Source organism: Podarcis erhardii (genome assembly GCF_964252035.2).
Source record: "Podarcis erhardii genome assembly, chromosome: 16".
Classification (NCBI taxonomy): domain Eukaryota; kingdom Metazoa; phylum Chordata; class Lepidosauria; order Squamata; family Lacertidae; genus Podarcis; species Podarcis erhardii.
In genome coordinates, this window is record NC_138514.1 from 4,346,780 (window position 1) to 4,418,868 (window position 72,089).

The following is a 72,089-nucleotide window of genomic DNA, read 5'->3' on the forward strand; positions in this document are numbered from 1 at the left end:
AGGGAGCAGGCTAGCAGGCGGGGCCCATTACTTACATCATAGGAGCCTACACAACACAAAACACTGTATGTAGGTTTTCTTTTATTTGTGTTTTATCTTATATTTTGGAAATGTACATCCATTTTTCCCCCTTTAATTTTTTGGGGGGCTCCAAGAGAGTGAGGCCCTAAGCTATAGCTTGTTTAGCTTATACAGTGGTACCTCAGGTTAAGTACTTAATTTGTTTCGGAGGTCTGTTCTTAACCTGAAACTGTTCTTAACCTGAAGCACCACTTTAGCTAATGGGGCCTCCTGCTGCCGTCGTGCCGCCGGAGCATGATTTCTGTTCTCATCCTGAAGCAAAGTTCTTAACCCGAGGTAATATTTCTGGGTTAGCGGAGTCTGTAACCTGAAGCATCTGTAACCTGAAGCGTATGTAACCCGAGGTAGCACTGTACATAAATCCGACACTGGCTATCCTGATGAGATGGTATATGCAGGAACCCTCTCCTGCAGTGGACAGTGACTGGTTGGATAAACTGTATAAGAGGTGAGATGAACTTTTACTTGAGATCAGTGTGTTGCAAATGAAGCTGAAGGAGGACTGGACTGAGTTTTCTGGTGTGTTTGCACTATGCGGACCTCCCCGCTTGTCCCTCGACCATTCCAATATGCAACACAGTTCACCTCCTGGGCAGCTAGCATTTGCACCTCCCATGAACTACTTCTGGTCCCAGGTTCCCTGTGCCTCATCTACAGCCTAGTCTCAGAGATGTTCAAGGCATAGTACTACCAAATGTCATAGTTAGGAAAGAGAACTATATAACTATATAACTTAATAAGGGCTCCTATTTCTTCTTTGGCTTTTCACAGACACAGGCTTCACTTTATAGGTTTTATCCATAAGATCTAGAATCCTGATTCAAATGAAGCTTTTAGTTTGAAAAAAGGACATTGCATATGACTTTCTGTCATTCTCATGAAAGAAAACCCAATGTGGCCTTCATCACAAAATGAAAAGTAAAATGTAGAGACTTCACTGCAATGTCACTTTTAATTAGCAAGTTTTGACAATGGGTCTGAAAGCAAACTGTAACAAAATGTATGTAGGGCTGGACATGTCCCATTTTCAAAGCTCATTAAGATTTTTTGGAGGGAAGCAAATCCCATTGGGTATATACAGTAAATCCCTTTGATGGCTTTGAAAGTGTTGCCTCTGAGAGAAAGAAAATATGATCAGAAATGAAGAATAGGAATCACAGCTCATTTCTCACCACTGCGGCATGATCCTGTGTGTGCTGTTGTGATGCTTTTTACCACCCCCCACACAGCATCCTTAAACCTAGTTTTATAGACTTAGGAACAAATGGGACAGAAAGAAACTAGTCTTTTGCAGGGTTGACTAGTTCCTGGTCTCATCGTGGCAGGAATCATATATTTTACCTAATTAAGATAAGGCTGTTGCTTCTTTGCAGATTTCACTAATACAGAATTTATTGATACAGACTTACTTGGTGCTTTGGAGTGATAAAATACAGCTGACAGAGAAGCTAAAGGCACCCTCTGTTGGAAATTGGAAAGCTGACTAATAGAGATGGATCTGCTGGCCTGAACTCAACATGGGTGCTTCTCTGAAAACCAAGAGGGAAACATGCATGGCTTGCTATATAAATTTATACTTATTACATTCTTATTGCACCAGTAATATTACACGAGCGTTATTATTTAACTCTTCCTCCATTGAGCTCAGGGCATGTATCCTGCCCTCACCAGTATTAGCCTTACAAGTATCCTGTGGGATAAGTTAGTCTGATGAAGAATGACTGGTCCAAGGACACCCAAAGAGCTTCATAGCAGAAAGATGGATTTAATGTGGATCTCCTTGGTCCAATCCCAAGACACTAACCACTTTGCCACCATTGTATGAGATGTTTTGGAGAAAGGTGACTTTTTATTTTTTTTACAGCAGATTCATATTTCTTCTAATGCTTCATGGGGATTTGAACCTGCATCACTGTGATTTTAGTCTGAAGCTCTAAAAACTACACATTGGCTTTCAGAGCTAACATTCTGTCTACCTCCAGAGTAACCAAGGGAAAGTCTGGTCTGCGCATGCATTGGAGAGATGTTTCAGAGTTAGGTTTTGCAAAACAAATGAACAAACAATCCTGTGAGCAGAATCAGGGTCAAAACTACATTGTGGGGCTTTAAAAAAATGCAGGTAGGCCACCAGTCTTCTCCATTCAGCCCACAAGGCTGTTTTGGGCAAACAGCATCCACTTCACACAGGTCAGCTGTGTGGGGCAGTTCTGGGTGGGACTTCAAAGAAAGAATTGGGAGTTTAAAGTGAGCTCCTGATTATATCTTTGCTGGGGTAAGGAACACTTCCACTGACCATCACGGGTAGTGGGAGCATGTGTTGCTCAAGGAGAAAGAAGTTGGGGTAAATGGGAGTGAGTGCTCTTCCCTACATAGCTTGTCATTTTGGCATGTATTTTGCTAGCACGTGATTGGGGAACCTCAGGACTAGGGACCAAATTTGCCCCTCCAGGCCTCTCTATCTCACTCTCCAGGCTCTCCACATTCCACAACCCTGTAAAGCCACCAACTTCACCCGAGACATTGCTTGGCAGGAATGTATCCTTTATCTCTGACTATGTGCCTCTTTCTTGCGGGACAGAGACAGATGCGTGAGTGTGAAGAAACTGTACAAAGGTAAAATTCATGTGTATTGCTCTGCTCACTTTTGCCTCTGCCCCCCCCCCCGGCATGTGGCCGCTGAAAGGCTGCCTAGATGCAACCATGGGCCTTGGGCTGAAAGTGGTTCCCCACCCCTGAGCTGGTAGATGGTTTGTGGGCCTCCTCTGTCCAAGGGTGCCAACTTGAATAAAATATTGTGGGGACCCAGGTAAGCCCTGCCATGCACAATCAATCACAAGAGGCACACACACACACACCAACTGAGTGGCAATGCCCATCAACTTGGAGGGCTCTGGCCCCCTCAAATATTTTATTGGGAGGGTGAAGAGACCTCAGCCCCTAGGAGTTGGCTAAGCCATTAGTTGGATCTACATGTCCAAGGAGCAGGAGAGAGGAAGGTGGCAGTAGCTGGCTGTCTCTTGGATTGTCACCTGTCATGTATTCTAGGGAGCCCGTGGAGTCCTCTCCCCCAGGTGGCTCACATTACACAGTGTTAGATGCCAGATTAAGGCAGCCTTCTTTCAGAGGGCTCTTGAGATCAGCAGTGTTGTGATTAGCTGACTGCTGGCATGTATTTGGATGCCTGCTTCTTCCCCTCTATGCTTCATTGTTGAAATGGTTATTGGGGTTGGGCTTTTTTTAAAAAGCTCTTTGTAAGGGGCTTTGTTTAGCCAGCTAGCTCAAAAAGTAGGGTGAAAGAATACTAAAGTAATTAAGTAAAGAGCCTGGCAGACACAGACTCAAGCATTTCCCTCCTGGATCTGAAATGTGGCAGGAGGCCAGACCATTGTAAGGGGGAGGCAGAAAGAAGCTGTTACTTTAAAAATCCCATTTTCCCTGATTATGAGACCTATCAGAAACCATGTGGTGAAGCTACAGAGGATTAGCAAATCAGAAATTCCTCCTCTCTCGCACACCCCTCCACACAGAGAATGCCACTCCCACCCATTAGTGAGGGAGCAAATTTTTCACACTCCAACTTCCCTCCTCAGGAGACTCAGGTGGCTGAGTCCTAAGGGAAGTTGGGTGGCAATGTGGCTCATTTGAACCTATTGGAGAGGGGAGGGTTGCATGGTTGTTTAAGCCTGCTCCTCATTAAATGTGCCTGCCTGCTTCTTGTGGGGTCCTTCCTATGCAGTATAGGTTTTGCTAGTTTGCCTGTTCAGGGCGCTGAGTACAGATTTTTTGGTGGGCCCCTGATTTGTTCTGGGTCTATTATTTTTTGGGAGTTATGTTTGGAGTTGAGAAGCCCTCTTATATTAGAAAAGATTTTTCACTGGAGAATGTTCAGCTCAGTCCTAGCACAAGACCATTAGACTTGCATCTTCACTTTGATAATATGGTTGAGTTTGTCATAGGACCTGATGCAAAGACATGCTACTGGTTCACTTGGAGAAATATTAGCAGGTGTCACAACAGAAAATGCATCCCCTTACATGTGATGGATGACATGACATCAAATGTCACCTTGCATTGCATCTAATTAGCAGTTAATGCACTGTAATGTCAAAGATGTTCTTCAGCACCCCATCATTGCTCATTTTTAATCCCTTCTCCATTTTCCATGGGATGTTGTTAATATGGGAAATTTAGAAAAGCAGCTTCAGCACATTAGTTGACAAACAAGATGAAAGTCCACAACACTTTCCATGGTTTCAGCTTTGCTCCCAGGCGTAAAGTGACATGTTGAATAAAATGAACTCCTTTTGAATTTTTTCACCCTCAAGGTACTGGCTGAATCACCACTAAAAAGCAACAACTTATTTTTTAAAAAATATGAATGTTCCTTTTACTGCTGTGCTCCACAGTCAAAAGAAATCATAAGGGACAGAAACTTACTCCCATAACCATACACTGAAATATTTGTAATGACAATTTTGGGTTGTGTTCAACTAAGTTCTCCCCTGAATAGACTCCTTGAACAAAAATATTAAAAAGAAGTTAATGAAACTAAAGTAGTCATGTCTGTTCACCTCAGTGGGTCTACCTTGAGTAGAACTATCATTGAATATCACCCTTTGACTATGGGTTTGATGTGCATTGGAATGGAATGAACACACACACACACACACACACACACACACACAATCATTCACAATAAATGTGGCCCCATGAACTCTTTTTGGGATGGACAAATCTGTCAGTCTTGGTTTCTGTTTCTCATTTTTCCAACCTTACATTCAGCTGTCCACATTTCTACAGCAATATGCTTATAAAAATTTGGTAAGATGAGCATAGTCTGCTCATCTTACCAAACTTTAGCGCAGTTCTCTACCTTCAGGAAGCAATGTATGTGTTTTTTAAAGAAAGAAACCCAATGAAAATTTATCAGCATTGTGTGAATTTCTCATAAGTTTCTGCTGAAACCTTGACTCCACTGATATAGCAGATGAATCTCAAGGGGTGTCCAGAACACTGTCTCATCCTATTCTGTTGGATGAGTTTCAGTTAGTAAGGCTTCAGGACATTGGACAAGGTTCTTGGATCGCTTAGGGCAACTGCTTGCGCTCTGAATCTTTGCCCCTCTTGGCTTATAAAAACTAGCAGGGAGGGGCCAGCTGGCTGGGCCAGGGAAGTGATTCATGTTTCCTTGTGAGAGTGGGTAGTCCCTGCCTACTTGAAGGAGGCAGTGGTAAGGCCTTAAAAAGCCCTCCCTGGATTCAGAAAATGTAAGTAATTACTTGCTGGTTGCCAATCTCCCCTTCTTGGACAAGGTTCTTGAGTGGGTGTTCATGGACCCCATCCAGGCACTCTTGGAGAAAACTGATTTTCTAGATCAGTTTCTATCAGGTTTTAGACCTGGTTTTGGCACAGAAAATGCTTTGGTGTCTCTGTATGATGACCTCTGTCAGGAAAGAGACAGGGGAAATGTGTTCTTGTTATTTCTCCTCAAGCTCCAAGTGGCTTTCAATACCACCAACTATGGTATACTTCTGGAGTGGCTGTCTGAGTTGCAGATAGGTGGCGCTGGTTTGCAGCGGTTCCAGTCCTACAGTACTTTGATGGTCGTTTCCAGAGGGCGATACTTGGTGAGTGTTCTTCAGCCCCATGGAGTCTTCAATGCAGGGTTCCTCAGAGTTCAGTTTTATCCCCCATGCTGCTTAACATCAACATGAAACCTATGAGTGGGAGTATCAGTAGTTTTGGAGTAAGTTGTCAGCAATATGCTAATGGTACACAGCTTTACTTCTCCTTTACACCTGCAGATATGCTGGACCATTGTTTTTCTTTGGTAATGGAGAGCCAACAAACTGAATCTCAATCCAAATAACACCAAGGCACTGTTAGTGGGCAATTCCCTTGACTAGATGGGTGGGAGGTTGCCTGCTCTTGATGGGGTTAAAAAGGTATAGGGACCTCTGACCATGAGGTCCAGTCGTGACCGACTCTGGGGTTGCGGCGCTCATCTCGCTTTATTGGCTGAGGGAGCTGACGTACAGCTTCCGGGTCGTGTGGCTAGCATGACTAAGCCACTTCTGGCGAACCAGAGCAGTGCACAGAAACTCCGTTTACCTTCTCGCCAGAGTGGTACCTATTTATCTACTTGCACTTTGACGTGCTTTCGAACTGCTAGGTTGGCAGGAGCAGGGACCGAGCAACGCAACCTTCTGATCGGCAAGTCCTAGGCTCTGTGGTTTAACCCACAGTGCCACCCACGTCCCTTCTTGATGGGGTTAGACTCCCTCTAAAGGAGTAGCCACAGGGCTGGGGGTACTTCTGCATCCACTGCTGTCCCTTGAGACTTAGGAAGTCTCTTCTGGAGATATAACAGTGAAATCTCTGAGCCCACTACCACCACTTCACAAGCACTGCCATACAACCCAGGTAAGGGAGGCCTCAGCTAGGGCAGGGCAGGTTGGTGAAATGGGACATGCTGCCAGGATGGAGAACCATGGTTGTCCATTAAAATTCCATCCCATCACTAGAAGACTGATGAACACTTTGTCTGTTTTTGAGGAACTGTTTGTTGTGCTGTGACAGAAACAAAGTTTAGTTAGTGTCCTTCGAACCCCACTGTACTGCAACCCTAGTCTTAGATGTGGTGTAGGAGAACCCCTTCATGGCAGTGTTTATTGTTAATAATAATAATAATAATAATAATAATAATAATAATAATAATACCCCACCTTCACTGGACAAACATTGTTGAAGGAATTCAGTATCTATGCTGAGGCAGCCTCAAATGGGCCTGGGAAGAGTGTCAAAATATAGAGCTCTGGAAGGCTGCATTCAGTCCTCCTGCCTGAGGTTCCCCAACCCTGTAATAATGCAAACCAAACCCAACCCACCACCACCACCAAACATTTCATTACATTTCTTCCATCACCCAGAAAGAAGCAAAATTATCCTACTTCCTGCACTTCTTTCCCTTTTTCGGTTTTTTGCAGAGGATGAACATGGGGAAGGAAATTTGGTTCAGCTCTATATAAAACTCATAGTACTCTGGTAAGATCAGCATTTTAGAGCCGATTCTGCCCACTCCTAGCACTTAGCCGAGAGTGGACTAATCAGAAAGAAGAATTTATGGGGCAGTGTGAGGAATATAACTCAGACCATGTTAAAATGTAAATCACTGGAAGGGATCAATAGGCAATTAAATGGAACACACACAATAAATAATTAAAAACAATCCCTAGAACAATGCCAAAGATGGGATAGGCAAAAGTATTTCAGGGTGGAGTCAGGGGCAGAAAGATTGCTTCAGAATTCTAATCCTCCAGTCAAATTTTTCTACCTCTACAATCAATGCATTTCTTGATTGATTCATTCATTGCAGCTCTTGATCGCCCTTCTTTTAGAGAATTCTAGGATTGTACACAGTTAAGTAATAGGAAAATGATAAACTTTAAAATTGGCAATTAAGGATAAATCAGCATAAAAACAACAAATTTGGATTCAATAACAAATAGAGTTGTATCCCATGTCAGTCCTACTTAGAGTAGGCCTGTTAAAGTTAATGGACATAACCAACTTAGGTTCATTAATTTTAGTGGGATACAGCAGACTATATCTGTCACAAGTCCTAGGCAGCTTATTAATTCTGACCCAATGCCTAAGAGACTAGGATAGTTATAACCTGCCATTGAAAGCCCACCTGTCCCGTGCATATATTAGAGTTCACAGTTAGGACACCACAATGGTAAGGACCCATAATGATCCGTACATGCTCACAGGACAGCAAGAAGGGGACCCTCTACTGACTTCAAGACACAAGATAAAGGAAAAGATGCTCCATCAGATAGGTTGATCATAAGCCATTTAGTTATTTGTATGTTATTGTATGACCAGGAGCCTAGGGCTTGCTGATCAGAAGGTTGGCGGTTCAAATCCCCGTGATGGGGTGAGCTCCTGTTGCTCGGTCCCAGCTCCTGCCCACCTAGCAGTTTGAAAGCATGCCAAAGCACAAGTAGATAAATAGGTACCACTCCGGTGGGAAGGTAAACGGCGAAGGTGGCAAAAGTAAACAGTGTGCTGCTCTGGTTCACCAGAAGCGGCTTAGTCATGCTGGCCACATGACCCAGAAGCTGTCTGTGGACAAAACACCGGAGCCCTCGGGCTAGAGCGCGAGATGAGCGGTGCAACCCCAGGGTAGTCCACGACTGGACATAGTGGTCAGGGCTACCTTTACCTTTACCTTTATGTTATTGTTAACACATTGAATTGGGTATAATAACATATTGGCAGGTGGCATGATATTTACATGACTACTCTAACCAACATCCCAGCAGCAGCCTTCTGCACTAAGTGAAGGCTTCCTGGGTAGCCCCATATAGAGTGCAGTACAGTAATCCAGAAATGACGTTAGTATGACATGTAGCACTGTAGCAGTGTGGCAAGTCCCTCTCTCTTTTAGAATGACCATAGTTGAAGAGCAAGTGGTATCTCAAAGCTACACGCCTGTTCCTCCAGGAGCAGTGTGACCTTGTTCAGAAAATGTTTTTATGCAATTTTCAGGTATGAGAACAACCCCCACCAAACCCTATCACTGCTTCCAGACTCTGGTTTAGCAGTGTAACAGTTTCATAGAATCATAAGACCGTAGACTTGGAAAGGACCCTGAGTGTCATCTAATTCAACACTCTGCAATGCAGGAATCTCAAATATAGCACCCATGATCTAGTACCCCTCCCCTGAGTGTCTTTTCCCATGGGAATCTGTTGTAATAAATAGCCACTGAGTCACACTTACATGTGTGAAAAGGTTAACCGGAACCTGAGCACAAATTACCAAAGTGAGTTTGGCTTGGCAGGCTCACAGCAGCCTCTGTTTCCACCTCTCTTTCTCTTTTTGTGCAAAGAAGAGGCCATAAGGACAATGGTTCCCAGCTGCAAGAAAAGCCAAGTGAACTGAATCTCTTCAGAAGGGAGATTTTACAGCTTGCATCTTTGATAAAGCAAAGATTGCAGGATCCTCTTTGTAAGGAAACAAAGTCCCCCCCCCTTTTAAAGTCATTTGGAACCTTTTTAAATCTTTGTTTTCCTGCCAAGAAATGGACACTTGTTTGCTATAACTTCTGGAAACTCTGTGAGTAAAATATTCACTTATAGTGGTACCTTGGTTCTCAAACGCCTTGGTTCTCAAACACCAAAAACCCAGAAGTAAGTGTTCTGGTTTTCAAACGTTTTTCGGAAGCCAAACGTCCCATGCAGTGGTCGGCTATTGTTTCTGCACCAATCAGAAGCTGTGCCTTGGTTTTCAAATATTTCAGAAGTCAAATGGACTTCCAGAATGGATTAAGTTCCGGGCTTTTGTTTTTGCTATTTATTTTGCATTTTTGTTTTTGAGGCTTTCTCGATTAATTTGTTTTTGTGACTGTGTAGAACCCAGTTTAGCTACTGATTGATTGATTGATTGATTGCGTGGCTGCAGAAATGGATAAAAGCCCCCCATCCAAACAATGACTATCCTCAGTGCAGGTAAGGGAAAAAAAAATATATTTTTATCATCTACAATACTGTATTATTTATTTTATAGTACAGTACATTGCTTATTGCTTTCATTTTATGGATCCATGGTCTCGTGAGATAGTAAAATTCATGTTAAATTGCTGTTTTGGGGTTGTTCTTAAAAGTCTGGAACAGATTAATGCGTTTTGCATTACTTTCTATGGGAAGGCACACCTTGGGTTTGGAATGCTTTGGTTTTGGATCGGACTTCCAGAACGGATTAAGTTTGAGAACCAAGGTACCACTGTATTTGCAAAGTACAAAATACCAAAGCAGTTTACAAGAAAAATCATTTCTAAAAAAATCAGAAATAGTACCAATATCCATAAATTTCAATGGAGCTGGTTCTAAAGAGCACCTCACCAACAGGGTAATAATAATAATAATAATAATAATAATAATAATAATAATAATAATAATTTATTATATATACCATCTGGTTGGGTTTCCCCAGCCACTCTGGGTGGCTCCCACCCAAATATTAAAAATACAATACAGCATTAGACATTAAAATCTTCCCTAAACAGGGCTGCCTTCAGATGTCTTCTAAAAGTCAGGTAGTTGTTTATTTCCTTGACATCTGATGGGAGGGCATTCCACAGGGTGGGTGCCACAACCGAGAAGGCCCTCTGCCTGGTTCCCTGTAACCTCACAATGAGGGAACCTCCAGAAGGCCCTCGGCGCTGGACCTCAGTGTCTTGGCTGAACGATGAGGGTGGAGACGTTCCTTCAGGCATCCTGGGCTGAGGCCGTTTGTGACGTTAACATATGAGAGTGCTGGAGGTGAAATAGTTAAACAGGTTACCCAATCAGAACCCAGGGGGTGGAGTCAGAGGGACTATAAAACCAGCTCTGGGAGGGGTGAAGGGAGGAGTTCGTTGGTAGTTGGGTGGTTGGTTGGAGTGGGGGAGAATTGGGATAGAGTCTGTGGGTAGGTTGAGTTAGTGTAGCAAAATAAGCTGAGTCAGGAACAGTTAGGAACTAGGAAGACAAGTAAATATCTGAGAGGTGGTTTAGTGAGTGAGAGCAGGTAGCGGAAGTTATAGGTCTGGATAGGCACCCCATGATTGTAATGGACCGATACTGTTTATGAAACCACATGAATGTTAAACTGCAATAAATAAACAGAAGTTTATGTTCCAATTTAACCCTGACTGGACTCAGTATTGTACCAGGTAGGGCCTGGGTGGTGGCAGCGAGAAATAAAGTGGTGGCACAGGGATCAATAGATGGTGAAACGTCCAGGGACCCTGTGTGATCACCACACCGTTTAGGGCTTTAAAGGTCAGCACCACCTTAGAAGGATTCAGCTTCAGGTTACTAAATTGCCAATGCAATTCTGGGCTGCATCAACAGGAGTATAGCATCTAGATCAAGGGAAGTAATAGTGCCACTGTATTCTGCTCTGGTCAGACCTCACCTGGAGTACTGTGTCCAGTTCTGGGCACCACAGTTCAAGAAGGACACTGACAAACTGGAACGTGTCCAGAGGAGGGCAACCAAAATGGTCAAAGGCCTGGAAACGATGCCTTATGAGGAACGGCTAAGGGAGCTGGGCATGTTTAGCCTGGAGAAGAGGAGGTTAAGGGGTGATATGATAGCCATGTTCAAATATATAAAAGGATGTCACATAGAGGAGGGAGAAAGGTTGTTTTCTGCTGCTCCAGAGAAGCGGACATGGAGCAATGGTTCCAAACTACAAGAAAGAAGATTTCACCTAAACATTAGGAAGAACTTCCTGACAGTAAGAGCTGTTTGACAGTGGAATTTGCTGCCAAGGAGTGTGGTGGAGTCTCCTTCTTTGGAGGTCTTTAAGCAGAGGCTTGACAACCATATGTCAGGAGTGCTCTGATGGTGTTTCTTGCTTGGCAGGGGGTTGGATTCGATGGCCCTTGTGGTCTCTTCCAATTCTATGATTCTATGATTCTATGATACTAATCCTCACCCAACCCAGCATTGCATCCAGGCAGTGGTTGAGGACCTACATGGTCAGACTTGAGAGAAATACATACATGTAGATTTGGATTATGCTATGTGTGGGGTTGTTTATTAACTGGATTTTTATGGTGAACAATTAGAAGATTTTGCACATATTATACATATTATCCTTTGTATAAAGTACTGAAACAAAAAGATATGGTTCAGAACTTCAAAATATATACAAACAAGTCCATCCAGTATACTGTAATCTAACTGTTACGTTGATAAGATAAATATATAATTAACTGTTGTTGGGGGTGGTTATTAAAGGAAAATCCTTTGCCTTGCCAGGGGGATTCAGGAAGAGCCTCTGTGTGAGATCTCTGCGTTCAGAGCACTGAAGAATCATCACCTCAGCTTGGCCCTTGAAGCAAAATAAGCAGCTAGTACAGCTATTTCAACACTTCTGTAATATGAGACAACCTGGTTGTACCAGTTAAAATTCTGGCAAATATATTCTGTACTAGCTGCAGCTTTTGTCTTCAATGGCAGCCCCATATATTGTGCATATAGTAGTTGCATTGGGAGCTTACCAGTGAATGGATCACCATGACTCTTGCAGTGGGCAAAACACATGGAAACACATCCTGACACAGCATCATTTCAATGTCTTTCAATCCCACCCGCTCAACTTCCCTGCAGAATATTCTCACATGAGACTTAAAGATCAGCACTCTTTTGTGTGAAATGAAAATGTGCCATTGCTATAAAAAGCATAGCTTTGAAAACAAAAATCCCACACAGAACATCACACCCAGAGCACCATCTAGCTCTACCTGTAAAGAAAATTCTCTGATTGCTAATCCTATAACAAGGTGAAATCCTTTGGAGATCTCCAAAGAAACAAGCCCTTCTCAGGGTTGCTTTGCCCTTCTGTTAATATGCATGGTTATAAAAGTGCTTCTTTCCATTTTCTTTAAATCCATTGTCAATTGCTAAGTGTAGACTTTTCTTGCCGGCAAATGGGAAAGAGAGGGGTAATTATATATAATCTCATTTTTCCCCCTGGGTTGCCAGGGAACTGTGCAGTAATACATAATGTATTTTAAATTGCTGGACTTAAGCCACACAGTAAATGGCCTAGCTAGTTAGTTCACATACACACAAGAAGTAATAATGATCTAGTTTTAAAAGGGGGAAAGTGGAGCACAAGTATATATATATATATCTGGTGGACTGCACACATAGTTCTTGAGCTGCTCCCAGCTTGGCTTAGAAAGCATTCAGTTTTTCCAAACTTTTTCACAGAATCGTCTGAAAAAACATTTGGGGTTGTATCCAGTGTCCTCTTGCACTAGCAGACCACTGGGTTTTAATGTCGTGCAACAGAAAAATGCAACCGAACAAGCAGAAACTCATTGTGCAATCTATTGTGCAACAAAGTTACCAGCAACCTGGTAAATTCCCACAAGGCTTAAAGCACTATCAAATCTCTGAAGGATACTCTTACGCAACTCTACTATTTTCCCCTTTTGGCTTCCTTACTTACTCCTACTCATTCCCAGCAATAGCCTGTCATACCATGCCACTCCTCAAAAACCAATCAAATAAGTCCCAGAAGTGTGAAGTAGGCAAAAAACAAAAGGGCCCAAAAGCCAAACAAGGAATGTCTCCATAAAAAGTCATACTCAGCCCCTTCAACAGGCAACTGGCCAGGCCCGCACTGTACAAAGGAAGGGAGATTGGGCGTTGCAAAATGGTAATAAACAATTACCAAGCTCCTCCTTCCTGGTTGGCCCTCCAGCCTCACAAGTCCTCTCACACCCTTACCTATAGGAGCAACTGATGATCCATATACTTTTTTGGGGGGGGGCAAAAGTTATGATGGGTGAGGAGGAATACCTCCCCATATTATTGCAGGAAAAACACTGAGAAAATCATCTACCACTACTTTCTCCCTGCATAGCATTTAATGTCCCAGGAGACTTTGGAAATGTACTTTTCCTAGGCACTGTTGAGGTCTATAGTAGCCCCTTTGGCAATTACATCTCCCAGGTCTACTTGTATCTTGTGATGCCCTCCCCACTGAATGCAGTATACCTCTGAACACCAGTTGCCAGGAACTGCAAGTGGGGAGAGTGCTGTTGCCTACGTCCTGCTTGCAGGCTTCCTAAACAAATCTGGTTGGCCACTGTGAGGGTGCTGGATAAGATTGACCTGACCCAGTAGTGTTCTTCTTATGTTTTTATGGTAGAGATATGGCCCTTCCTCCATATATTACCTGTCCAATTACCACAGTAGTGTTTGCATACATTTGATCACACTATGAAGCAAACAAAAAACAAAAAAAGCAGCAAAATCCCCCCAAGGATCATCAATAGTTAGGCAACTGATTCCCACTGTATTCTTGGTTCTGTTTCTCCTTGAATGGAGCAGCTTTTTGGCCACAGTAGAAGATGGATGTATTTTCCACATTTCAGCCCTACTTTGACACATGCACGTATTTGTGCAACACAAATACGTGCATGAAATTTATCAGGCCAGTCCCTGCTTCAACCCTAGACTATTGCACAGGTTTGCTATGAGGATTACATTAGTAATGAGAAGATTCATCCTATTCTGTTCCTTTTTTATTCAACTGAGTCACCCTGCTCTTCATACCACGCCTGAATTCTTGTTTATCACAGAATCATAGAGTTGGAGGGATCTTCACAGGCCATCAACTCCAATCCCCTATGTTTGTTTTCCGTACCAGTAACCATCTATGTCACCCTCCTTTGAACCCATTCCATGGAGGTTCTAAGGAATCCATTCTAAAGTCTGAAGCCAAGAACAGGACACAAGCTGAAATAAGGCAATCCCAACATCTAATGATTTATGGAATGTCAGGCCCTGAGGGAAAGCATTCTCTGAAGGCTCTGTAGTTCTGGAATGACCTCCCTCCTGAAGTGTCTCATGCCCCATACTTACTAACTTTGCATTCTGTCCAGACATCCATTCTATTATGCATTTATGACAATTTGTGCCCACGATGGTATCAGGGAGGTTATATGTGATCCTGCTTTCAATACTGTTTGTGCCTGCAAACATTTTTTGGGTGAACATGCTGCTTCATTTCCAGTCAGTGAATGTCCCATGACTTCCTGCCGAAGTCCCGTAACATTCCACACCACAAATGTTAAGGAGGTTGCACTAGAATGCAGGAGTGCCCCTCCACCTGAAGGGGCCCTCATACATTGGGGAAGTATGACAGAACAACTAACAAAGCAGAAAGGAAAGTGTGAATGATCTAGCCAGCTTTCCTAAATAATACCAACTTTAAAAAAAGTCATTTGGATATATATTTTACAGCACCTGCCTCCTTCTGTTGCAGGAGGATTGGGGAAGCTTTGACAGTCAGAACATGGGACACAGTCCAGAGGGTCACCTAGCAGTGGTAGGTGAGGCCAGAAGAAATGATGGGTGGGGCAAAGATGCTACTCTTCCCTTTATATACTAAGCTACATTCATATTACATGCAGAATACAGGTTTCTACACTTAAACACATCTCTCTATTCAGAGAAGAAATAGGAATTGTCACCGTTCAATGACACATTCCAGTTAGGCAAAAGCACTTCAGGGCATGAAGCAGTTTTGTGAGGGATGTAGTTTAGGAAGGACCTGGGGAGAGTTGCAAGGGCTTGGTAGAGTGTTGTGGAGAGCTGTATTTGGCCCTCGAGACCTGAGGTTCCCTACCTATCTTAAGGGATTCTTTCTTCTTCCAATGGGAATGATATTTGCACTTCTCTGTATACTTCTGAAGGGTTTGCTGTTTAACCTCACCTGGCATGATTGTGCAAACAACAGAGGCAGCAGCTGGGAAATGGTTCATCTTTGTTTTCTATGCAAATAATATTCATGGAAATGTCCCAAACAGAGAATATATATATATATATGCGAGAGGGGAGGGGGAATGAGAGAGGGCAACATTTGACATAAAATAAATATTTTGTTAGAAGACCGAAGAATTAAAATCCTAAAAGCACATACAGCAGAATTGCCTGACACTCATATCTGAGGTTAGGGGGTACTTGAACCACATTGCTGAAAGCTTCACTAAATGACAAAATAGCTGCTTCATGTTCTCCAAAACGAAACAAAAAATATTAGATAAGGCAAAGGGCCATCACTCAGTGGTACAGCATCTGCTTTGCATGCAAAAAATTCTACCTTTAGTCCCTGGTAGGGTTGGGAATGCTCCCTGACTGAAATCCTAGGCAGGTCCTGCCAGTCCGGGTTGACAATACTGAGCTAGACGGATCAATACCCTGACTTTATATAAAGAAGTTTCCTATGTTGGTAGAGATTTGAGAATGACCGCTCCCCACTTAAAACGGGGGGCGCCTTTTGCGTGGACGCGTGCAGCCCTGGATCTGGAGTGGCCCCATCAGCATAGGCTTTGCCTTCCCCCAGGTGGGATACCTGGAGGTCCCCGCCTACCCCAGCGAGTTGTCCAATCCCACCTGGGGGAAGTGTTGCCAGGGAAACCAGGCCAGGTAAGGGGAGGGATTACCTGCCCACACAATAGAGGGTGGATCTTAATTGTTAATCCTCACTTGGCTCCAGAGCTTCTCCCACCCTACCCACCCTCAGTTAATGTCTTCTTTTGCAGGTTAACTTTTTTTTTTTCATAGGTTTTGCAGGTTAACCTGTCTCCACAGGTATGCGGGCGCTGCTACGATAAGGTCGCTGTTAAAGGGCCGGAAAGGAATTTCCCTGCATTGGCAGGTTTCGCCTTTCCCGTAGCAAAACGTCACAACTTTGGCGGTATCAGGCCTTGGGCGGAATCCTTTAGTCCATCTTCCTCTTTGCGGCGGCGATACCAGGGTTCCCCGTTAAAGGGGTTTTTGAAGGGAGGCTTTGGCCGTACGCCGAAAGGTCGTCATTGCTCTCCCCTGCGGCGGCGTAACGGGGGCGGCTATCTCTGCTTGAACATATGTTCTCCAGAGCCAGCCCACCCCCCCCACACACACTGGATAACCCTGATGCTCCCTAGGTCCCCGGCTGGGGACTAGGGAGGGAGAACGCCCAATGCCTGAGCCAAGGTCTACCCACATTTGAAATTTAATAAAGTTGTGGCCAATTTAATCCCATAGCACGTTGTCTAGAGTCGTTATTCCACATGACGGGGGGACTGCGCGGGATCTGGGGACTCTGCCTGTCCACGCAAATGAATACTTTCTGCATGTTAATTACATCCTGATCAACCCACTGTTAATTTTGCTCCAAATATGAACCCCAGTGGAAAGAAATATAATCAGTGACAAGGACTACAGACTCAAGATTGTAACTGAAATGAATTGAACTGTTAATTGATAGAACAATGAAAAATACAGAAATGTTTGTGTAACTGCATGAGAACAAAAAGTGAAATCCATCAAGGCCATACACTGTAAAACAACACAATCCGGTATGAATACATGAATAACCACTGCAATGTAAAAACAGTAATAAAAAGATCACCAATGATCGAATGGAATTGACAAAACAATATTTTTCAATAAGCCTAACTGACAAAGCAACTGCTATTAATAACGCAATTTGTTATGTGAATATTGTAGGGCTTACACTGTACCATCCTAATTCTTTCTCCAGGAGAATTTACCTAACTGCTCTTCCAAATAGAGTGAGCTGTGCCAAAAATGTCAAATAAATAAAGATTATTTATTGGGGTTTTTTGGGGGGGTAGCAGATGAGCAGTGGGAGCATCCGGGGTCCTTTGCACAGCTCAACTGGGGAGCAGGAAGGCTCCCAATCCCCAGCTGAGCCAGTCCCAGTGCTCCCTCTGCTTGTGGGAGGGCAGGGAAGTAGTGTAGGTGGTCTTAAAATCCCATCAGTGGCTACTTATAATGATGGCACTTTTAACTACAGCATCAGAGGCAGTATGAAGAGCAGCTGTTGGGGAAAATGAAGGGGAGAGGGTTAATGCACTCAGAGGTATCTGGAGATGCTAAACTAGATAGGCCTTTGGTGTGATCCAACAGGGCTCTTGGGACCGCAAAGGATTTGATTTAGTACACGTGGAAAGGTGAACTTATCTGATACTCACTTTCTGAAACAACATGAGATCCAAAAACACAGTCATTCTTCAAAAATCATGTTACTGAATTTTGAAGTGCAGTACTGCCGCCAAGTAATGTGTATAAAAATGCATATACTAGGCTAAAGTGTACAAGCAGTTGCATATATTAGTGAAAATAACATAATATGTGGGGAAATTGCTTTGCAAAAATGTGTACATTGGGGGAAAAATAGCATATAAACATGCGGCTATCAGGAAAACGTCACACTAAATTTTCATGAGGACTTTAAGTAAAAATTCACAAACAGATGTGAAAATATGGAGAACTGAATTTAAGATTGGAAAAATGAGAAGGTGAGATACACTGAATCTCACAAATTCACCCTTCTCTACTTCTGACATTCTTGTTTGAGTTTGACACAGCTCTAAGGGAACTGGCCCTGACTCAAAATAGGGGCCACCTATTCAGGCAGGGGAATTTTGTCTCTGGAGTTCTGCCCTTTAAATACCTTGCCCCATTCCTAAACTCACAAAACAGCCCTGATTCCATGCCACAACAGTCACACTGCAAATAGCTGTGCTGTGGGAGCTTTGATTGGGACCACAAAAGGAATCATAGCAGTGCTTTTATTGCTGTCAAAAAGCCTGGCTAACGAACACTTGCCTGCCTAGTCAAATTAAAGCTTGAATTACCATCTCTGCCTTTGTTGTGCATATATATTAAGCCATCTTTGTTTTTTGACATCATGGTTTCCAACAGTTGTCATGAACTGTATAGAGAGACGGTCTGGGAACTGTCTATTTTTCCTGCGTATCATGGAGGGGAAACATACGTTAAGAGTCAACAATGGATACATCAAGTGCTCTTGCTGTCTCAAGGATGTCAGCCTAAATTACTTTTTGTTGCTGGCATTTCCCTTGCTATCCTTGGATGGGCAATGCAAAGAACAGAACCCTATGAGATGTCAGGCCCAGCCTGATGGCTGAGTGCAGTCTGACATTACCATACTGAGTACGTATGCCTTCACCCTTTGCCGGTTGGGAAAGACATGATATGGGAAGGTGATACTATCATGAAGCTTGGAGATATTATGTCTGATAGTACACTCTACAATGGTGGTGGGGGAGTCATTTTCAGCATGAGGGCAGCATTCCCTTCTAGGTAATATTCTGGGGGCCACAAGTCAGGGGTGGCAGGGCCAGAAGCAAAAGTGGAATAGCAAATGTTAATTTACTCACATGCTGCTCTCTATTCCATTTCCAGGCAACATGCAACATATCAAGGTCCTCAAAGTATGATATTTTATACATACTCTTGTATCTGCTTTCAAAAGGGAAATCCCATAGACAAGAACAGTTATGCTCTTCTTGAGTAGCTGTGATTGCAATTATTTATTTAGGTTGGCTTTGTACTTCATAATGCATAAAATACTACTTGGCCAATCTCCTTGCCTTTGTGCCCCGGGAGAATGTAAGGTGGGGGTGGGGGGGAGCACATCCCACCAAAAGCTGTACATTTTAATATACTTGTTTGGAAGACTCATATTTTATTCACTTCCCTTTGAGAAACTTTACACAGATCATATCAAGAAAGTGGGGAAAGGAGTGAGCTAGACTGGCAGCTGCTATAACAATAATTTTACATACACATATGAAAAGCCCCAGCTATGACCACATACACAAAGCTAGCATGATGTACATTGGATGCCAACTCATGCGATTCCTATACGGGGATGCTAGAGGGATCCACTGGTCTGAGTTCCAAGGCTAACTCACCTGATTGGCACTGATCTCCACAGACTACTGTGGGCATTGGAATGCTGTTGTCCTTCCTAATCCTTTTGCTATGTGGTCTCAGGGCTGCATTTCATATATACCAGGGAGCAGCTGCTCCAAATGGCTAGAAAACACGGCCAAGGCCACATACATTCAAAATGGGGCCAGAGAGGAATGGCAATGTACAGGAAAAATATGCTGCCTACATGAGTGCACAGAAGCGGCAATCTTTTCATCCTCTGCAATGATCCTGGGGCAGATGATATATCACTATCTCCAACAGTGCTATTTTTTCTAGAAATGGCAACAGCACCCACCTGAGAGGTGCTGGAACTGAGTTCCACTTAGTTCCAGCTGGTAAAAAGCCTTGACCTCCAATCACTCTCAGGGGCACATACAACCCCATTTTCGATGTGCATTGAAGTAGTCACACTTTCTAGACAATTGGAACAGCTATTGCAAACACACACACACACACGAACAGACTTAAGACTAAACACATGTAAAATTGAAACAAAACCACATTTAGTCCAAATGTAGTCTGATCCATCCATTTTTTTTCTCCTGCGTAGCCCAAATTTCTGTCATTTGTTATAAGACCCCTGACGCATCAGATAAAAAAGAAGTGTACCCTGATTACTAAATATCCTATTGCTGAAAGGAAAAAAAACAATTGCAAAAGTGGATGATTTGTAACTCATGGGTGAATGTCTCCGGTTCGGTCCCTGGCATCTTTAAGTAGGACTGTGAGACTTGGTATAAGGAAGCTCACTATGTACCTGGTGGACTTTAGCAACCGAGAAGAGCCATTCTCGTGTTGCCACCCTCTGCACCTCCCTCAGAGGGGAGAAGGGCTTCAGATGACTCAGGGTCCAGGTTGGTTCATATGGAGAGAATTGGTCCTTGAGGCATTTGGTACATAAAGCTTTTTACATCAAAACCAGCACTTTGAATTGTGCCTGGAAACTATTTGGTATGCAATGGAGCTATGTCCAGCTTTGTGTTATGTACTCAGACTGTCTTGCCCAGTAGAATCTATGGGTTGCATCCAATATAAGTTCTGCTTGGAGCAGCTCCACTGATGTTAATGGACATGACTAACTTAGGTTTGTTCATTCTAGTGGGTCTACCCTATGTAGAACTTAGCTGGATGCAACCCTATAAAAAGAATCTATTTTCTTCTGGATTTAAAATGAATGTTTCCCCCCCTTTTCTTGGTGTGTCGGTAACTATGTCATGGCAAATGGCAAAGGACTGCTATTATACCCAGCCAGATCACATGCAAATTCCCCTAGAAGTGCTAATATTCCAAGTGTGGAATGAATCCAAAAATTAGAACATAATTCTAAACTTCAGTGTCATTAGAGAAAATAAATGTTTTCCTTAGAGAAAGTAATAGACAGTTTCTAACGTTATGGTACATTAGCCTCTTTGATGCCCTTGCATGTGATGCCATCATCTTTAATGCACATATTAAAGAGAAAGACGTTAGAGTTAATAAAGGGAATAGTTTCAATATCTGTACACTTACTGGAAAGTGTCAATTATTTCTACTCTGTAGGGCAGTTAAAAAGGTCTTCAGAGGACCTTATTTCCATTAGATAGTGACTATGTCCAAAATATTGAAATCATACATTTAACCATTATTTTGACTGACAGGTGTTCAAAAGGGCTCTCCCAAAGCATGAATGCTCTGTTGTGGTGGTTTCATAGATTCATACTATGCCCAATTGTCACTTCATGGATTGAGTTAGATTATATTGTTATAGGTTTGCAGGGGGCAAGGATCTCCTGGGTGCCAGTTCTTCTCATAATATATGAAATTAGTAACTATGGGGTATGAACAACGAATTTAGCAAGGCCTAAAAAATAAGCCAAGCCAGCTTCCTTTGGGAGATTGGCTGAGAGAGGTGCCATCAAAAAACAAAAACAGATATGGGCAGAGACAGTACCCTGACAAATCTAATGCCCTTTGAATCTAATGCTGGCCCACTGTGGGGAGCAAGCCCCTCTTGAGGTGTGATACTCGGAACCCTCTCTCCACCCAAAGTCAGGTGTAAATATGTGTAAGAAAACCATGTGATGGTTTATGTGTAAGTATATGTGTAAGTAAACCACGTAAATATGTGTAAGTAAACCATAGGAAATCAGCCCTGAGTGCTCACTGGAAGGACAGATCCTGAAGCTAAGGCTCCAATACTTTGGCCAGCTCATGAGAAGAGAAGACTCCCTGGAAAAGACCCTGATGTTGGGAAAGATGGAGGGCACAAGGAGAAGGGGACGACAGAGGACGAGATGGTTGGATAGTGTTCACGAAGGATAGTGTTGGATAGTGTTCACGAAGCTACCAGCATGAGTTTGACCAAACTGCAGGAGGCAGTGGAAGACAGAAGCGCCTGGTGTGCTCTGGTCCATGGGGTCACGAAGAGTCAGACACGACAAAACAACAACAACAACAACAAACCATAGACACTACAGCCTCTGCTGCATCTCATTTTCCCCAAGGGAAACACAAACCCTTATAAACTGTCAAGACCTCTGGGATCCTGCACACTGTCAGGCTGCCATAAAAGCCCTTCTGTCTGTTGTCCGATGCTGTAAGCAGACCAGGCACAGTGTTTGCAGTAATTAACTTTATTGTTCAGTAACCAAGGAGTCAGCACACAACACATCCATCAAATAAGCAAGTCAGTCGCAAAAGCTAAAGTTCCGGCCCCCTTTCCCCCGCCCCTTATTTATACCTCCCTCCTTCTCTATCACCATCTGTGGCTACCTCAAGCCTCTCCCCTTCACCCTCAGTCTCTGCTGATGATTCCTCCCTGACCCACCAGTCTGAACCTAGTTCAAAGTCCTCTTCCCCCCCAGGTGCCTCCTGGACCACAGGCTGCCACCACTCTTCCTCGTTCAGCCAGTCCCTGACAAAGGACCACATGCCAGCACTGGGTGGAGCCAAGGGCAGAACTGGGTGGCGCAACAAATGTAAATCTTTGCTTTGTACAGTAAACTAGTTTTGACACACACTCACACAACTCTTTGAGGACACTTTCCAGCCAGGCAAAAACACCTGAGATGTGAAGCAGGGTCACTGAGGTGGTATCCTGGAGGGACATCACTGTCGGGTTCATGGGGAAGTGCTTACCTTTTCTCTGTGGTGATAACAGGTTATTTTTTTGTTTGCTTTTACTGCCACCAACACAACAGCAGACTTCCCCTTTCAGTGATACAGGCACTTTTTTTTGCCTCAGACACAGCAACATTTCTTTTGATGGAATAATGGCCACATATATGCACAAAGGGCAGCCACCCAATTCCCTACCATCATACTCCAATTTCAGCAACCTTCATCTCAGCTCTAGCATATATACATCACATTTTTGATGCTGTGTAGAATCATTGTTGCTAAAACCTCCAGAGATATTCTCACTTACATATGTTCAATCATCATCCCACAGATGACAGCTGTACCCTATCTGCTTGTCAGCCAAGCACATAACCAAAAAATGTCTGAAACTGTGATTCTACTCATAATGAGCCTCTTACCAGAAACTTCTTGCAAAGATTCAGTTGTATGCATGGTCGATCAGAAGTGATTCCCACTGAATTCAGTGCGGCTCACTTCCCCATAAAAGGTATTATTTATATTTCACATGGATTCTATGGTTGAAAAGGTACACTCTTTTCTTCATTCTTTTATCTGATATTTTGCAGCTGACAGAGATGTTGCAATAAACACATGTTAGCTTGTTTCATACTGATAGACAGTGAAACTTTTTCACTGAATCATAGAATCATAGAATCATGGAGTTGGAAGAGACCACAAGGGCCATCGAGTCCAACCCCCTACCAAGCAGGAAATACCATCAGAGCACTCCTGACATATGGTTGTCAAGCCTCTGCTTAAAGACCTCCAAAGAAGGAGACTCCACCACACTCCTTGGCAGCAAATTCCACTGTCAAACAGCTCTTACTGTCAGGAAGTTCTTCCTAATGTTTAGGTGGAATCTTTTTTCTTGTAGTTTGGAACCATTGCTCCGTGTCCACTTCTCTGGAGCAGCAGAAAACAACCTTTCTCCCTCCTCTATGTGACATCCTTTTATATATTTGAACATGGCTATCATATCACCCCTTAACCTCCTCTTCTCCAGGCTAAACATGCCCAGCTCCCTTAGCCGTTCCTCATAAGGCATCGTTTCCAGGCCTTTGACCATTTTGGTTGCCCTCCTCTGGACACGTTCCAGTTTGTCAGTGTCCTTCTTGAACTGTGGTGCCCAGAACTGGACACAGTACTCCAGGTGAGGTCTGACCAGAGCAGAATACAGTGGCACTATTACTTCCCTTGATCTAGATGCTATACTCCTATTGATGCAGCCCAGAATTGCATTGGCTTTTTTAGCTGCCACGTCACACTGTTGGCTCATGTCAAGTTTGTGGTCAACCAAGACTCCTAGATCCTTTTCACATGTACTGCTCTCAAGCCAGGTGTCACCCATCTTGTATTTGTGCCTCTCATTTTTTTTTTTGCCCAAGTGCAATACTTTACATTTCTCCCTGTTAAAATTCATCTTGTTTGTTTTGGCCCAGTTCTCTAATCTGTCAAGGTCATTTTGAAGTGTGATCCTGTCCTCTGGGGTGTTAGCCACCCCTCCCAGTTTGGTGTCATCTGCAAATTTGATCAGGATGCCCTTGAGTCCATCATCCAAGTCGTTGATAAAGATGTTGAATAAGACCGGGCCCAAGACAGAACCCTGTGGCACCCCACTAATCACTCTTCTCCAGGATGAAGAGGAACCATTGATGAGCACCCTTTGGGTTCGGTCAGTCAGCCAGTTACAAATCCACTGAGTGGTAGCATAGTCAAGATCACATTTTACCAGCTTCCTTAGAAGAGTTTGGATTTGATATCCCGCCTTTCAATCCCCTTCAGGAGTCTCAAAGCGGCTAACAATCTCCTTTCCCTTCCTCCCCCACAACAAACACTCTGTGAGGTGAGTGGGGCTGAGAGACTTCAAAGAAGTGTGACTGGCCCAAGGTCACCCAGCAGCTGCATGTGGAGGAGCGGAGACTCGAACCCGGTTCCCCAGATTACAAGACTACCGCTCTTAACCACTACACCACACTGGCTCTTCTTCTTAGAAGAATATCATGGGGCACCTTGTCAAATGCCTTACTGAAATCAAGGTAGGCTACATCCACTGCGTTCCCTTCATCTACCAGGCTTGTAATTCTGTCAAAAAACGAGATCAGGTTAGTCTGACATGACTTATTTTTCAGACATCCATGCTGACTATTGGTGATCACAGCATTCCTTTCTAGGTGCTCACAGACTGTTTGCTTAATGATCTGCTCCAGAATCTTCCCTGGTATTGATGTCAGACTGACTGGGCGGTAATTATTTGGGTCCTCTCTTTTTCCCTTTTTGAAAATAGGGACAACATTTGCCCTCCTCCAGTCTGCCAGGACTTCGCTTGTTCTCCAGGCATTCTCAAAGATGATTGCCAGTGGTTCTGAGATCACATCTGCCAGTTCTTTTAATACTCTTGGGTGCAGTTCATCTGGCCCTGGAGACTTGAATACATCTAAACTAGCCAAGTATTCTTGTACTATCTCCTTAGTTATTCTGGGCTGTGTTTCCTCTGCTGAATCATTTGCTCCAAATTCTTCAGGTCGGCATTGTTTTCTTTATCGGAGAAGACTGTGGCAAAGAAGGCATTGAGGAGTTCAGCCCTTTCTGTGTCCGCTGTTTGCATTTCACCATCTTCTCCTCTGAGTGACCCCACTGTTTCTTTGTTCTTCCTTTTGCTACAAACATACCCATAAAAGCCTTTTTTGTTGCTTTTAACCTCTCTAGCAAGCCTGAGTTCATTCTGTGCTTTAGCTTTTCTGACTTTGTGTCTACATGTGCTGGCTATTTGTTTGAATTCCTCTTTGGTGGTTTCCCCCCCTTTTCCATTTTTTGTACACATCCTTTTTTAATCTTAACTCAGTTAAAAGTTCTTTAGATAGCCACCCTGGCTTCTTTAGGCACCTTCCATGTTTCCGTCTCATTGGTATTGCCTGAAGTTGTGCTTTTACTATCTCCCTCTTAACAAACTCCCAGCCATCATGAACTCCTTTCCTTTTAGTATTACTGTCCATGGGATCTCACCCAGCACTTCCCTAAGTTTTATGAAGTTGGCTTTCTTAAAGTCAAGAAATTGAGTCCTAGTATGCTTGGCTGCTCCTTTCTGCTGTATAGTAAACTTCAGAAGAGCATGATCACTCACACCTAATGATCCTTCCACTTCTACCCCACTAACCAGGTCATCAACATTGGTTAGGACCAGATCTAAAATGGCTGTTCCTCTTGTTGCTTCTCCCACTTTCTGGATAATGAAGTTGTCTGCAAGGCCAGTGAGGAATCTGTTTGACCTTATGCTCTTGGCTGAGTTTGACATCCAACAAATATCCGGGTAATTAAAGTCCCCCATTACTACTATCTCCCCTCCTTTTGCATGCTTGGCCATCTGTTCCAGAAAGGCATCATCTATGTCCTCCGTTTGGCTTGGGGATCTATAGTAAACTCCCACAATGAGGTCACTGTTATTCTTCTCTCCCTTAATTTTGACCCAAATGCACTCACTTTGGCTTTGAGGTTCTAAATCTTGGATCTCTTCACAGGTATACACATCCCTGACATATAACGCCACTCCTCCTCCTTTCTTGTCTGGTCTGTTTCTCTGAAATAGATTCTATCCCTCCATTATTACATTCCAATCGTGGGACTTATCCCACCAGGTTTCAGTGATGCCTATTATGTCATATTTAGTTTGCTGTACCAAGAGCTCAAGCTCATCTTGTTTATTTCCCATGTTTTGCGCATTAGTGTACAGACATTGAAGTCAATTAATCATTAGTCATTACAATAATTTACAACTGGTTGACTGTCTCAGAGATCAATGACTCATCTGGACGGTACATTTCAGAGCTTCTGTTACAAAAAATAATATTTATACAGCTTGATTATTTAAAGTAATCCTTTTCTTTACATTCAAAAGAATCAATAGCTCTTCCTGCCAATAATATTAGCTAAGCACAAAACACAAAATAGGTTTTGATTGCTCCTTAGATGTTTAGATGTGATTATATATGGTGCACAATGATTCTTCAACATCATAATTTGCAAGGTTCAGAGTCTGCCTGTTATATGTGGACCCATGTCCACATTGTAGCTTAGAATGAATAAGGATTTATCTTGCAAGTCTGATTGTTGCAAACTTTGTCATATAGGTTTGCCAATTTTTTCCAAAAAGGATGTGTCTCAGGTGTTTGAAATATCTTGACTCAATGATGTTCTCTCTACAAGACGAGCAAGAACACTAAAAGAGGGAATGGAGAAGAGCCAGTAGGTGATTTTGACTAGAAAAGAATATGAGAATCCCCACCCCTTCCATGTGAACACCTGCACAGCTATTATAACTGGCTAAGGGCACAATCCAAAGGCAAGGTCTTCTGGGATGAGCAAGGTTAGGATTCACTCATCTCGTCTACATCAATGTAACTCCTCATCCTGGATCAGCCAGAGACATATCTCTGTCTTCCAGCCTAGATCTTAAGGCAGGAGTCAGCAAACTTTTTCAGCCATAGGCCGGTCCACCGTCCCTCAGACCATGTGGTGGGCCAGACTATATTTGGAGGGGGGGATGAATGAATTCCTATGCCCCACAAATAACCCAGAGATGCATTTTAAATAAAAGCACACATTCTACTCATGTAAAAACACCAGGCAGGCCCCACAAATAACCCAGAGATGCATTTTAAATAAAATGATACATTCTACCCATGTAAAAACATGCTGATTCCTGGACCATCTGCGGGCTGGATTTAGAAGGCGATTGGACCAGATCCAGGCCCTGGGCCTTAGTTTGCCTACCCATGCCTTAAGGCCTAAAAGGGGGGACTGGTGGGGCCAAACAAGATTAGGGAATTAAGGCTGCATTCTAAGTTCATCCAGCTCATCCATGTGACAAGGTAACCCAACGTAAATTAAGACAGCAAAAAGGGTGATTCAACTCAAACTCTATTTTAAAGGCTCCCCCCCCCTTGGCCAGCAGTAACCCTACTTCTGAATGGTGTTTGGATCTGGTGTACTTTATGCCATCTTAATTTAAAGCAGCATAATCTATTGCAGCTACCTGTATTTAGGATTTCCCTTTACAATTGGAACAGATTTGGGGCATGTTTTCTCTCTCATTCCTCCTACCCCCAATACTGTTAAATGAGCGATCTTCTGTTAGTCTGCCCAGTTTCAACCATTGCCTACCATTGGGGGCACAATCATGAATTAAGTCTTCTATACTCCATCACCTGCCAAATAACAACCTTCCAAATGATATTGCTCTTGTCTGGTTTATTCCATTAGGGCAGTCCTAGCAGAAGCAAATGAGAAATGGAACACATTCTCCAGCTTGTTCGGAATGGGACTCTTAGCTCTTGACTCGCTTACTTACATATCAATTTAGAACTCTTAGCTGGATTTAAATTGAGTTGAGACCAACCTGCTTAAGACAAAATTGCATCTTTTCCCTTACTGAATGTTCTGTAGGAGATTAGAACATGAACAAAGAGAGGGGGGTATCATATTATTACAATCTGAGAAGCCCTTGTAAAACCATTCTCTCTATATACTAATAGCAAATTCAGTCCTCCCAGTACTATCCACACACGCACATATACATAGCTAAAAATGGCACTACCCACACATGAGAGGAGGTTTCAGCAGGCTTGGGAGAACCCTGAGGTTTACAGAAGAAAGGAAGAAAGGAAGAAAATCCTCATGGGAGGAAAAACAAAGCAATCCAATGAGAAAAGTTGTCATTGGCCATGGAATACTCACTGACGGTTAAGGGAAGCTCATGCATAACATCCAGCTTTCATACCATCTGTAACCTTGTGCAAACAGACAACTGAGATGGACACTTTTTACAGATATTCATACAGGTATATAATGTTCAATAAGTACACAATCTCAATACCTGTCTGCACAACAGTTGAGCTTTACAGCTGTGCACCTTTTCACACGAACACTTATACATGTGCAGGTGCAGTCTGCCCTTACGTTCAGTGTGATGTGTGAACAAATCTACAAGATGAAACAGAGGGGGTAGCTGGGACTACTGACCAGAGAGCACTCCGTACACCAACATTTACATGCTTGACCTTGGTCATGGCCTTGGTCATGTTGTCTTGCTCCTTAAGAAAATTTTACTCATGTGAATTGAAAGCCAATGCAAAAGTCTTCGCATGGAATTAAGCAGTATCACCACTTAATATGCTTGAGCAAGGTTGTCCTAGTTCAAAGCTCAGCTAATTAAAATTTAGGCTTAAAACTGATTTTGGTAGCTGTATGAGCTAATGGGGCATGGAATACCAAGAGGGGTCCTCATTATATCTCCAATTTGCACAGATGCCAGTGTCTATCTTTGATATGGCAGTGGTGATATCATAGCCAATGAGGTTAATCCGAGGTGTGATTATTGTTAATTGAAATTGCTCCTTAGGAGGCCCCTGTTATGACGACAGGCTGAAGATAGTGCTATGCATACAGGATAACTTCTAGGGAGCAACTTGAAGGCGACCATAAGCTTGGACCATCTCTCTATCTCTGTTACTGTTGCCAGAAGAAACATTTTCAAACAGATATTTATATGTATAGAATGCTGAGCTGACGGAATGTATAGAATGCTGAGCTGTACCCTTGTGGTACAGCATGGACTTGGCAAGACATAGATTCCAGGTTTGGTTTTTGACAGCTGCAGGTAGGGCTAGGAAAGACCCATCAATGAAACCATTGAGAGTCACTGACAATGAGAACAGAGAATACTGAACAAGATATTGGTGAACATGGCAACAAGTCCATTCCCCTGCTTTGTGGGCAGGTCCTCAATCTCCCTTGAAAACTAGCCTGTTGCAGGCCGGATCCTATTCCTGTCTTCAAAAGGGCCATTGGCAGAGGGGGTTGGTTGGTGGGTGCAGGACCAACTGACCAATTGCGGCTCTTGGCACTATGCTCAGAGGAAGTTTAAATGACTGGCCTGTGGGGCCTTTCGGCATCTCTCTCGCTGCACCAGTTCTCATATAACCAAAATGCTTAAGTCTAAGTAATGCATGAGTGGGGTTAATGCCATAGAGTAACCTGTCACTCACCTTGTGAGGAGGGAAGTCAGACCTATTGTTCCCTCCGTCTACCACAGTGTTTCCCATACTTGGATCTCCAGCTGTTTTTGGACTACAATTCCCACCATCTGGTCCTGTTAGCTAGGGATGATGGGAGTTGCAGCCCCAAAATAGCTGGAGACCCAAGTTTGGGGAACACTGGTCTACCATGTGAACTCCAGTGTGGAAAGAGGTCTGAGCTGGTTGCTCCAAGCTCAGAAATCATGGTTTTTCTACAAAGCCATTGTGTTCCTGTACCAAATAATTGAGGAATTGTCACCACTTTGGAACTAACCCAACTTTTTCTGCCTGTGTTTTCTGAGTGCTGTATGGAAGAACATGTCAACCTGACTTCTGAAGGGTTTGTAAGTACAGGTAAACCATTTTTAACTTTCCAATTGTGTGGTCTTTTTCTATCCTAAGGAAAGTGGAAAACTTTGGAAGGAACTTAGAAGGGCTGATTTTAAAGGCCTAACAGCCTATATTTCCATGCTTCATGTTGCTACATATTTTGTGATTTTAAATCTCTGCTGGGATTCTCTCACCACAGAGTACTTGCCCCAAATCTGGATCTTGGCATCCAAGAAATTATCTTTTTAAATCTTTTTTTCCTTAAGCAAGAGCATTTAGCTGATAAAGAGTGTTCATCCTGACGGAAAGAGACTGCTGTTTTAGTATGATTACCCCACAATCACAGACCTGCAGTGCTTCAGATAAATCATCTGGAATGCCATTGCCAAATTTAGTCCAGAAATCTATGCTGGACTATTGTGATTCAGCAAGTGGAGCAGCTGGAGCAAGGAAGTTGGAGGTAACTGCAAAAAAAACTGTGGCAAGATGCAATTAATTTGTCTTATATGGACAGCCCTGGTTCTTTACATGGTGAGTGTACACGAAATTGGGTTGGAGATGCCTTATCCAAAGTAAGAGATTTTGCTACATATTTCTTTAATGAAAGTTTCACTAGCTGGTCAATTAATCCACACTCGTTGGGAGCGGATACATATGCTCTCGGGCAACCTCAACTTACTCCATATAAGTAAACCTCAACAATGTGCTATAACAATTTTGGCATAATAGACAGACACAACAGAGACCAAAACTCCCTCACTGTGGAAACTTTTATATGACCAATGTCTCTTGTCAAAACAAACAGCAGAGTGAATCTTTAGCAGGATGGACACATTGGAAGAGGAAGTTTCTGGTTTGAATAATTGGTACACTGATCAGGTTAGTGGAGACAGGAATTCTAATTTTAGCACCACAGAAAGGACGTACTATCAAAGAAACTGAAGTTGGTGATGGTTTGATGGTACATCTAGATGGGGGTAGGTCTGAGCTTGCTAAGTCCCTATTTGATTCAGTAGCTAAACAATTAAATGACATGTATAAGATTGGAACTTGAACTCAGAGACCTACTTGTACACCAATATGAAAGCTCAGGAGATGCATTTGGAGGAGTTGTTTTCCATTCTTGACCTAACCCCTTCAGGTCCAAGGCTACAGATAGTGAATAAGTATGCTCATAACCCACCTGCTATCTTTCAAGGAAATGATCTCGGTCCATCAATTTATCTAATTTGTTCAAGCCCTAATCTGGCATCTTTTGATTGAACTCTGGAGGCTACAGGTCAACACTCTATGTTTCCTGCCCTGAAGAAGTGTCTCCACCCCCATCGTTCTACCCGGACACTGAGGTCCAATGCCGAGGGCCTTCTGGCAGTTCCCTCACTGCAGGAAGCAAGGTTACAGGGAACCAGGCAGAAGGCCTTCTCGGCAGTGGCACCCGCCCTGTGGAACGCCCTCCTACCAGATGTCAAACAGAAAAACAACTACCGGACTTTTAGAAGACATCTGAAGGCAGCTTTTAATGTTTAATAGAATATTGTTTTTTAATATTCTGTCGGATTGGCGGGGTATAAATAATACATTATTATTATTATTATTATTATTATTATTATTATTATTATTATTACAGTGGTACCTCGGGTTACATACGCTTCAGGTTACATACGCTTCAGGTTACAGACTCTGCTAACCCAAAAATAGTACCTCAGGTTAAGAACTTTGCTTCAGGATGAGAACAGAAATTGTGCTCTGGTGGCGTGGTGGCAGCAGGAGGCCCCATTAGCTAAAGTGGTGCTTCAGGTTAAGAACAGTTTCAGGTTAAGAACAGACCTCCAGAACAAATTAAGTACTTAACCTGAGGTACCACTGTATTACTGCCTCGCTTGCCCAACAGCTAGCAAAGGGACCTAGGCACCATCCATGCCCTTTGGCAGAACATTCTAAGCAAGACACTCCCTCTCAGCCTCAGTCCCATCTGCAGTATGGAGACAGACAATAATAGCCATTTTAATGCTGAGGCTTGCTGTTAGAATTACTGTAAGGTATTACTTTTGAAGCACTTTGAACCCTTGAAAGTGAAACAAGAAGGGCTAAGTGTTATTATAAAGCATTTTGAACTATCTCCTCTTTGCTTTGCACAGTTCATTTCTTTAATTAACTGTCTCAAGAGCTGCATCTGTAACATTTTACTCATTTCCAGAGAGTGTTCAGAAGCTACCCTGATAAGTCATTAGGTTGAACTAAAGCCTTGGCTAGGTTTAATTAATTTAAATATTTGTGGCAGAACGATATGCAGGGGAGTGTTGTTCTTAATCAGTACAGACAGGGCTGTTCTGTTCAGCAAAACTGCTCCATCTCATGCCGACAATAAGAGCAGACTATGATAGAAGGAATGTTAATGTTAGTACAAGGGCAGGGAGAAAGGCTAGCTGATCCCAACACATGCTTCATTATCTGATAAGTGCAATACAAATCAGTGTGACATTCAATTACAGGTAATAACCCATCTTACACTTATCCGCATTTCGGGGTTACTGTGGGGCAGCTGGAGGGACTCTGAAAAGGACTTCAGATAAGAGGACACTTCCCTTGATCCCTCAAAGGAAAGCTAATTCCTCTGTAGCTTGAAGTTGGGAGAGAAGCTAGACTCTGCAAGTGTAGCAGTTCTCTTTTACAAATGCCAAAAAGATTTTTCAGGTGAGGGAGCTCCATTTTTTTATTACAGGGGTGGGGAACCGGACAGAGCTTGTGTGGCAGCCAGCCACACAACATGTTGTTGTTGTTGTTTAGTCGTTTAGTCATGTCCGACTCTTCGTGACCCCATGGACCAGAGCACGCCAGGCACTCCTGTCTTCCACTGCCTCCCGCAGTTTGTCCAGACTCATGTTTGTAGCTTCAAGAACACTATCCAACCATCTCGTCCTCTGTCGTCTGCTTCTCCTTGTGCCCTCCATCTTTCCCAACATCAGGGTCTTTTCCAGGCAGTCTTCTCTTCTCATGAGGTGGCCAAAGTATTGGAGCCTCAGCTTCAGGATCTGTCCTTCCAGTCAGCACTCAGGGCTGATTTCCTTCAGAATGGATAGGTTTGATCTTCTTGCAGTCCATGGGACTCTCAAGAGTCTCCTCCAGACCATAATTCAAAAGCATCAATTCTTTGGCGATCAGCCTTCTTGATGATCCTGCTCTCACTTCCATACATCACTACTGGGAAAACCATAGGTTTTACTATACGGACCTTTGTTGGCAACGTGCTGTCTCTACTTTTTAAGATGCTGTCTAAGTTTGTCATTGCTTTTCTCCCAAGAAGCAGGCGTCTTTTAATTTCGCGGCTGCTGTCACCATCTGCAGTGATCATGGAGCCCAAGAAAGTAAAATCTCTCACTGCCTCCATTTCTTCCCCTTCTATTTGCCAGGAGGTGATGGGACCAGTTGCCATGATCTTTGTTTTTTTGATGTTGAGCTTCAGACCATATTTTGCGCTCTCCTCTTTCACCCTCATTAAAAGGTTCTTTAATTCCCCCTCACTTTCTGCTATCAAGGTTGTGTCATCTGCATATCTGAGGTATGACAACATACCCTCCATATCTGCATATCTGAGGTATGACAACATACCCTCCAACATTTCCCTGCTAAAAAGAGGGATGCCCTATTTTAAATAACAACAATAATAACAATAACAATAGTAGTAGTAGTAGTTTTAGATACCCCACCCATCTGACTGGCTTGCCCCAGCCACACTGGACAACTTCCAATATATATAAAGGTAAAGGGACCCCTGACCATTAGGTCCAGTCATGGCTGACTCTGGGGTTGCGGCGCTCATCTTGCTTTATTGGCCGAGGGAGCCAGCATACAGCTTCTGGGTCATGTGGCCAGCATGACTAAGCGGCTTCTGGAAAACCAGAGCAGCGCACGGAAACGCCGTTTACCTTCCCGCCGCAGCGGTACCTATTTATCTACTTGCACTTTGACGTGCTTTTGAACGGCTAGGTTGGCAGGAGCAGGGACCGAGCAACGGGAGCTTACCCCGCCATGGGGATTCGAATGGCCGACCTTCTGATCGGCAAGCCCAAGACTCAGTGGTTTAGACCACAGCACCACCCGCGTCCCTTCCAACATATATAAAAACATAGTAAAACATTAAACATTAAAAAAACTTCCATGTACAGGGCTGCCGTCATATGTCTTCTAAATGTTGTATAGTTATTTATCTCCTTGGCTCGGGGATCACATAACTCCATACCCTCCAACATTTCTCCAATGAAAATAGGGGCATCCCAAGGAAAAGCGGGACATTCCAGGATCAAATCAGAAACCAGGCTGGCTTCTCTCAACCTAGGAATATCCCTGGAAAATAGGGACACTTGAAGAGTCTCTGACAATGATATCAGTGTACTGGAATGTCACAGAAGGCTTTTATTTCCTCCAGAAGGTTTAGGTTTTATATCACAATACTCCTTGCATGCCTAGAAATCCTGTGGACCTGGGCCTTCAGAGCAGGGGTGAGGAACCTTTTCTGGCCAGCAACTGAGATCCTCATCTCCCACTCCCTGGCAGGCCAAATTTAACAGATAATGGGAAAGTAGATAATGTTATCCATAATGTATTAAGCTGTTCCTTATATAAGCATCCTAGGAGGCATATTTCTTGCTAATATTTTATAGTCTCATGTCAATAGGCCACTTCTGAAGATGAGATGTATTCTCCTTGCAGGCAACAATTATTTTTACTACACTTTATTTGGCAGCAAATAAAATGCAAGCTTAGCATACAATGTTGCTTTTGATCACCCTATATGATATTTCATAGCTTATATTAGAGATTTATCTGAGTGTTGTTGATTTTTCTTGTTTGCTGTGGTTTGGGGTGCTTTGTAACCTGTAGAAGAGCTATAGGAGTAAATGTTATTCATGCATACATTGAATGTCAGATGTTTTGTTGCATCTCTTCTTGCAGTGGACAATGCACTGTGCAAGTACGTATGTAAAATTCTAATCTGACTTTTAGGTTTTCAAGCATTATCAAATTTCATGTTTGAAATGGGACTTCAAGAGATACTGTAAATTAATGATGGACTGATCCTGCTCTTGGGATCTTTACTGGAGATGATCGCATGCTACAGGCCTTTTTCGCAACTTCCTTAAAGTGGGGGAGTCCACAAACAGGCCAGAAATGCCAATGTGAGTATACTTCATTCAAGAAATTAGCAATAACTGTACTGTTGCTATAGTTTATTCACAAGGAATGGCTTGACAAGAAATAAAAAGGCATTGCAACTTGAAGTAGTGACCCAGAAGTATGTAAAATGATTAATAGATACATTTTATGCAGCCTATGCCGTGTTCCCTGGACCACACAACATGGAATCACACAACATGAGCTGCAAAAGTTTACAGCATAAAAAATTACAGCATAAGGTTTTAAAATTAGGAAGCATTAACATATCTAGAATAGAGCTTCTTAGCTGCCAGAGCAAATTTGGCTACCGGGTGTGTAATTTGAGGATCTTTATCAGCTAAGAGTTCAGCTGTCACTTCCTGGGGGGATCAGCCTGAGAAACAGTTAAGAATAGATGATAACAAATTTCTCTGGGCACTGTATATAAGGAGCAAGTAGAAAGTAGAAAGTTGGTTGAATTATGGGAATTGCCTCTCCTGTCATAGTATAATATGAGGAGTGAAAAGCTAGGTTTTCACTGTAACATCACAAATGGGCTAGAGCAGAGGTCAGCAACCTAAGGCCAATGGGCCAGTTCCGGCCCATGAGCTTCCTGGAACTGGCCCACGGCCGTTCTGTGGATCGGTGTGGGGATTCCATTCTCCCCCCCCCCCGCGGCCCCATTTTTCTCTCTTGCTGCAAAGACTGACTTCCAGGTTGGAAGAGCACTAGAAATAGCATTTGCACACGCACACGGGTGCTCCTCATTTCTGGCGCATTTCCGGGACAGAGGAGTGCCTGTGCGCATGTGCACATGCTATTTCCGATGCTCTTCTGACTCAGAAGAGCACCGGAAAGAGCTTGAGCGCGGGTGTAGGCACACATGGATGTGCACACTCCGGCCCACCGAGACGTCTGCCAGGGAGTGGACTGGACCAGCCTCAAAAAACATTGCTGACCCCTGGGCTAGAGAGTTGCATCTGTGAGTCAGTCACAATTCTTCCCCACCTTTTTTTTTTTAAGATTTCCACTTTTAAATGTTATGTTGCCTTCCTGGGCAGAAGGACACTGGATTGTGCCTTCCAAAGATGTGTTCTAATTAATCACAAAGAAAATAAAAAAACACTGTCCCAAGGCTAGGGAGCAGAAGGCAAGGAAGGGATCTAGCTAAAGAGTTAAGAAAGAAGTCAGGTTTCCATAGTAATCTGTGAGGTCTGGGCACCTTGATAAAGAACAGCATGGAGCAGCCTTCTTGACCATTCTCCGAAAAGCTGAATAATTTGAGAATGCAACAAGCATCCATGTATAGGAGAAGGCTTATCAGTTACCTGAATTTGAAAAGTGGCTTTTACTGTGGCTGGAAAGCACCCAAAAGTCACTACAATACAAAAGGCCACTTGGGTTGCCCTGAGTCTTGTAAGTTAAACATCTCACTGCAGAGGTGAAACAAAGTCAAATGGGCATTTTAGCCAATGAAATCTTGTTTTCAGTAAGGCAGCCCTGTCCTTGTTAAGATGAGCAGGCTTACATATGACATATATATATGGAAAGTGATTAATAAATAACGAGAATTTTGCCTTTATCAAAAAATTTAAAAGAGGAAACTGTTTTAATCAAGGCATGATATGCTTGCTGGAGGGAATCCATTGACCCACAAGGGATGATTAATGGATATATTATAGGTATCATTTGTCTGAGATGGGTTCTTGGAATTAAATGGGTTTTGGGGGTTAAATTTGGCACATATAACCAATTCCTGTTTGTGCTGGTTACATGCTGGTATCAGCATTAGCTTGATATAATCCCCCCCTCTCTCTCTCTGTGTGTGTGTGTGTGTGTGTGTGTGTGTGTGAACTGCAATTAGACCACACTCACTGCCCAGAGCTGAGTCAAATTGCATGTATTATTTGGGAGTGCATACAGAGTTCCAGTTGAATTAAGCTTCTTGCAAACATTTTTTTTTAAAAAAATCTTCAAATGCACACATACCACAAAAGGGATCAATTTATGCTGATTACTGGGAAAGATGATTTTTTTGAAATGTTGGAGGCTGAAAGTGAGAGCTGACAATTACAGCCTGAGGACTGCAATTCTTTGTTGGAATCCTTCTGAGGCCTGCATGCCACTGATAGGTGGGGCAGAGGCATAAGTGGGTGGAGGAAAAGATGATGATGTTGATGATAATGATGACAACTAAAATAGTTTTATAAAGTGGTACCTCAGGTTACATAACGCTTCAGGTTACAGACTCCACTAACCCAGAAATAGTACCTCAGGTTAAGAACTTTGCTTCAGGATGAGAACAGAAATCGTGCTCTGGTGGTGCAGCGGCAGCAGGAGGCCCCATTAGCTAAAGTGGTGCTTCAGGTTAAGAACAGTTTCAGGTTAAGAACGGACCTCCAGAACGAATTGAGTACTTAACCCGAGGTACCACCGTACTGACTTTCACTACAAAAACTGCCAAGATAGTTCACAAACTAATAAAGCCAAGAGAAAAATAACAAAAATAAAACAATTTTTAATTAAAAAAACACTCATAATTAAAATACATAGTAAAACAGCTACATTAAAAACCCATAATTACTGTAATGGCTCAAATATAAGCCATACCCAAATATAAGCTGCATCTTTAAAATTGCAGGGGGGGGGGAAGAAAAAAAGAAAAAACACCCGAATATAAGCCACTCTCTTCCTCGCTGCTGCTGACTCCATACTGGGCGGCAGGGGAGGGGGGCTTTCCCTTTCATCGCTCTCTCCCTTCCCGGCCTTGGGGGAGAAGATGGGGGACTACTTTGCCACGCTGCTGGCATTGTTTGCCCCACGCTCCTGGCTGCATACCGTAAGGTCGCAAATATAAGCCACACTTTTACTTTTCATGGTCGGAATTGGGGGGGGGGGAGTGAGGCTTATATTCAGGCCAATACGGTAAAATATATAAAATAAGTCCATTAAAACAGCATAACACTTTAAATGTTTAAGGCAGGCAATTCATAGCAGAGAAATGCTCGCCCATAGAGGATGTGACTCCCACCTTTCTACAACAGGGTACATTCCAGCCTCACAAAAGCCAGAGGTTTCTGTATACACATGCACACGTAATCATGTGTGCATGCACACGCACCTCTTTTTGCTCCATTTGGGTAAACAGGAGTAACTAGCACCATTCAAGGTGACATTCCAGCCATGAAAAATATTTGAGGAGGACACAGATTATGTCCAATAAGAGGTGTGGTCTGGAGAGAGGCTGAGAGGGGGATTGTCCTCATGAGGGGGATGACCTTGGGAGAGTTTCAAAGCCCAGAAGGATAGACCTGGAACACTGTCTTTGGCCCCCAGGCCTGAGTTTCCTCACTCCTACCTCAGGGGATTTTGATGTGGTTGATGATTCCCCCATTTTGTTCAGTTTTTTTAAAAGCCTTTTCATGTCTGCTCACTGCATGCTAGGCAAGGCATCCTTTGTTTCCAGGGGTCTAGGCTGCAGTGTCCTACATCACATGGAGTGTGGAGTACATACTATTGAGAGGGGGAAATTGATCTGTGGGGGTGGGAGACAAAACCTAGCTAGCTATTCTCTGGCAGCAAACATCCAGTATAAAGCGCCTGTTGGTCTCCTCAACCCTCAGATTGTGGTCTTTTTAAAAAGGATGTAATTAGTGTCAGACAGAATAAAATACTTGCTGCTGTTGAAGTATCTCCATGTTTACTGGTAATGAAATGTTTATGGACCAATTTGGTACGCCAGCACAGAGTGAATGAAGTTGGTTCAGGATGACGGAACAGGAAGTATCAAGGACTTCTAAATCACTTTGAAACAGATATGAATCACACACACGTTTTATCCACTCTTCTGAATAAAATGAGCATGCTCCCCTTTAAATGTTACATTTGGAAATCTATAAGTAACTTAAAATACTATATGCAACCCTAGGCATGTTCAATGGACCTTGCAATCCCATTGAGTTAAACAGGGCTTATTACTGGAGCCATTGCCATAATGAAAACTGACCTTTCCAGCTGAAATTAACCCTCATATGCAAGTTTCAATTGGTGCCAATAACGGAAAAAGCAGGAGTGGGGTTTTTTTTTGGGGGGGGGGGTGCTAATTTGGATCATGGTGAAAGAGTTAAATAAATAAAAATCTCCCTTTGCCCCATGGTATTGAATCTGCCTCCCCCCCCCACACCCCTGGTTGTTTGTAGAAGAAAACAAAGGAGTCATGTTAGATGCAGTCACCCTTGCCTTGTGTAAATTCCTGCCACAGCTATTTTTAGGCAACAACGTCTCCAAATGGAGAGAAAGAAAAAGCCCAAGGCATTGACACAATGGAGAGGTGAAGCTCTGTAAAAGGGGGGTGGGGCTGAGTTCTGTGAAGACATTCAAAGTTCTTTCAAGATTTCCGCTTGCTATTCATAGAGGTTCCAGCCTGGCTCAGGGAGGCTTCTATTGAACCCAAAGTAAGGAGTTGAAAGAGAAATTAAGCATATCAATTTGATACAAATCAAATCTCTCTCTCTCCGCCTCCCCCAACCTTTGTTCATTTTACTTCTCTTCCTCAATGCTGTTAACAGAGGAGGGAGGAAAGAGAAAGGGTGTTTGGACTTGATAGATCCTAAGCGTTCTGCTGGAGTCCTGTTCCAGCCTCTGTTAACAGCAGGGAGGCAGATGTAAAGGGAATATTTTCCCCATTCTAAAATCTAAGTTGTCAAGCACAGAGATGTCTTTAAAAGGCCCAATTTTCTGAGAGAAAAAAGCTTCAAAGCACATTCTGAAAATCAGGATGCTTCATAGGGTCCCTTCTAGGGAGAGGCAACCTGCAGGGAAATTCTCCTACGCTGGTAGACAACTGTGCCCTGATTCAACAAGATAGATTCACACACATTGTTAGCTAATCAGGTCTCTGATTACCAAGTATTGATTATATAAATTTTGTTATTTTTCAAAAAATTATGGTTGGCATGCCTGATTGTACTAAAAAGGGATCTAATGCAGTGTACAGTATTCCCTTTTCATAGACCCAAGAGAATTCTCCCTCTCTCTCCCTCTCTCTTCAATGCTTTGGTCACTCATATGGATTAATACAACTCTTATATGGAGTACTTCATTTCAATGCACACATTCTATTCTAACACATTAAACAAATAGTTGGCACATTATTCTAACACAGGGGTCAGCAACCTTTTTCAGCTGTGGGCCGGTCCACCGTCCCTCAGACCATGTGGTTGGCAGGACAATATTTTGAAAAAATAAAATGAACGAATTCCTATGCCCCACAAATAACCCAGAGATGCATTTTAAATAAAAGCATACATTCTACTCATGTAAAAACATCAGGCAGGCCCACAAATAACCCAGAGATGCATTTTAAATAAAAGGACACATTTTACTCATGTAAAAACACGCTGATTCCCGGACCATCTGCGGGCCAGATTGAGAAGGTGATTGGGCCGCATCTTAGTTTGCCTACCCCTGTTCTAACACGTAGAGCAACATTCATAGAAATAGGCCTCTGAACAACCTTTGCTGGGAATCACAGGCGGGCAGAGCGTTCTTGCACTCATGTCCAGCATGCAGGATTCCCACAGGCATCCAGAATGGCCATCATGAAAACAAGATGCTGAATTAGATGCGACATTCTTAAACATTCCTATTTGGCCCAAACTATTTCAACCAGTTAAGCTCACTTTGCATGCTGGAAGCGGGGCACTCAGAAAGAACGAAGAAGAGGAGGTAGGCAGCTTGACCGTAAATACATCTGCCTGCCCCTCCCATTGCTGGACTTGATAGTTTTAGAGAGTGGAAGTGACTTCTTGCCAGTCTTCTGATCCCCCTGCAAAGGCACTCCCCACTAGACCCCTTCTGGAATCAGATGGAGGAGCAATATTATTGTATGTCAAAGGCTTGTGATCAGCTCATGTCTCTCTAGTGTGCCCTGCCTTCTTGGCACTATCTTGTTATGACCAGATGCATAACCAAATTGTTTTGATGTTTTTGCTGTGCTGTCTGTTTGCCAAGACCCTTCTCCATATCACTTCATTACAAGCTCCTAATGTACTTTATTTATCTTCGCACTGTTTCCACTATCTCTCCTTAGCACTTGACATTGCACTCAGCCTACTAATTCTACTATCAGATGCTCAAAATGTTTATGCTTCAGCTAACATAAACTATCTTAGCTATTTCATCATCTATGTTCCCCTCTCCAATATTGAATTCCTTAGCTTAATCTATCAATATTTTTATCATGTACTAAAGTTCTTCTCATAGCTGGCATTGTATCCAATATTATTTATTTAGAGGTCCTATCAAAACAACCAATGTCTTGGGTCCTTTCTTTTCAGGTTTTCCCCAGAAACCCACAAAGCAACATCTTAAGGTACCTTCCATAGATAATGTGAATGTACATTTGAGTGCATATCCCAGAGCTTGAAGCGTTCATTTTGAAAAGGAACTAGTTCTACTGCAAGTTCGGCATATCCAAAAGGGAACTAATTCAAGCTCATGTTTGTCCCTTTACAAAATAGACTAGCTCAGTTCATTTTCAGTTGACAGTTCAATTCATGCCCATACAAAGAAAAGTAATAAATAAAAAATTCTCCAGTAGCACCTTAGAGACCAACTGCTTGTTCTGGGTATAAGCTTTTGTGTGCATGCACGCTTCTTCAGATACACTGAAACAGAATTCACCAGACCCTTATATATATAGTGGGGAGGGTGGGGTGGGGGTTTTCCCAGCAGGGTAGTAGGAGATGGGTTATTGACTCAATGGGTATGGTAAACCTGTTGATGACTGTTAACGACTGCAATTAGTCCTACAGGAAAAAGCAAGGGATAGTATGCAGATGACCAAAAGTAGCTTTTTATTTTATTTTATTTGACTGCATCAGACGAACACGGCTACCTACCTGAAAGAACCATTCTCTAACAGGATGGTAGTGGATGGGGTTAGACAAAGGTGAACATTAAGAGATTCTGGCTACATATTCCTGGAATGCAGGTGTAGGCCTCAGGCTCTATCATAAACTCATCCTAGCAGTGGAGCTGCTGCTAAGGGCTTATCCACAATTCCTCTTGTCCCATTGCTTTCTCTTGGGGAACCACTTCCCCTGATTTAGCACTCAAACGGAGCAAATGACAATTCAGGTTTTCCACAGTTTGCTGCTTGTTCTCATTTAGAGCTAAAGAATGGGTTTTGTATGGGAAAGGAGCAGGGCAAGGGGAAAACCATTCGGACCCATGCCTAGAAAGCATGAGTTAAGCAGAAAACCACACAGACCTGGGCTTTCTTAGGCACAGGACAAGTGGAAGTGTGGATGATATGAAAGAAGGTGGGTGCTGGTCTCTTCTCCATAGTCTTATTTCCTCTCTGTAACCTTCTCTGTCTCTCTATGATCTTTCTAGTCTTCAGCTCTCAGAAACTCCTCTGCCGCTCTTCTCATCTCCTCAAAGGTAACCCCTCACTTCCCTAAAGCAACTCCCAAGGAATTCTACTGGTAGCTTTCTGACTCCCCAGGACACACCCATCACTGCCCTTACTTTGCACCCTCCTTGAGTGAGGTGCTTGTCTGAAATATGTCCATGAACTCTAAGAGTGCCTCTTGCTACCAGGATGGAGGATAGACAGAGGTGGGTATAGAAACTGGCCTGGTGTTGCTCCATCCACTTTTGCCTCTGGCCTACTGCTGGAATGTAGCTGTTGAAAGGTTGCCTCTGGCTAAAAAATGTTCCTCATCCCTGCTTTGTGTAATGATCTGGTTTGCACCAAGAGGTTAATGGGAATGGCAACAGGAGATCAAAACTTAGTGAACTTATTCCTTTTCTTGCTTATATGTAGATTTTGCATATGGGCAGTATGTCTGAATAGGCTCAGAGCCTCAACGTTTAATTTTAGCTGTACCAAGCAAGTTTGAGAAGCTACGGACACTTGAATGCAGCAGATGAACACCAAGCATCTGCCCTGTCCTGCTTGTGCTCTTCTCTGTTACCACAATTATGAAAAAGAAGAATGGTAAAGAGGACTATAACTTTGTTAGGTAACAATGACGAGTCAAATGGTTTTCTTTTCAGAATCTGTACAAGGGACTAAAGGGTGCAGAATATGGAACACAAGATCAACAATGAAGGCAGTCTTACAACTAACTAAGAGTGAATAAATTAAGTTACCTTATTGGCAGGGCTCTTTTAGGGTAGGAGAGGAAATAGTTATTCCAAATTTAATAGGAATAAGGTCAGTCTGTTTCATAGATACAGTACAAGGCTAAAGTCATTTTCTTCATCAGATAAGCTGCTAGAGTTATGTTCATTTTGGGTCACTTGGATAAGTGTATGACCCATTTCCAATTCCTATCTTTATTGTGAGAAAAAGACAGCAGAGGAGGCGGGGGAAATCAAAAGAGAGCTGAGAAACTGAAGTACAAACATCATTATAGGCTAAAAATTCTCTCTTGCAAAGCTGGGCTAAGAGCAACCAAAGATAAGTCCTGTTGCTATTTAGAAACATTGTCATTCTCCAGAGAAGTAGTGAATGGATATGTAATCTGTAACAGATGGCATGGTGGGTCTGCTCCACTCACCTGAATCATATCAGGACGGGGAGTGGGGAGGAGGTGCGGATGGGCTGGCAGAGCCAATTCAGTACTTCTGCTGGTGTGTTTGTGGCATGCCAACCTTGCCACTTCTCCACCCTCTCAAAATTGTGACAGATGCAGATGACTTTACTTTCTAAATGTCTAACCAACATCCAGCAGTTCAACAAGTGTTCCATCACATCACTCCTTCGGACAGAATTTAAAAGACCAGGAATGACAAAATGTTTTGATGAGCAACAAAGAATGCTAGGATGATGGAGAAACAAATTCTTCTCGGCCACCATCATTGCCACTGAGTAGGATCAATAATGAGCTTCTGCTAGTGTTTGATTGGATTTAGCATGAGTCTTCACCCACTCACTCTAGACATCTGTTCTTCTGTTCCACCTCTCTAAGCTCAGAGTGGAAGTGAGAGCTGGACCATAAAGAAGGCTGATCGCCAATGAATTGATGCTTTTGAATTATGGTGCTGGAGGAGACTCTTGAGAGTCCCATGGACTGCAAGAAGATCAAACTTATCCATTCTTAAAGAAATCAGCCCTGAGTGCTCACTGGAATGACAGATCCTGAAGCTGAGGCTCCAAGACTTTGGCACCTCATGAGAAGAGAAGACTCCCTGGAAAAGACCCTGATGTTGGGAAAGATGGAGGGCACAAGGAGAAGGGGACAACAGAGGACGAGATGGTTGGACAGTGTTCTCGAAGCTACAAACATGACTCTGACCAAACTGCGGGAAGCAGTGAAAGCCTGGCATGCTCTGGTCCATGGGGTCACGAAGAGTCGGACACGACTAAACAGCAACAAAATAACAAGCTCAGAGTATATATTCATAATGCCAAAATGGAATTTGCATCTACTGTGCTTCCAATAGAAAAATGAAGTGTAAATATACCACACCTACAATCTGGTGTGTATTTGGAAGAGCATTTGATTTACCTCTGGTTCTTGGTTTAGTAGGCAATTTTCACAAAGAAACCTGCCTCCCTTATAACTTTGAATACATTTCCCTGTTTGCTAACCAGGTCCAGTCTCTCTTGGATGAGACCAATTTTCTAAATGCATTTCAATCAAGATTTAGAACTGTGGCAGAGAAATTGCTTTGGTCACCCTGCATGTTGACCTGTATCTGGAGAGAGGCATGGGTAGTATGACCTGTTGATTCTCCTTGATTTCTCCATGACTTTCGATACGAACCATGGTATCCCCCTGGATGGCTGTTTGAACTGGGATTCGATGGCAGTGCTTTCCAGTATTTCCATTCCTATTTTGTCATGTGTCTCAAGGGAGGTGGTGATGGAGGAGGCAAGTCACAATGACCCTTAAGGTACAGATAAGGGACTATGAATAAGAAAGAATAACTTGTCTAAAGTCCATCCTGAATTACCCCTTAATTCATTAGTTATAGTTACTTAAAGAGAGAGAGAGAGAGAGAGAGATATTTTAAATAGTGCATAAGAAAAACAGGGGGGAAATGATACCCAACAGTACCACAAGTTGCCATATTTCAAAATATAGTGTAGGTTTGCCATATATCAGGAAATTTCCTGACACCCGCAAAGTTGTTGAGCTTTTCTTAGGAAGACCCCAAAATTGTTGAGCCTCCCCCATAAAAAGTGATTTTAAGCTTTTGGAACAGTTTCCGCTGCTTTTTCCATACATCCAGGTTTCCCCTGACATTTTGCCGATTAGGCAAAACTCCCCCTGATGCCATTTTTACACCCGAAAACCAGGACATGTCAGGAATTTTCCTGATGTATGGCAAGCCTACACAGGAAGGAAACTTATCATAATATAACCCTACACAGGAAATGAACTATCAAATTTACATAAGTTTCCTTATCTACTTTTTTACAGATTTGGAGAATGGAAAGAAAAGAGGAAGAAAAACTAAACTAACTGAGTATATAAATAAATGAATAAGTTATCACTCTCTGTACTTGTTATACTGGATACATTTCAACAAACAGAATGTATTCCCATTAAAAATCAATCTTTATTCCAATTAAACTCACAGGATCCAGACTTTATCATATACCAAGGGAGCTCCCCTACCATAAACCTCCTTATTTGTAAATGAAATAAACTCACACCACATAGCAAAACAATTATCTAATGTATCCTGTCCTCTAGATAGCCTTAATTTGTGAGATAACTTCTCAGAAAGGGCTGTTTGTCATACTCCAGGTATAGGCAAACTTGGCCCTCTAGATGTTGTGGGACTATAACTCCCATCATCCCTAACTAACAAGACCAGTTGTCAGAGATGATGGGAGTTGTAGTCCCAAAATATCTGGAGGGCCGAGTTTGCCTATGCCTGCCATACTCTCAAACACCAGGACGTCTTGGTTAGAATTATGAGATAAGAAGTTATGAGATATTTTTGAGTCCCAAGTTATTTGCCCCAGGTGCACCATAGCTATAATATGACAATCTCCTTTAAAAGCGCATTGAAAATGTCATGTAAAGGTCAGAGTTGGCCTTGCTGGAAATGAATCAAGGGCACAAAAACAAATAAAAACATTAGAGTGCATTGCAATTGCCTGCCAAAGTGGATAGAGAAGATTTCCTATTAATGCATGACAATTAGGAACAGGCTGGACTTGAATCTCATTCAGAACTGTAATCAGGCCAAAACCTCAGAGCTGCAAATCTCTGCATCTGGCTAGATACAAACCCCACCACTAGCACCACTACAGAGAGTCCTTGTTATAGTCATTATTATTTATGGATTAGGTATGCTCCATTTTCTCCCTCTATGGATGTTGCAGCATGTTATGTTCGGTTCCCAGGCAGTCTCCAACACAAACTGCAGTCTCTGTGTAGTCTGAGCTGTAGAACTTTATCAGACGATCTTCAGACAGTTCACTGGGCTTATTGCTATTCTGAGGTTAGCATGAGGTACAACTCTGAACATTAGGATCAGATGTGCTCTGGATCCATGTGACAGCCCCTCTAGATATAATCCACAAAATTCATCCACAAAATTCAACATTTCTTCTGAAATGTTGCCTGAAGCAGCAATGTCAGCTTCTTCTCGTAGACGGATAAGTCCATATTTTAAAAAGTGATCCCATGAGTAATCCCTGAGCAGAAGCAGCCTGTCCAATGGGACAGAGCTGGAGCAATAGTCTCTTGGCAGCAGTTCACTGCCACTTCCCAAGAGAGCTGATGGCAGGGTCAGGACTGTGTGGACACACAGGCCAGAGGCAGAGCCAGCCCACTCTTGAGGTGGGGTGAAGCAGCCACCCCAGGCAGCAGAAGGGCAAGTACCCTGCCTCCACAACTGCTTCCATCACCACTGGAACAACGCCCTCTCAAAGAGTTTTGGCAAGAGGCAGTTGTTCCAGCAAGTGGCCAGGCTTTGCAGAATGCCTCTATCTAGCTAACCCTTAGTATACTTTCTAACTCTACAGTCCTATGATTTTATGTTGCGTGTCGAGGTCCCCAGGTCCACCCCAATAACTCACACATCACACAGAAATTTTTGTTTAAGATTTTTGGCATAATTTTGGCCACAACTTTATTAAAATACAAATTTGTGAGTGGTTGCGTAGGCATTGGTTGCGACTAGCTGCCCCCACCATGGGGGACAGTCTGACATTCCGCACGATGCGAAAGTCAGAATGGGGGAATACACTTGGGGGTTACGCGGAGCAGGGAACCTGCCCTCACCCCAAATGCAACCAGGAGCTCATTGCTATGGCCCGAGCCCCCTTGACAGAGTGGACAAGCAATAGTTAGCCCCCAATTCCTTTAATGGAATCCCTTGCAGCAGCAGCATTAGAGGGGCAGGCACAGCCAATCCATGCCCCTCAACCAACCAAACCATAAACCAATGCCTAACCGCGAACCTTACAAGTTGTGACGATTTGCTACGCAGTAGGCAAAAACCAAATGGCCCCAGCCAATCAGCCAGATGGACAAAATTCCTACCAGGCCCCCGCTCTCCAAAGCAGACGACCCCATGACAGGCATAGCAAGGTCAAAGCAAACAACCCTATTCTAGGGAGGGAGGGAGGGACGGGCAATCCAATGCACGGGCGAAAAGAGAAAGCCCTAGCCTCGTGCAAGGAGTTTTACTATTTCTGGCTGTCAATTAATAAATGGCAACATTAACTTCTTCCCAACAACAAGGGAAGCCCCAATCGCATCAGTGGCCAACGATCAATTAGCCCGCCCCCCAACTTTGGAGTGTCCTGGCAGCCCTCAGCGCAACACGTGCTCTCCATGAAGGAGAACATGCTATACCACTCATATATGCTTGCTTACTTAATTTATGTCAATCTCAAATTAAGTGCTCTTGATTGCAGAGTGGTTTGGTATATTAGCTAGATAAGATCAGGATAGACAAGTAGCTAAACTCAGAAGTGATGCCAAGGTGGCAATAGCTTGAAGAGACTAACAGCAAGTCTGTGTCTATGTGTCCGCTAAAAACAAAACAAACCCTCTGTGAAATCCCAGGTTAGCAGCAATATCACCCTCAGATGTCTAATTTGCTTCTTGTAGTTCATTACTGGAATCCCAAGTGTTTCATTCCCTGCAGCCTTCATATTTGTTGCAGACATCCCTTGGCACACAAGATAGTCCTTGACTATTCTAAGTGCTGCACGAAGATTAGCTTCATTCTCTCACCACCCCCACCCCCAAATGTTCCCCACCCCAGAAGACAAATCACACCACAGTTACTAGAGATAAACTTTATCTGTACTGTGCTTCTGTACCTACAGAGTCTTAAGTGGACCATTTTTCAAATCTAACCACTGCCAAAAGAAATTACATATTTGTAATGCCAGGTGTATGTTAGAGAGAAGTACATTCCCTGCATTCTGTTCCTTCGTTGCAGCATGTTTTCACTCTGCACTGAATTCCAGGTTAAACAAAACGCTACTCACTTGTTTTCCTGAACACATATGAGCTTAAAACTGGTGGTAGGAAAAGGGTGTGCATGCAAACCTCTCCTCAAATGGGACACAACTGCCTTGCCCTTCCAGGTGCATGAGAGCTCCTTTAAAGATCTTTATATGTTCAGTGCTGGCATGGGGAACCTTTGGTCAAACACAATCCTTGAGATGTCTTTTTCTGGCTACAGCCAACCCAGACCCACCTTCTCTCACCTTCTCTCACTGGCCCTGCTTTGCACCCCCATTCAGAATTTCCCCCTGACTAAAATGTTTCCTCCCACTAGGCCTGGGCAATGGGTGGAGGAGATCTGATTCAGTTTCCCATACCTACATATTTTTTGCTCTATAAGACTCACTTTTTCCCTCCTAAAAAGTAAGGGGAAATGTGTGTGCGTCTTATGGAGCAAATGCAGGCTGCGCAGCTATCCCAGAAGCCAGAACAGCAAGCGGGATCACTGCTTTCACTGCACAGCGATCCCTCTTGCTGTTCTGGCTTCTGAGATTCAGAATATTTTTTTCTTGTTTTCCTCCTCCAAAAACTAGGTGTGTCTTGTGGTCTGGTGTGTCTTACAGATCGAAAAATACGGTACTTTAAGGGGAGTAGAAATCTGTGGATAAAGGGCAGTATAGAAATTCAATAAACAAACAAACAAATAATACAGGCAGAAATCCTTGCACGGACAGAATGAATCAGTTGGATACTCAGTAGTAACAGTAGAAACCCATTAATGCTGGAACTAGTACATCATGAACAATGCTACTAAACAAGTCTATTCCCTGCAGACTTTTTGTTAATAGCATGACAAGGATTTATTTTATTCAAAAATGTGGTATGCTCTGTTCTATCACTTCAGGAGTTTACCATCCCATTTCCCCCTAATTCAGCTGCATGTAGAGACCAAAGTTATGTCCTCATTTTATTAATAACTCTGGTACAGACAATTAGCTTCAACGATATGAATCTGATGGAAGATTTCAAACACATTAGATGAGAAGAGCAGGTGGCAGAAGGGAAGTAGGTGTGTTAGGCATGTGTGTGTGGTGGGGGAGCTTTTCAGCATCCAAAAATATACCTCCATATAAATCTTACAGCGCAGGAAAATGCCATTAAAATAGAATCATCCCTGTCAAGCTGGGGATATTTCACTCTACCAACATGACTGGGAAATGCAACTGGTTACAAAACTGGGGAGATGGAAAGGAAAATTGCAGCTATGTCATTTGCCTATTCCTTCTGTGGCTTCAGTTTCTAATAAAAGGATGCAACATGACAACCACCGGGGTGTGTGTGGAGGTTTAAGGGGGGGCGGGGGAATAACAGCCCCCAAACCCTCACATCTTTGGCACTGCTGAAAAGTGACACCATCTGTATGGTTAGACCTGCCATGGCTTTATATTTTTAACTTCACCTTCAACTGCAGGTGCTCAGTTCTAAGGTCATCAGCATAGGCAGGGGGCACGCTCTTCTGTTACATCTTCCCGAAAATGTGATGAGTTGGCATGTCTATTACAACTGAAAACATTGATGATGGACAAATAGCTGCAGCTAAGCTGAAATTTCTCAGAAGACATTTCCCCCCTGAATGTACTTCAGAGATTTTTAGTATGTCCCTAGAAAAAGACTATTCTCCTTCATTTTATGGAGGTTTTCCTCTCCCCCTCCCCACAAGCACACACACACACACAGAGAGAGAGAGAGAGAGAGAGAGAGAGAGAGAGAGAGAGAGTCGTAGAATTGGAAGGGACCCCAAGGGTCATCTAGTCCAACACCCTGCAGTGCAGGAACCTCTACTGAAGCATACATGACAGATGGCCTTCTAGCCTCTGCTTATGAACATCCAAGGAAGGAGGGAACATTCCACTATTGAACAGCTCTTGCTGCCAGAAAGTTCTTCCTGATGTTTAGTCGGAATTTCCTTTGTTGTGACTTGAATCCATTGGTTCAGGACCTAGCCTCTGGGGCAGGACAGAATCCTGCAACACTCCACTTGCCACTTTTCCCCAGGATGATGAGGAACCATGAGTGAGCACTCTTTGCGTTCAGTCAGTCAACCAGCTACAAATCCACATTTGTCCAACCCACATTTCACCAGCTTCTCCACAAGAATATCATGAGAGACTTTGTCAAAAGTATTACTTTACTGAAATCAAGATATTCTATAGCCACAGAATTCCCTGGAATCATTACCAAGCTCGTAACTCTATCAAAAAAGAAATTGAGATTTGTCTGGCTTAACTTGTTTTTGAGAAATCCATGCTGGGTCTTAGTAACCACAGCATCCTTTTCTAAGATGGGAGAGGGCACATCCATTGCATTTAATGTTAATTTGGTTTTTAATTGTATTTATTTTTTCTTTCATTTATTCCATTGTGTTATAGTGTACATTGCAATTTGAACTGAAATGTCTGGCTACTCAAGGGACATTTTAGACAACTGCATAGGCCTCTTGATCCACAAAATGTCTTCAAGAGACATGTGAATGTACACACACACAGAGAGAGAGAGAGAGAGAGAGAGAGAGAGAGAGAGAGAGAGAGAAGAATGCCTACCACATCTCTGCTGGAAAAGTGTTCTACAGCAATGGACCAGTGATATAAAATGCCTCACTCCTAGTCAGGCCTCTGTAATCGGTCTGCGATATAAGAGCCCAGGCAATCCTTAAGGTATCCTGGACATAAGATAGATGATAGATAGATGATAGATAGATGATAGATAGATAGATAGATAGATAGATAGATAGATAGATGATAGATAGATAGATAGAGATAGATAGATGATAGAGAGATAGAGAGATAGATAGATGATAGATAGATAGATAGATGATAGATAGATAGATGATAGATAGATAGATAGATAGATAGATAGATAGATAGATAGATAGATAGACAGACAGACAGATAGATAGATATATAGATATAGATAGATATAGATATAGATAGATGATAGATAGATGATAGATAGATAGATAGATAGATAGATAGATAGATAGATGATAGATAGATAGATAGATAGATAGATAGATAGATAGATAGATATAGATAGATAGATATAGGGTGTGTGTGTGTGTGTGGGTGTGTATCAACACAAGAACCTTGATCCTGGCTTGGTAGGCTATGCACAGCCAATGCATATGTTTGAGCAGAGCTGTCACATGCTGTTGGCCATCTGCCCCCATCAGCAGTCTAGTCACTTTAGTTTTCATGTATGAAATCAGTGTCAATGCTAGCTGCAACTCTTTCCTTCTCCATGATTATACCTGTGGGTAATGTTTTGATGCATGTTTTTCATTTTCCTCTTTCTGCCACCCGTATCTAGTTTAGAACGTAAAGATGGGACATCTCAGCTGAGAATATGCTACTCAAAGCAATGTTGTACTGTTGTTTCAAAGGAACCACTCTTGAGAAAACAGGATATTGATGAAAGGTTCCTTCTTAATACAGTGGTACCTCAGGTTACATATGCTTCAGGTTACATATGCTTCAGGTTACAGACTCCACTAACCCAGAAATAGTTCCTTGGGTTAAGAACTTTGCTTCAGGATGAGAACAGAAATCGCGCAGCGGCAGCGCAGCAGCAGCAGGAGGCCCCATTAGCTAAAGTGGTGCTTCAGGTTAAGAACAGTTTCAGGTTAAGAACGGACCTCCGGAACAAATTAAGTACATAACCAGAGGTACCACTGTATGAGCTGATAAAATTTTTTAAGGGGTAAGCAGTCACATATTTTTGTACTGTTAAAGAAATTATTCTTAGCTGTTAAAGATGAAATAATATAGAGGGACATTTGCTGATGCAGCACCAGCATGGCTTCTGCGAGGGCAGGTCCTGTCTCACAAACCTATTAAGAGTTTTTTGAAGCATATAGAGGTGATCTGGTTAACATAGTGTACGTGGACTTTCAGAAAGCTTTTGACACAGTTCCTCACTAAAGACTCCATAGTAAACTTAGCAGTCAAGGAAGGAATAAGAGGTCCTCTTGTGGACCAGGAATTTGTTACGTTGCAGGAAGCAAAGAGTAGGAACAAATGAACAGTTCTCTTGAGAAATGTAGATAGTGAAAGTGCTGGAATTAGGATGGTAAACACAGTTTCTGGTGCCAAGCTGAAAGGGCAAACAACAACAACAACAACAACGTGGTTTTTTTTCTGTCAGAATGCACTGGAATACAGTACTAGCAGCTCTTTTTTAGCTGCCCCTCTCGCAATACCTTGCTAATTCTTCCCACCCCAGCTTCAACCAAAGTCTTTTTTTTTTTAATAGATATTTATTGAGATTTTACAAAACAGAAACATAAGTAAGACAGATATACAACAAAAACAGATATATCAAAAAAGAAAAAGGGAAAAAAAAACAATAAAAACATTTAAAAGAAACAAAGAAGAAATCCAATTTTTAACTTCATAGTTCTATAACCCTCTTTCTTGACTTCCTCACATCTCCCTTTTTTGTGTTTCCCTTTACACAATCAAGTTCAGCAAATTCTGACCCTCTTTCAAACCTCGTTTATAATTATATGTTTCAACCTATTATGTCTCCAGTTTTTCTTCTCTTTCCACATCATTTTTTACCTAATCTTTATAACTTAGTCCCTTATACCACTTAATATACATTTGACATAACATTACTCTGGTCTTTTCCCCCTTTCTTTTTCACACTTTTTTGCATACTCCTTTTGACTATGTCACTGATGCCATATTGTCTTTATATCCAACATCTTTTTAACATTCAAACATTTTACAATATTTGTGCAAATAGTCTTTAAACTTCTTCCAGTTCTCTTCCACCGACTCTTCTCCCAGGTCTCGGATTCTGCCAGTCATTTCTGCCATCTCCATGTAGTCTATCACTTGCATCTGCCATTCTTCCAGGGTGGGCCAATCTTGTGTCTTCCAATATTTTGCAATGAGTATTCTTGCTGCAGTTGTTAGCAGCTTCAACCAAAGTCAGGGTCATTTGAATTGCTGCCCTACTCAGCTTGCAGTGCTTGGTCATGATGTTATGTGTGGTGGTTCTGTAGCAGCCTCAGAGCCCAGGGCTGTCTGCACCTCCTACCTTTTGCAAGCTCTATGCTCTCAGAGGCAGCAGGATTGCACTCCCCCCTCCTCTTCCCACCGGGCCTTGCGGGGGGCCAGTCTTGTTCGGTCTTGGCTGCTTGGCTATGTTCTGCCTCCATAGTTGGAGGCAGTAATGCCTCTAAATACCACAGGAGGGGAGGAGGCTCTTTTGCTCAAATCCTGCTTTGGGGCTTCCAGCAAGCATCTGGTTGGCCACTGCAAGAACAGGATGTTGGACTAGATGGGCCACTGGCTTGATTCAGCAAGCTTTTCTTTCGTTCTTATAACTTGCTCAGAAGATATTCCTGGGGGGTTGTGCTCGCAGAGAACAGAAAACTAAATACAGAAAGAAATTGATAAAAGAAGCATTTGTGGAAAACCATGAGCTTTAAATAAACCGACAGCAAAAACTGAGAACATAAAACTTTACTTAGACCATAAATGGAACCAGGAATGAAGCTAATATTATTGAGAACAGAGAGAAAAAATCCACAACATCTATAAAGCACTCTGCTAGGGTAGCAATTAGATTCACAGGCATATATTTTACCAGCAGGAGACCTGTAGACGTTTCAGTAGAAAGGACTTGAAAATAGATTTTTGATTTTTGCAACATAGCTGTGTCCTCTCATGGAAAGGTCAGCAGCCTCTCTGTTTCTTATGAACCACTCAGTCTCTCACGAAACCTTTTTCATTGCCAGGATATGAAGAGGGTCCAGCAAATTTAGTGCTGTGTGGAACCGGCTCTGTCAGCTGGTGGGAGAGAGAACAAACAGGGCTTGCTGTTCATGTGACAGGTGCACAAAAGCAGAAGGAAAAATAACACCATATTATACAGAACAGCTCCAAGGGAGAGAACCTTGTCATCAAAAATATAAATAAAATAAAAATGTATAGGAAAGAGCAGAAGGCATGGGGGTGAGTCATATGCTAGGACAGCCTCCAGTTGTCACTGTGAAGAAATGGTGACTCAAGTTAATCCTGTTAATGTACAGATGCTCTAATTTGTATTAGTAGTGAAGCACGCGTACACACACACACACACACACACACACTACCTTGCCTTTGAAGTGAGTTGGCAAGAGAAGCTATAGGACTGTCATATCAACTTTTAAAAGAAAGATGTGGAGATGAATGAATGTGGGTGGGCAATGGCTCAGGATGAGGGAGTGAACCTACCTAATTCACATTTTCTGCAACAATTTGCAACCCAAAACACTGCCCTCTCCTTTGAAATTTACACTTCTCTAATTTTGCAATGCAGTTCTCCAGCAAGGAAAAGCCACTCCCGACCTAATGAGGGGGTGGGGTTGCGGGTTCACGACCCCTACTACAATCTCGCGGGGCTGGCATCAGCCCCGCGGGACTCAGGGATTCCCCTAGCTCATCAATATTCATCACCCTCGGCGCCAGCCAATCGGATGGCGCTGGGGGCGGGCTTGCCAGGTGCACTTAAGGTCAGGGCAGCCCTGACTCGCCCCCTTTTCCCTCCTGCAGCAGCTGCGGAAATGTGTACTAACATGCATATATTAGGGTAAAGTGTGCAGATAAATGCAAACATTAGTAAATAATAATAATAATAATAAAAGCACCAAATTATGTTATATTAGGGATAACTGTTTTGCAAAAGAATGCATATTAGAGGAACGTGCATGCACAAAAATGTTCATATGGTGAGAAATTTGTTCAAAAACGCTAGTGAATTTTCATGAATGTTGTTTTTTTTAATTAAATAATAACAATTGCGAACTGAGCTTAAAATTGCCTGCAGCTCATACGCCATCTCTTGAAGTGAGGAGGAGCAGCAGCAGACCCTCTTGCTTCAGCCACTCAGATGTTTTATTGCTTAGAACCAATGGCCACTACACTATAAATCACAAAGCAAACTGTATGTAAACAAAATAATTAATCCAGGAGGAAGTTACCGGTAAATTCAAACTGTCAGAAGTGAAAATGGTAAAGCTCTCCATATCATTAACAAACAAACAAAAAGTTCTTTTGGCAACCCATGCTATTTATGGTTCAAACAGGTGAAGGAGGCAGTCCATAACTTTATAGCTATTCATTTCTACAAACCTGCTACGTAGATAACAGTTTTTCATAGTATACCACGAACGTGGTATTTGTTAGGCAACACAGCTTTCTGCTTTATGACTTTTTATTCATTTATTTATTACATTTATATCCTACCTTGATACCAAGGCGATTAAGGTGACATACTGTCAGGGGCTGGGCAGAGGAGGAGGAGTGGTAGAGACCATCTCCGCATCCTGACCCTTGCAGGGAGGAGGAAGAGGAAGACAGTATGTATAGATTTACAGCAGTGGTTTGCAGGAGGTCACAGCTCAGAGGCAGATAAGGGGAGCAGTTGGGAAATAACGAGACAAGGAGCAGGCAGAGTCAGAGCAGTAACTGGCTGACACTAGAAAGCCTTCCAGACCCTCCATCTCCCAGAACCTGGCGAGCCTTAAAAGTAGGAGAGCAAAGAGCTCAAAGACAGAGGGCAAGTAGCAGCAGCCATAGAGGAGATGATGATGATGACAAATGAAGAAGTGGGAGAGATGGGGGGGGTGGAGATTCACTTGGGACAACACCATCATCCAAGAGGCTGGGTTCTATAGCCTCTCTCTGCAAAGATTGAAATAAAAAATCATGGTAAGAAACTTTTCCTTGTCTTTATACTTTCCTGGGCAACCTGCCGGGAGCCGCTGAAGGCATCCTGACACATATGTACCTTCTCTTCCTCCTCCTCATTTTATCCCTACATCAACCCTGTGAGGTAGGTGAGGCTGCGAGTCAGTCACTATCCAAAGGTCACCAAGTGGGATTCACGGCTGAGTGGGGATTTAAATCCTGGCTCATCCAGGTCTAGCACACCAACCCCTGTACCACAGTGTTGTACTGAAAATGTATGTTTTCTTCCATTATGGCCAGTGTAGCACTCATGAATGGGCACAGGGAAAGCTTCACTCCCAAAGTCAATGTTAGGTGTTTTGGAGTATTAGTGTTAGTGTGGGTTTGTGTATGTATATATGAACAAAAGCCAGGGCTGTGTACATATTGCATTGATTTGCATATTTTCTTCTTCTGGAAGGTATCAGTCCCTTCTGCATATAAAACAGAACAGAATAGAATTGGTCTGCAGCCTCTAGCAAAGCAGAACAAAATAAAATGCATTTAAACTTGACAAATAATCTTCGATGAAGGAGTAAGAAAGCTAACTAGATTTACGTCTTGCTGATCTCAATAAAACAACAACAGACTTACTGCAAAGGCCCATCTAACCCACAATCCTGGACACTCTCATAGTGGCCAGCCTTCTTCTTCTTCTTTGGCAATCACTCATAGCTGAGTAAAATTGTCTTCTATGAACACAGACTTAACAGTGAGTCCATAAGTGACTATGGAGGCCAATTCTGGATCCACACATCCTTCCACAGTGGGGACTTAGGGAGTTGATTATGGTGAGGATTTGCCAAATGTGCCTTCCTCTTAGCATGTCTCTCCCTTTTGTCCTGAGTTTGAGTATCTTCAAAGTCCATGACATTTTTGGTAAAGGCTTTTCTCCAACTGGAGCGCTTGCAGGCGAGTGTTTCCCAATTGTCAGTGTTATACTGTAGTACATTTTTTTAGATTTGTCTTGAGAGTCTTTGAACCCCCTTTGTTGACCACCAGCATTACTCTTTCCATTTTTAAGTTTGGAATAGAGTAGTTGCTTTGGAAGACGATAATCAGATATCTGAACAACATGACCAGTCCAACGAAGTTGATGTTGAAGAAGCATTGCTTTGATATTGATGATCTTTGCTTCTTCCAGTACACTGGCATTAGTTCTCCTGTCTTCCCAAGTGATGTGTAAGATTTTTCGGAGACACTGTTGATGGAATCTTTCGAGGAGTTGGAAATGGTGTTTATAAGTGGTCCATGTTTCACAAGTAGGTTGGTAGTACAATAGCTTTGTAAATAAGCATTTTAGTTTCCCTGTGAATGTCCTGGTCCTAAAACATTCTGCACTTCAATATAGAGAAAGCTGCACTCGCAGAGCTCAGGAGTTGCTGGATTTCAGCATCAATGTTGGCCCTTGTGGAAAGATTACTGCCCAGGTAGGAGAAGTGATCGGCATTTTCCAATGTTACACCATTAAGTTGGATTTGTGATGCTGCAGAGGGGTTGTTTTGTGCTTGTTGGTGCAGCACTTTGGTTTTTTGGGATGTTGAGCGATAGGCCAAGCTTTTTGTAAGCTTTTTAGGATATGCCTATGGAATGGTTGCAAGCAGGACATGAGTGCAATTGCACTGTCACCACTTGGGATTCTCAGCAACTGATACTCAGAAGTATACTACCTCTGACAGTGGAAGGAGAACATAGCTATAATTGCTGGTAGCCACTGATATCCTTTTCATTCATGAATTTGTCTGATTGTGTTTTAAAGCCATCACACTAGGTGGCCTTCACTACAGCAGATGGGTGTAGGTTCCACTGTTTAACAAGTTGCTGTGTAAAAATGTTCTTCTTTTGATCTGTCCTGATTCTTCCAACATTCAGCTTCATTAAGTGCCCCAAAGTATACATAATAATATACAGAATACACAATATACATAATCTTATACACCTCTGTCATGCACCACCTTCTCAACTGAGAAGCACCAAATGTTGCAACCTATCCCCATAGGGAAGTTGCTGTGGCCTCATGATCACTTGTTCGCACCTTTTCTTACTCTTTTCCAGCTGTACATTATCTTCTTTCTGAGAAGAGGCCTCAGATCACCCTTCCTCTTGGTTCTGCTTGACCCTCCATTAACAGGAAGCCTGACTCTGCCGCTTCTTTGCAACAGAAGAGAGAAGCTTATTGTGTCACTCAGACAATACTTGCATAATAATGGGAAGATATTTCACACAATGACAGGGGGAATCCCCACTGGCATGCATTCCAGTGTAAGAAGTGACATTTTAGAATAATGGATTCACTGTCCCTAAGGGGCAAGGAAGCTCATCCAAACCATGTTGAAGGCATAATGATGTATTTCAGGCTTTTTGTGCCATGAGAAATAAGGAGTGAGATGTAAAGTATGGTACATATCTGAGAAAAATCTATAGGATAAATTCGCTTAAGCAGAGGCAGGTCAGGAGTCCAATGTATTGGGTAGTATTCAGCTAACACATCCCATCAGCTCAGGGATTTCTGCTTATGGAACATGACTTCACTCACCTTCCCTTCCCTTCCCTTCCCTTCCCTTCCCTTCCCTTCCCTTCCCTTCCCTTCCCTTCCCTTCCCTTCCCTTCCCTTCCCTTCCCTTCCCCTCCCTCCTCAAATCTGCTCCATAGAGTTGGAGCAGGGGTCAGCAACCTTTTTCAGCCATGGGCCAGTCCACTATCCCTCAGACCATGTGCTGGGCCAGACTATATTTTGGAAAATAAAATGAACGGATTCCTATGCCCCACAAATAACCCAGAGATGCATTTTAAATAAAAGGACACATTCTACTCATGTATAAACACGCTGATTCCTGGACCATCTGTGGGCTGGATTGAGAAGCCGACTGGGCCTCATCCAGCCCATGGGCCTTAGGTTGGCTACCCCTGGGTTAGAGGAACCCTAGAATAGATTTAGAGGGTGTATGGGGAGAGCATCATGTTGATAGAAACATATCCTGAAGGCAGGGGGGGGAATACACATCCCACATTTAAATTCTCCCCATAAGGGATTCAAAAACAGAGACGGATGCCTGCAGAGTTATGTAGCACAAATTAGTTTGGTTGTGGAGTTATATTTAGAGGAGATAATGTCTACCTATTTTCCACGCTATGCATTAAGGGTATATTTATGTGTTCTTGGTGAAGCATGTACGTGGGTGGAGAGAGCTAGTTGATGGACAGGAACCTGGAGAAGTAACTGATCTTGCTCCAGTAAGTGTGGGCTCACGTTATCTTTCTAGCAGGCTCAGTGGGAAGTCAGCAAAATTTCCATAGTTGGGAGATAGACTTTCTGATAGTGTGCAATAATATTCAAATAACATCTCATACAAGGGATTTGTGAAGAGGTGAGAGAAGTAGATATTAATATCTCGTCCAATGTGAGATTTGGGCTGCAACCTTGTGCACTCATTGTAGAGCAGCCTGAGACCAAGCCTGAGATCAAACCAGCTGAGCCGCAGCCCCCCCAAATGCCCAAACCCCAAAATGTAAAAATCTGCCAGGATGGGCATGTTGGCCCCCAAAAGAGGATATGCCTGGGTTTTTTCCAACACGTCAACCATAGCTATACCACAATGAATATTTATCCTGTGCTCACTGTACTTTGTTCACTGTGTGTTTGCATGTCTTCCTGTTAATAATTAGTTCATCCCATCCCACTTTTCTGTGCACTTCCTTGTCACTTTCCTAACCACAAAAAGTCTCTGTGTGTGCATGTTTAAGTGAATTTGTTGTCAAATCCACTTAAATTGTACAAACCTACATTTCCAGTATGTTGTTGAATTGTGCAAAATACAGTCACTCTGGTGACACCCTAATGGGCTTCCTCAAATGACCTCAATGACCAAGCAGTTCTGTAAGAGACCTGGGCCCAAAATGTCATTTTTCTTGCTCTGCTATCCCACCTACTTGACATGCATAGACTAGAGATGGAGGGCTGGATGGTGGGAGAAAGGGAGGCAGGAAGAGTTATTTTGTTTGAGGAGAAAATCCAAGTCTTGCAACTAATCCCATGAATGTCTTCTGGGAAACCAATGACCCTTTTCATTAGTTCCACTTGGAAATAAAAAATTGGCTCATACCTGGGTCTGTCTTTGAGAGCTAGCTCCAGGTAAGGGCTGTCTTTTCCTATTAGTAAAGGAAGAGCTGGTGATAGGTTCAAGATTGACAACTAGAGAAAGGGAGAATGAGGATGAAGGGATTTCAAGAGCAGGTAACATAAAACTATCTTCTCTCCTATATCCCTCAATTATATTTGGCAGGCTTGCTTGTGGCTCAAAGCTCCATATAGAACAGTATGCAGCCCAGTCTTATGCACATTGACACAGATTGCGTTCAGTGATGCTTACAAATAAAGGTATAGAATTGCTGTCTTATGATCTCTTCTCTATAATTCCCTGTTTTGATCACATTCCTCCTTTCAGAGACTATCGGATAGCTGAAAACTATGCAAGTAAATCATAATCATTATTAACACTTATATCACGGATTGGGAAACTGTGGATGTCCAGATGTTGCTGTAGTACAAATCCCATAAACCCCATTCTGCCAGCAAATGGGGTGATGGGAGTTGTAGCCCAACAGCATCTGGAGAGCTGCAGGTTCCCCACCCCTAACCTATAAGGCAGTGGTCCCCAATTGGTAGTCTGTGGACCCCAGAGAGTCTGCACAACCCAGCCATGGGGTCTCTGACTCCATTCACATAACAGAAACTATCATAGAGATATCAAAATGTTCAAAAGTAGGGGGGTCCACAGTTTGGCTTTTGAAAAGCAGAGGGTCTATGGTACTTAGCTAATTGGTAACCACTGCTATAAGGTTCACCATCTCAATAGTCCATAAAATAACATTGTGATGTAAGCCAACAGTATTACTTACATAGTACTAATGAACAGGGAAGGGTGTTATTACGGATGCTAGATCATAAATAATTGAGCACCACTAAATTAGATGGAATTAGGATGATAAGTGAGATTGAGGAAAATATAAATCTTTTGGAGAATTATTAGATTATATTTAAATGAGCGGGACATAAGAACGCAAACAAGATGATAAATTGCTGGTAAAAATCTATAATGATGTAAGTGGGAGCGGGAGACGTGAGGGAGTCCAAAGAAGCTATGAAACTATGTTATGATATATGTTATATTGTTTATTATTTTTGCATTTGTATTTAAAAATCTTAATAAATATATATATATATATATTTAAAGGGAAGGGTGTTATTACTAGCAAAGGGTAGAACATTCATGCACCATAGCAGTGGTGAGCATATGAGATGTCCTGTTTCATACTTCATCAGGTGTCAGGAACTGGGCAGAGGAAGAGTGGTGGAGACCGCCTGACCCGTCTAGAGAAGAGGAAAACAGTTTAGAATTGCAACAGGGGGTTGAAGGAGGTCACAGCTCAGAGGCAGATAAAGGGAAAAGTTGGGAAATAATGGGAGAAGAGGAGGAGGAGGAAGCACCAGGGGGGTGACAGCTGACGGACACAGTGTTTTTAGAAAGCATTCCAGGACCCTCCCCCCCCCTTTCAGAACCTGGTGAACCTTGAAAGTAGGAGAGCAAAGAGCTCAGAGACAGAGGGCATGTGGCAGCACCCATAGAGGAGACGATGAGGATGATGAATGAGGAAGTGGGAGAGACGGGGCGGGGGGGGGGTGGATTCACTTGGGACAGCACCATTATCCAAGACTCTGGGTTTTATATCCTCTCTCTGTAAATACTACATAAAAAGTGGACGGTAAGAACATTCCTTGTCTTTGAATGTTCCTGGGCAACCGGCCATGGTAGTCACTGGCAGCAGCCTGACATCAGGATACAAGTACATGGCAGGTCTGACTAATTCTCTGCCTGCCTGCCTGCCTCTCCCCGCCCATGTGCTAGCTCTGGGATGAAGGGGGAGTCATGACTGCAGCTTCTTTGTTCCAGACTGTAAAAGATTCAGGGTTTGTACCTTGTGATGACACAAATTAAACTCATCATGAAACCCTTTAGGAATGCAAATATAGGATAATTATAACAAAAATTACCAAGGGGGATCTAGATGGAGAATTTTGTTTTATTCTCCTTCTTTCATAATGCCAGAACTTTTCTCTCTGTGATATTGATTTTTGTTCAGCATAAACAATAATTAACTTATGAAATTCATGCCCAGAATTTAGATGGTTAGCCAGTGGAAGACAGTTTTAAAGCCTCATGTGTCTCGGGACCTTAAGGATAGCCTCTTCGCACATGAAACACACCAGACCTTGTGTTCATCTGAGTTGCTGCTCCATGTGTCTTCTCCAAGAAAGGTGCTGAAGTTGGCAACACAAGAACAGACCTTTTCAGTAGTGACTCTTTGCTTATGAAATGCTCTCCCCAGGAAGGCACACAGGACACCATCACTGGCTTCTTTTAGGCTCCAAGCAGAAATGTTTCTTGTTAGCCAAGTGTTTGACCTTTGACTCAGAGAGTTTTAGATATTGAGGCCTCCTTTAGTGGATGGGATGTGTTAGACCACCTTTTGTATACTGCACAGTGGTATCTCGGGTTATGAACTTAATTCATTCCAGAGGTCCGTTCTTAACCTGAAACTGTTCTTAACCTGAGGCGCACTTTCGTTAATGGGGCTTCCCACTGCCACCGCGCCACCGGTGCGCAGTTTCTGTTCTTATCCTGGGGCAAAGTTCGCAACCTGCAGCAACTACTTCCAGGTTAGTGGAGTTTGTAACCCGAAGCATTTGTAAACCGAAGCGTTTGTAACCCGAAGTTTTTGTAACCCAAGGTACCACTGTATATGAATGTTTTCAGCTTTTATTTTGTTTCCATCTTATATCAATTTTAATTTTTGCATTATATTGTAAATTGCTTTGAAATTACTTTTCATAAAAAAGCAACTAATAAATGCAACAAATAATAATAATAATGTTTACACTTCTTTGGACCACAGTTGATCTCTTGCAAAGCTTAGCTTTCAGGGGTTAATTCACTAGCAGAAGTAGTGCAGCTGCTATAGATGTGTGTTTAATGTGTGTTTTAATAAAGTCTTCTTTGTTTCAGATTTATGTTCAGGCTGTGTGCTATCTCCTCTGCATTAGAAGCTACAGAAGAATTATCTTTAGGGGCAGGTTGCATTCCTTCCCTGTGTACAAAGTAGCCCACTTCAGAGGTTTTTGCACTATCTCTGATACAATTTGTAGACACTGAACACACTTCATTTTACCATCTTTTCCACCTAGGAAAAAAAAGCAAAAGATAATCAGCAGATTGAACGCTGCAGGGCCTCATTTATTTTGCAAAGCACTTTGAGACTTCAAGGCAAAACCCAGTGCGGCATGTGTGCAAATTCTTATTGATTTTTTAAAAATGGTTAAGAATAAAACATGGGAGGCATGAGGGAAAGTGAATCATTCACATTTGAAGAACAATCATTAGGATGCTTCAGGAATCAATTCTGAGTGTGATTTTGTTCACTTTGCATATTTCATTAATCACCCTGGGGGTAGCTGTGAATGTGATCAATGGTTCTGTTATGAGTACATTTGCTAATGACTCAAAAAGGGGTCAGAGATACACTATATACATCTGCAGGACAGCAAAGAAAGTGCATGTGGAATTGTTTGGATAAATGAGGAGGGCTTCAGGCAAAGAATTTGGCTTGCGTGATAATTGTAATTGAACAGGATGTGGCCTTCAGGTTATTTGCAAGTTATTTGCATGGGGCCCAATTGTGTTACAAGTTCTTTTTAGAAGAAAGTGGATGCAAGGACCTCTTGTGGAGTACCTTTCTTAATTATGTTACACAAAAGAGGCTCCAACTGCAGCAAACCAGGATGTTAAAATGGGTGACAGACTTATTCTTTCCTGCATTTAGTGGTTTTTTGTTGCTGGTAGTCGATGTGATGTGGTTAAGATGACAGGAGTGGTGCATTGTGCATGGTAGAAAGACAGTCTTATTAGTTTATGAGTGAGAGCTACTTTTTCAATTTATGCTATGAAACATGGCAAAAACAAAAAGGAATCAAGTCTGTGTTATCATTGTAATGGAGATGGTTCCTTACGAACTAGATGCGATGTTAATTGCGAGAATGGAATTAATGTACACATGTTTTGTAAGAAAACTATGCTAGTCATTCTATAGCCTGAAACTATAGATCACATTCCCAACATGTTCACACTACTCTCTCAGTGATGTCTCTGCTGCCTTGGTCATGTACACAAAATGGAAGATGACAGGAACCCCAAGGATGTGCTCGAGGCACTAGGCCTGTTGGTAGACCAACTCTGCCTTGCAAAAATGCCTGCAAATGTGATGTGAAGACTGGCAAAATGAAACCCACCATATGGGAATCCTCTGCAGATGATCGTAATGCCTGGATACGGAAAGTCACGTTGTGTATCTACACCAGGGACCACATGAGGAATGACCACTAGGAGGAGTGCATAGAGAAGAAATGTCATGGTACACCTCTTGCAGCAAAATCGGACACCTTCATCTGCTTCACCTGCAATGAAACAGGTCTCTCGGTTTTTACACCTACTGCAGGCATTGTAACTCTTCAATGCAGGCATGCCATCGGGTGGGGGGGCAGGGAGACAACGGCCCCCTCAAAATTCCCTGATGGCTATGCATGCATACCACGGGGGGGGGGGTGTTCGTGTCACACACACAAGACACAGGTGTGCGCACAACACATCATCATGCCTCGCAGCATGCATTTGTGACATTAGCATGTTTGTAACATTACATGTTTGTAGTCCTTTATTCATGAAATACAGAAATCAAACCTCAAACCTATCCCCTTTTCAGACATTCCTTATAGCCCTCTTTTGCTACATAAGGGGATCCAAGAGAGCCAAGTCTCAGATAGAATTAATCCAGATCTCCATTAGCAGCTCTGATACAGCTTTCCAGTGACAAGCAACAACCAGTCATACTGTTTATTTCTGTAATATAGACTTACCTAACCTGCTGCTTGTCATGTGTTTTGGGCTCCTTATTCATCAGTGGCAGCTGGCACGGCAAATGGCCAGGGATGACTGGGGTTGTTGTCCAACAAATCTGGAAGTCACAAAGTTGGGAAAGACTGGTTTAATATGTGAAGGTAACCTATACTGGAAAGAGAAAGGAGTAATGAGAAATATAAACACAATATGCCAGGCAAGACTGAGGTGTGGCTAGGCATTAGCCCAAGGAAGACTTTGACTGGAACGAAATTGCCCCAAACTGGTAACATTTGGACCATCACTGTGCAACCGAATCTTTAGGATGAAATTCTGTGCTCCAGAACTACACAATACACTTTCTCTTATTGCCCATGTGCAAATCTCATTAAAAACATCCAAAAATTATATTTTATTGCTGAGATACAACCAGAATTAAAGCCAACTCAGAACCACAGAAGACAGGAACCAGGAATTGTGGGTTAAGTCAAAACCAAGACCCAGCCAGGAATAGAAGACAAGGCAGAAGGCAGGGTCAAGGAGCAACCTGCCCCAGCCACAACCCTAAGAGGCACTTCTCCTTGAGAGTTTTTGTCTGGTTAGAAAGTGTCCTTGCACTCTGATAGTACTTCTTGCTTGCCTACTGTATAAAGGTAACAGTATAAAGTATATTGCTCGGTCCCTGCTCTTGCCAACCTAGCAGTTCAAAAGCATGTCAAAGTGCAAGTAGATAAATAGGTACTGCTCCAGCGGGAAGGTAAATGGCGTTTCCATGTGCTGCTCTGGTTCACCAGAAACGGCTTTGTCATGCTGGCCACATAACCCGGAAGCTGTACGCCGGCTCCCTCGGCCAATAAAACGAGATGAGCGCCGCAACCTCAGAGTCGGTCACGACTGGACCTAATGGTCAGGGGTCCCTTTACCTTTACCTTTATAAAGTATATACAGTATAAAGGTAACTCCACCCACATTCACTTTTGGCCTCATCCACCACTAGCATGTGGTGCCTTGGAGATTGCCTAGAATAAAATGTGGCCTTTGGGCTGAAAGTTCCTCTTACAGTCAGTAAATTTTTATTCACATATACATGTCTCCTTGAAGGTCTGTTCTTGTTTTCCCTTTGTCATCTACCTTCCCCTTGTCATCAGTTAAGAAAGAAGTGAAAGTGAGCATTTGAGCATCTAAAATATAAGCCTTCAATCAAAAGGCAAGGGGGACAAAGAAAACAAACAGAGAAACAGGGACCCAGATCTATGTTTGTACCTTTAGCTATTATTTGCTTGCAGAACCTTCACGTTAAGAGTTCAGCTAACTGTGGGCATAATTTTTTTCTCTTAGCCAAACAGGCAAAATACCACAGTTATCCACTCTTTTTAAATGGATCATACAACAGCAGTATGCCCTCTACCCTGACAAATACAAATAACTTATAAAAACTTTTCATTGTCAAAGTGGGAGTCATAGCCATTCTGTGAGAAAGCTCACCATTGTATTTAACTGGATGTTGAGATAACACACCAGTGATATAGCTCTCAAACTGAATTTATATAAAATGCTAAAGTCCTGATTCCTTGTTTTCACTAGGTGTAATCAGGTTAGTGCATTTTATGCCATAAATTCTGTGCTCAATACAACAATAGACTCAGGAGGAGTGGTGTTCACACTATTTTTTTGAAGACCTTGTAGGGAAAGCCATTACCAAGCATCTCATCTGACAAAACCTCCAGTTTCTGGTAAGCGCAGCAAGGATACTGTCCCACCTCAGGAGAGTGTTTGCTGGGGAGGGTGTGCATGTTTACCATCAGGTTGCCAAGTGCTTTGCCTGCTTCTACAGAAATGCTGCTAAGCCAGTAACATTTACTGCTCTAGATTATGCCAGGACTGTATGTTTTTTATTATTTCCTTCTATTTTGTTGGATAAACGTGGTGAGGACCCCGCCCCCGCCAGACCGCTTGTCATAGCACCTGAAAGGTTTATGGGTTATGGCCAGGGAGTGGAGAGGTCTTCCATTTTTTTTAAAAAAAGACCAAAACATGATTGGTAGTCGCAGCTATGGAATTCCTGCAGCAATAAAACTGCTAGCACATTTGCAAAGCTAAGCAGGGTCCGGTATGGTTCCCCATTGGATGAGGGCCCGTGTGCTGAGATTCCTGCATTGCAAGGGGTTGGACTAGATGACCCTCATGGTCCCTTCCAACTCTATGATTCTAAGACTGTATCTTTAGCAAAATAGGTAACTGCTTTATACTTAGGCCATTGGCCCATGTGGCTCAATATTTCTCACACAGACTGGCTGTAAATGTCCAGAATTTCAGACAAGGGGACATGCTACCACTGAGCCCTTGTCCCTCCTCTGATTCCTTTGCAATAGCATCTGTCAGAGCTGCCCGAGGTCCCAGCTCACAAAGGACCAACGCCAGTTCTTATTATATACAAAAGTCTTTATTGAAGTTCAGTTTCGATTTCAAAGCCGCGGCGCGCAGCTCTACGTCTTGGACTCTAGACCGCTGAAGCTCTGTCTGAATCTCCTCCCCCCAGACACCAGTTCAAGACTCTAGCCTTGCTCCACCTCTTCCTCTGCTCTTTCCTCCTCTGGGTCCGCTTGTCCGCTGGGGTCTTGCCCTTTCTGGACTCTTCTGACGCTGAGTCCCCTGATTCTTCCCCCTGCCTCCGGCGGGCTTTAGGACCTGGTTCCCAATCCGGGCTTTCTGCTGTCCCGCGCACCCAGCCGGCAACCTTTCTCCTGACCGTTACACTGCTCCTGTCACTGCTTCCCTCTTCGGGAGGGCTAGCTGGACCTGACTTCCCCTCCGTTCCCTCACTCTGCGATAGAGGCGTGGCCAGCCCTGACTCATCTTCTCTCCCTACTGGAGGAGACGCTGGCCCTGACACATGGGACTCTTCCCACCCACTCCGCTCTGGTGGGGGAACTGGTCCTGATCTCCCGCTGCTGCTTTGGGAATCCCCGCTGGCCCCTTGCTTCTGGTGTGTCCCCCCTGGGACCCCCCTTGCCCTGGCCATCGGCGCCCCCCTCTGGGAATCTTCTGAATCGCTGGAGAAGCTCATGGAATCTCTCGGGCCACTGTCATACTCCCCTACGCTGCCCTCAGATTCCTCCCCTTCGCTCTCCGTTTCCTCTCTCCCCTGTGTCTCTGCTCCTGAGCCCCTGACAGCATCAAACTTATTTCTCAGAGCACATTTAGTTGTGGGACATGTACAAAATCTGACTTGAACCAAGCTTCTCAGAAAAAATACTACAAAAAAAACTTTTTGACCTGAAGTGTGCTTTACTGCTTAGTGCCCTGACATACATTTTTGTTACCATTTGATAAAGTGTGTCCTCCCTAAAAGACGGCACGTGTTGCGGTGAGACCTAGAGACTGCCCTCCTGGTTGTGGGTGAGTATATTGGACAGCCACAACCCCCGGTTGGTAGGTCCCTCATTGCTGGGTTTAATCTGGTCACTAGGGTGCAGTCTAAATGGATCAAGGGACCTATATATGCCTATGCACATGACCCAGAGCTTCCTCTTTCGGCGTGTGCATCGGAACACCCGTCCACCTCTCTCTATTTTTAGGGCATTTTGTGATTGACCTTACTATGCCGTCATGTGTCGTCTGTCATTGGGACAGGGGCATGGCAGGAATTTTCCCCACTTGGCTGATTGGCTGTTGCCATTTGGGTTTCACCTGCCGCGTAGCAAATCGTCACAACTTGTAAGGTTGCGGATAGGCACTGGTTCAGGTGATAGGGATGGGAGAACGCTCTCGCCATCCCTATGTGAAGGGTATTCTGTTAAAGGAATCCCAGGACTCAACTTGGTTTGGTCAACCCCCGAGAAGGCGTTGTGCCCGTGCATGAGTCCAGGGGAGCATCTGGGGTGTGAACAGAGTCTGTTCCCAGGCTTTTCACCTACCTCAGGTGTTCACCCTTGGCTGACCTATGATGGAGCTCTGGGTCGGTGCTACCTGCAAGGGTGAAGGGAGCTAGTTGAACCAGAGCCTATGCAACCACTCACTTTTCTGTAATCAATAAAGTTGTGGCCTAAATTCTGCCAAAAACTAAAACTAAAATTTGAGTCAATTGTGTGTTTATTTAGGAGTGAGATCTCTGGGTCTGAACATGCAATGATAATAATAATAATAAATAATAAAATAATCCTCTGTTTTAATCTCAATTGAGCCTTCCAGTAGCCTTTGTGAGTGGTTTTTAGTAAATTAAATGGCACATCCTGCAGAAATACTGGGCTAATTGAGTTAGCAAGGGCCCCAAGAATGCCCAGCAGGGGACAAGAAATCTGCAGTTTGCAGCGTGACTGTTTTCCATTTGTGTAATAATTGGGATTGTTAAAGCTGTCAGTTAGATTGTTCCACAAGGTGAGTAGATTTCATTGTGTTAAGGAAAATGGTTGCAATGGGGTCAGGGAGACAGCTCTGTATATTAAGGAAATTAAAGGGAAAGTAGGCTAATGCTTAACCACTACCCCACCCACACAAAAGTACTTTTTTCAATTGATTTCTGTTCCCATTAGATGTTTCATCAATCACTATGTATATTTACCAAGAATTGACCTTCCCTGAACCATATCCACACACTGAAGCTGTCAGACAGTGGCGGATCAGCACTTTATTGACCGGGGGCCATTCGGTTTAAGGTGGGCAGTAGTTGACCAGTGAGACATGATAATCTCTCCCACCAATGAAGGCAACCCGTAGTGCTTGTCTCTTATGCCAATCAGGTCGAGCTTATAACTCGTAACTGCTGCCTCTCACAATATTTTTGGTGCAATCTCTCCAGGGCAGAAGTCTGAGTAGTGTGTATGGAGGTCCTGGGCTGCCTAGACGACAAGATCCACCTCTTGGCCTCAATGATGTGGTCCAAAGGAAAGCAAAGCAATAAATTTAGCACCAGCTTAGCTGCAGGAATTGCTGGAAGGAGGCATAAAAGATGCCAATAAGCCATCTTAGGAACTCCACTCCAGATTTGTGTAGGGTTTATTCCTTAGCAAGGCCATGGGTACAGATTTTTCCTCAGGGTTTACTCCTGAACCCTTTCTCATTAATGAGTATAGCCACAAGGCAGTGGAAGTTTAGGATAAGAGTTTTCCTTCTCCTAGATGGACTACCTTCCCAGGTTGACGAGCCCCAGCTGCCCCTCATTTCCCTCTACAGAACGTGGAGTAACTGCCTTCTTGACTGTTGGGCCCACTGTTGGTCTTGTCCACTCAATCCACTGGGGCCCATGCTTGCATACAAGGAATAGACAAATCTCTAATTCATCAAGTGTTTAAGACCAATCAGCTACCTCCACTTGGTTTAGCTGACCATTTGAAGTCATTACCTGGGGGTGTGACCACTGTCACATGCTGACAGATTCTAGGAACTACAGGTGAGAGCTGAGTGCAGGGTGGGGGTCGAATGGTGGACCAACTACTCAGAAGGAGAATGGCATGTCCCCCAGCAGAGATACTGCCCGTTCCCTTGCACCCCATACCCCCCACCACATATAAATTGTGTGAAATATCTCTGGACTTTTGCAACATTTGTGGGGGTTTTTAGTTTAGAGGAAAGGCAAGGGAAAAGATGATAGAAATGTATAAAAGAATGCATGGTTTGGAGAAAGTGGATAGGAAAATGGTTTTCACCCATCAAATGAAACTGAATGCTGGAGGATTTGGGGCAGATAAAATAATTTATTTATTTTTTGCATAGTGCATTGTTAGGCCATGGAATTTGCTCCTGCAAGAGGTAGAGATGCTCATCAGTGTGGAGGATACATGTGCTGGACCCGGGGGAAAGGTACCGTGAGCGTAGTCTGAGTCCACACGGAGAGGGGCGAGGTCCGAGGTGGAGAGCCGGGCGGGGAACAGGAACGCTGGAACAGGAGGCCGAGCAGGGTACAGGAACACCGGATGGTCAGGAACAGGAGGCTGAGCAGGGATCAGGAACACAGGAAGGTCCAAAGCCAACAACGACGTTGCTCCCGCAACCTGGGGCCGGGCTGACTGGGCTTTTATCCTCTTCTAAGGCCAGGGGCGGTCCCGGCCCCCAGGAGCCCCGCCTCCTCTGGCCTTAAGGCGAGCACTCCTCCTGGGAGCAACCAGTTCCCTTCGCCTCTCTGCCCTAAGCCTCTGCAGATCAGGAGAGGCCGAAGGGTTACTGGGCCCTGGAGGAGGCTCACCTGTAGCCACTGAGTCCTCAAGCCCCTCTGGGGCCAGAAGGGTTTCACCTGGGGCCAGCTCCCGGTGCTCTGCCACAGGTGCAGGCTCTTCAGCATCTAGGCCTTGCCCCAGTTCAGCCGGCCCTGGAGGTGGGGACTCCTGTGCAGGCTGGGATTCCTCTGGTTCATCCTCTGAATCGGAATCCCAGGCCATCACACCACAGCTATCAAGGCCTACCAGCCATGATGGCTATGTTCTACCTCCACTATCAGAGATAGCATGCCTCTGAATCAGAGTTGCTGGAAACGCATATGGGGAGAATTGGAAGGGATCACAAGGGTAATCTAGTCCAAAGTCTTGCACTGAAGTTCTTCTTCCAGGTGCCCCATAGGCATCTTGTTGGTCACTGTGAGAACAGGATGTTGGACTAGATAAGCCGTTGGCTGCCTCCAAAAAGCTCTTCTTATGTTCTTATAACTCCACATCAGAATGGTGGCATAGGTACTGTATAAATATATGATGGCTGATGATTGCAAAAATCAGGTTGGTTTATTTTTTCCCCCCTTTCAGGACTCCATCTGGTATGTTTGCCTTGGTGTGACCACCAGTAATTTCCACTGGCAGCAAATCAACAAGACTTGTTCTTTCACAAGTCACACCAGGCTGGTCTTGTGAGGAAGCTGAGCCTT

The 72,089-nt window shown here is 43.3% G+C and overlaps 1 long non-coding RNA gene across 1 annotated transcript; it reads left to right on the plus strand.

Annotated features, from left to right (window-relative positions):
- The first annotated feature begins 34,638 nt into the window (after nt 1–34,638).
- LOC309331307 lies at nt 34,639–45,313 on the plus strand. Its single transcript, XR_014151803.1, has 4 exons — nt 34,639–35,103; nt 36,945–36,993; nt 41,419–41,453; nt 44,688–45,313. It is a non-coding gene; the product is annotated as an uncharacterized lncRNA (long non-coding RNA).
- The last annotated feature ends 26,776 nt before the right edge of the window (nt 45,314–72,089 follow it).